This window comes from Beta vulgaris, chromosome 7, assembly GCF_026745355.1.
Source record: "Beta vulgaris subsp. vulgaris cultivar EL10 chromosome 7, EL10.2, whole genome shotgun sequence".
Lineage (NCBI taxonomy): Eukaryota > Viridiplantae > Streptophyta > Magnoliopsida > Caryophyllales > Amaranthaceae > Beta > Beta vulgaris.
The window spans coordinates 18595995-18650687 of NC_079208.1; the positions used below are offsets into that span (position 1 = coordinate 18595995).

General features: G+C 35.0%; 3 protein-coding genes across 3 annotated transcripts; 2 read left to right on the forward strand and 1 right to left on the reverse strand.

The window, feature by feature from the left end:
• Positions 1-22444: 22444 nt before the first annotated feature.
• On the forward strand, positions 22445-27317 carry LOC104898870 (uncharacterized). The gene is made up of 3 exons (XM_010686001.1): positions 22445-22535; positions 22644-24004; positions 27309-27317. The coding sequence occupies exons 1-3, from the start codon at positions 22445-22447 to the stop codon at positions 27315-27317; spliced, it is 1461 nt and encodes a 486-aa protein (XP_010684303.1).
• A 125-nt stretch (positions 27318-27442) lies between these two features.
• Positions 27443-28009, reverse strand: LOC104898869 (uncharacterized). The gene has a single exon (XM_010686000.1). The coding sequence runs from the start codon at positions 28007-28009 to the stop codon at positions 27443-27445; it is 567 nt and encodes a 188-aa protein (XP_010684302.1).
• Positions 28010-49475: 21466 nt separating this feature from the next.
• Positions 49476-50337, forward strand: LOC104898868 (uncharacterized). Its single transcript, XM_010685999.1, has 2 exons — positions 49476-49812; positions 49919-50337. Exons 1-2 carry the CDS (start codon positions 49476-49478, stop codon positions 50335-50337), a joined length of 756 nt encoding a protein of 251 aa, XP_010684301.1.
• Positions 50338-54693: the final 4356 nt, after the last annotated feature.

A 54693-nucleotide genomic window follows, 5' to 3' on the forward strand; every position in this document is an offset into this window, starting at 1 on the left:
TTCATATTGATTCATAAGTAAATCAATTTTCGATCTTTTAACTTCATTAGTTCCTTCATGGGTTACTTCTAGTAAATCCCATATTGCTTTGCGGATTTGCATCCCATGATCCTATTATGTTCATGGGGTCCAAGTCCACAATGCAACAGTTTAATAGCCATGGCATTTACTTCCATTTTTTCAAAATCAGATTTGTCATAATCAGAGAGGGGTTTTAGAGTTACCTCATTTTTGTCATTTGTAGTTGTGACTTCGAAATCACCAACTTCAATGACTCTCCATACCTGATAGTTTTCAGCTTTGATGAATATCTCCATGCGGTTCTTCCAATAGTTGTAGTACTTCCCATTGAACATAGGAGGCCTTTGAGTGGAATAACCTTCTTCAAGTTTCTCGGTGGTATTCATTGTTCCTTGGATCTTTTTCTCAATAGGGTTTCCTATCTTACGTGAGTTCTGCTCTGATACCAATTGTTATTTCCCTAGGAACACTACAAGAGGGGGGGTGAATTGTAGGTGTAGAAATAAACGTAACTTTTTGCGGAAATTAAAACTTAAACGAATAAACAAGCTAGAGGAACACAAGGGATTTTTACGAGGAAAAACTTCTTGGGCCCAACAAGAAGAAACAACCTCGACCACTAGGGATTTTAAACTCAACACTTTCACTAATTAGGCCAAACAACTTTGTTACAACCTAATTCTAACTCGAGCCACACCTTGAGTTCCTAAACTCAAGTTCCTGAGCCACTGTTCCCTTAACAGCAGTTCCTCTCAACTTCACTCGAAGTTTTCTCACACATACAAGCTTCACTCAAAGCCTTCCTCTTACAGAACTTCACTCAAAGTTCCCTTACCCCAAAAACCAAAATACAATTGATCGAAATAAGCTTAGTGGAATTAGAGTAAGAAGGCAAAGAACAAATGGCTATTATGAGAGAATGAAGGCATTGACACTTAATTAGTTAAACTCACTTAATTACTTAGTCAGACACTATTTGGAACTTATCTAGACTTCTATATTTATAGTGTTAATAATGAAGAACGTGGGATTAAAACTAGAGTACATGTTTAGTCCATTAACCCATGATGTTCCTTCCCCTAAGGAACACGTTTCACATCATGTCCCATGATCCCATGAACTACAAATGAACGTGGATAATTTTAGCCACTACTCCTAAGTAATAGGAGTTCCTTGAGCTTTATCCGAAAATCAGTTTTATAAAACTCTTTTTATCTTTAAAACTGAATTTTTAATCTTTAAGAAAATAATATCTTTTAAACAAATTCTTTCTAAAAACCGGATATTTATTTTCTTAATTTTTCGAAAAATAAAATCTTTTCCTTAAACAGATTTTCTTTTTAAAACTGATTTTATCATTTGAAATTAGATATAACTAATTTCCTATAATTTAGGCATGACTTACTCAAATATCTTTTTAACCGTTATAATGTTGCACGCCTAAGTCTAGTTCCTTTTATTAACTAAGTTCCTTTAACATATTCGTTAGTGCCACTTAGTTTGTTCCTTACAAAGAAACAAACTCTCATTCTCAAATAGACTGCCACTGTTCCTTACCATTCTTTCTTTGTTCCTTTACATTGGAACTAGAAAATAAAACGCCTAACTTCTATTCTTCTTGATCCAATGCTTGCTCCAGTATCAACATAGAAACTTCTTTACTTAGCCTTCGAAATCCTCTCTTGACTTCTTCCTTGACTTCGTATTCTCCCAGTTCCTTTCATTGACACCTTAAACACCATACACGTAAATAACTCATTAGTTCACTACTTAGTTTGTATCTTTGTTTCTTTGTCATTATCAAAACTAGGGTTCAACAATTTTCGTCCTCTACGATTGTAGAATTGAAACACAATTGAAAAATTATGTGGATGCAACTAATCAGCTTATTGAAGCGTTTTCAAATTACGAGGAGAAGATTATTGAGATTACAACCGAGTTGGATATTTTAGATCGAAATGGACACGGTACTGTTGGTTACATAGCTCAAATCATGCATGCACGTAACCAATTTGAGCTTACAGGTGAAGTTTCAACCGAAGTTCTTAGTGGAATTAATCGAATTATCAAGGATTAGCGTGGTTATTTATAATATATTTTAAAATATTTTATGAATGTATTGTCTAATTAAATGTATTAGACTACTTATCCTATTTTATTCATTGTTGAATAATTAAGATTTTCATATCGGATATGTATGTTTAACTTTTATTAGTGTTCTCTGATTATTAGTTATGCTTTGTGGCGCAAGATTTTCCTACCAAATACTTTTATCGAGCAATTTCGTCGTTGAAAAAAACTGTTAAAAAAAATGTATTTGTTGATGTGGTAAAAATCGTGCATTTGGAAATCTTATTATATCAGGAAAGTATCATTATCTAAAAATGTGAATTTATATATTTATTCGGTCATATCTCATATCATATAGTGTTTAAATCTTTTCTATAAATGAACAAATCATTTCCGGTTTATGTAATAGTATTTTTATAAAGTTTATGTATATCAATTTAAAATATTCGTAAAGTTTGACACCAAAATTGTTAGTGTTTGTTTTTGGAAATATTAATATTTAATCACCCTTAATTATATATGAAAATCAATAAAATATACCCAAAATTTGTTCATTTATCAATCAATATCAGTTATAATAATCAACCAAAATCCACTTCACTAAATTGATCCTAGTTTCCTACTAATTTATATTCTTACCATATTATGTTGATTTTATCAACTCATATATCCGTAATTTAAATTGAATGACTTAATCACAAATTGATAACTAATTGGATTTAAGAAATATTCTCATATTTAATATTATTTTTCTATTGTGTTGCATTATATGGTTGCCTATATAAACACAACTTTCTCACATGCATAAATATTGTTTATAATTAGCACAATTTATTTCAACACTCTTTCAAATTTTTTATAATGGCTTTTGAAAATCAAAATGAGAAGAAAATAGTTTCTATTACTGAAATTGTTAAAGGAATGAAATTATGCACTATTAAGGTCCGAATTATTAGGGTTTGGGAGAGACCTAATTTTAAAAATCAGCTTGAAACGGAAAGCATTGAAATGGTTTTAATGGACGTTGAGGTAAGAGCAAATAAAACAATAACATTTAATGTGTAAATATGTTCTTACTATTATGTTTTACTAAAGTTTTAAACTTCTCTTTTCAGGGTAGTAAGATTCAAGCCAGCTGTCAGAGAGGACTAATAATGCAATTTACACAAGTATTAAAGAGGGTGAATTTAAACAAATTTCGAATTTTTTTGGTTCGGGATAATGGTGCTCTGGAAAAGTCAACAAACCATAATTGTGTAATATCACTGAATTATGGATCAAAAATTAAAGAAATGTCAAGTTCTTGATATTCCAAAGTTTGCATTCACTTTTGCTAAATTTGATGATATTATAACAAAGCAGTTACCGGATATGTATTATATTGGTAAGGTTTATATTATTATTAATTTGATAAAATCATTGTTGATACATAAATGTAACTCATGTCTTATATTATATATTAGATGTCATTGGACAACTCACTGGATATAGTGGTATTACTGAGACGGCTAAATCTAGAATGATGACTATTGAGTTGGTTGATACATAGTAAGTTATATTTTATCTACTAATCTTTATTTTGTTAATTACTATTAAAATCCAATTTGTCATATACATATATTTATCAATATTATAATTTACTTTGATGCATAATGTCTTTAGTAATACAAGTTTGAATTACGTGCTATGGACAACCCATGCTGACGAGATGACCCATTATCTCAACACCCAAAGAAATGATGGTGTTATAGTTGTCATTATTCAATTTGAAAAGATAGCTAATTTTCACGGTTCGTATGAAAAGCATTTATATTTTATATACCATATATTAAAGTTTAGTATAATATTATTTATATTATTGATAAAATTGATGTTTCTCATTCAAACATTGCATTTTTAGGAGAGATCCGAGTGTCCACTTCACAATATGTGTCACGATTGTTCATTAATCAAGATATTCCTAAAATTATCACCTTCAAAGATAGGTTGTATTTCCTTTTATATTTCTGTTTCGTACTATTAAATTAGTAATATAATATTTGTTATATGACTTGATTATTATACTTTAATTTATATATTTCTTTTTGGAAATGTGTAGCTTCCCAGAAAGTAGTCAACAAAAGAGTGGACAGTTGACCCAATTGTCTAATGACACGAGCGACTTTTTAAAGGAGGAATCGATCAAGGATGTATCATATTTGCTTGAGATGAATAAGGTTAATGACTTTATTATTTTGTTAAACTAATTATATAAGAATAACAATTAATTGATATATTTTTTTACTAAATAAAAAGATTATTATTTGAATTTAAGACTGGAATATGTGTTTGCTTGGCAACTATAGAAGATATTGATATTCAATATAGTTGGTACTATGATGCTTGCAAAAGATGTAATAGTGGATTGGTTAAAGAAGGGGATGTAACCCAATGTAGGAAGGACAATCATGTTGTGAAATCTACCATCCCGAGGTATTATACAATTTAATAATACATTACATATTTTATGTTAGTTTTAAAGTAATGAATAATAAGCATATAACGTGTATTTTTTGGTTTATCTTTGTTTCACATAATACTAATATAATCGGTTCAAGATCAAAATCATCGTATCAGACAAGAATGCTGATGCTTCTTTCTTAATGTTTGATAAAGAAGTATCTAAATTGGTTGGTAAGACAGCCAAAGAAATACTGGACTTGCAAGACAAGGTTGTTACAATTTATTTTTTTTAACTTCACGTTTTTTTATTATTATTGAGAAGTAAGTATTGTTTTTTATGCTATGGTCTTATATATTTACTTTCTTATTCTTTATAAGGATGCTATTGAAACTACATTTCCTGAAGAATTCACGTTTTTCCTTCGCAAAAGATATTTAATTTTTTCCTTGAATAATGCAAAAGAGGGTATTAATTCCAAAATGTGTCCCCAAAAAAAAAATTTCCCTGCGTACCGTCCACGTAAGACGGCAAGCAAGATTTTTTTTTTTGTACTTAAGTTAAACCGCTACTTGGAATAGCGGTTTACACATACAAACTGCTACTCTAAGTAGCGGTTATGTTTAAAATTAACCGCTAGCTTAAGTAGCGGTTGATACTCATTGATCGCTACTTTAAGCAGCAGTTTAGTTATCTTTGGACCCAGGCCTATAAACCGCTACTTGGTGTAGTGGTTCATTAAAAGAAACCGCTACTTCGAGTAGCGGTTTAATAAAATCCCCAAATCTGCCCTTATTCCCTAATTTCTGACATTCGAAATTATTTTCTCTCAAGCTCCCTTCTTCCTCTCTCTCTTACGACGACAACAGCGAAGTAACGCCAGGAAAACCACCGGCGAGGACGACCGGCCACCGGAGCCCAGCCACGACAGAAGTGAACTAACTCCAGGCGCACCATCACCGTCGCTCACCGGACGCCAGACGCACCACCACCGACAGCCTCAACTGATTTTTGTGAGTTTTTTATTTTTGGTTTTTTTTTTTAAAAATTTAATTTGCTTAGCATGCCATATTTGTTATGTATTTTAGGTTTGTAACTGTTGTTAGATGGAAATTGTTTAGTTTGATTAGTATAATTTAGTTGTTGATATTAGTTGGTTAAAAATTTAGCATATTGTGACGGTTGATTTTGCATGAATTGGAAGGTGATATATTGTTGATATTGGTTGTGGTTAAAAATGGTGTTGAGCATTTTGTGATGGTTGATTTTGCATGAATTGTTGTGTTTAAGTTGCAAATACTACTAGTATAGGTGAAGAATGGTGTTCATATTGTTTGAATGTGTCGAATAAGAATAACTTAAACATTATATTTTTTGTATGTAGAATATGGAACAACCTAAATATCCTCTATACCTTTATTGGAATGGTGAATTATCTCAAAATGATGTTGATATTGTGTATAGAGGTGGAAGGAAAAAAAATTTGTTCATCAATTCCGATATTATGCTTCAAGAGTTTCTGAATAGGGTATATGACGTTGTTGGATGTTATCATATGTATGTGGAACTGAAATTATTTATGAGATACCCTATGTCGGGGAAATATGTGCCAATTGCACTAGAAGATGACGAGTCACTGAGTGCTATGTGGCTGTCAGTGACACAAACGTCAGCCATGGCAATGGAGGTGTACATTGAACAAGTTCCCAAGGAGATAAATCTTCAAAGTAATGTGGGTTATGTACTTACAATGGACTTTAGGGATAGCATGGAGGTACCGACATCAGCTCCTAGTATGCAATTTGAATTATTTACTAGCATGTTGTTAGACCCACATTATGTCAATTAGCACATGAATGAGTTTAGTTCTCCTGGTTCGTCTCCCCACATACCATCGACATTCCATCTCGACACTCTACATCAAAATGATGTTGATTTTTTGGGAAATGAGGAGGAGCATGTGGATTCCGATAGGGATGAGGATGATGATGCAAGGGAAATAGCTGACAAGGCAATAAAGGCTGGTGTTCCTATATAAGATTGGCTTAGAGTTGATGAAGTTGATCAAAGGTTGATAGATTCATGGATGACTTGGAATTGCACTAGTTCCTTGACTGTGGCTTTTGAATTTGAGATAGGACAAGAGTTTGCCTCATTGCAGCAATTAAAGAATTTTTTGAAGGCATGGTCGATCTCTAGAAACCAGATGTTTCAGTTTAAGAGTCAAACCACAAATATGTCATTGAATGTGCCAAAAGGAAGTGTCACTGTCCATGGAGGTTGTGTGCAATCATGACTAAGTCGTTTCATTCAAATTGTACGATATGGTGATCCACATGCAAGCAATTGTTTGGGAGACATAACATGTGGAGAATCAGATTCCGTTGCTGATCTTATCGAGGATTTCATTAGGACTGATCCTTCATTCAAAGTTCAGTCCATCTTGACTTTTGTGAAGAACCAATATCAATTTTCAATAACATATTAGAGAGCTTGGTTAGCCAAACAAAAGGCAATAAGCAATATTTTTGGTGATTGGGATAAGTCGTATCAAGAGTTACCTAGGTACTTGCAAGCCTTGAAAGAGTCCAATGGAGGCACTGTCGTTTATTGGTGTACGATCCCAAGACAAGATCCTACTACGCACATCTTTAAGAGGGTCTTCTGGGCCTTTAAACCCTCCATTACCGGATTCCGTCATTGTCGGCCTTTTATCACTATAGATGGTACTCACTTGTACGGGAAATACAAAGGCAAATTTTTGATTGCTATGGGAACAGATGCTAATTTCTAGCTATTCCCACTTGCCTTTACTATTGTGGAGGAAGAAAGCACGGAGGACTGGTCTTGGTTTTTAGCTTGCATTAAACATTCTGTCACAGATAGAAAGAATTTGTGTGTCATCTCTGATCGTCATAGGGGTATCCTTGCAGCTATGAACGAGCCTCAAAGTGGATGGGAAGAACCATATGAACATCACCAATTTTGTGTGCGACATCTTGCTTCAAACTTGAATACGAAGTATAAGAATGTTGCCATCAAGAATCTATTCGGAAAAGTTGCATATGCTAGGTAGAAGAGGAAGTTTATGTACTATATGGATTGAATTGGCTCCATTAATGTCGAGGCAACTAGATATCTGTTGGACATTCCCCTTCATCTATGGTCTCTTCATCATGATGGTGGGTGTAGATATGTTGTGCAAACCACGAACATGTCTAAAGTGTTTAATGGTGTCCTAAAAGGGGAAAGATGTCTTCCGATCACTGCTTTGGTAAGAATGACATTTTATCGTGTCAATTCTTATTTTGTTACAAGGAGAGAATTGGGTAGAAAAAGACTTGAGGAAGGCCATGATTATAGCTCGAAGGCGACTACCATCATTGAAAAGAACATGGAGAAGGCAGGTGCTCATGAGGTGATTGTGTTTGACTATGAACGAGGGCTATTTGAGGTCACTACTGGACGTGGAGACTGTATTGCAGGGAAAGGTAGTGGAAAGAAACACACGGTGAACTTAATGCAGAAGACATGTACATGTGAGAAAGTCATAATATATAAGTTGTCTAGTTCTCATGTCCTCGCGGTATGTCGATACCGAAGCTTGTCATATAGTGGTTTTGCAGACGCTTCTATTCTGACTACTGAGTATCGATCTACTTATATGTCCTTTTTCAAGCCTGTGCTTGATATGCGTAATTGTTCTCCATATCATGGTCAGAGAATTATAGCTGATGAGAGGCTAAAACGTAGAGCTGGACGTCCAAGGTCCACTCGAATACAAAATGAAATGGATGCAGCTTATAGGCCTGGCAAATATAGATTTAGCATTTGTAAGGTTTCGGGACAAATAAGCAAAGATGTCCTAATAAGAACGGTGAAGGAACATCTGGGTAAATGTTTTCATATTTTTTAAATTTCATAAATTTATATTATTTTCATAGTCGTCATTATGTTACTAACCGGTATATGTTTTTTTTTCTTATTAGGTCTGATGGCAATCCATCTTTCCCGGCCCCACTGATCTCAGCGTTCTCACCCTCCAGGACAAGCATCGGAGTGAGGATGCCTGGAGGGGAGTAGCAGACACGGTATTATAGTGTCGGTTGCATCATCATAGTCTCATTCTTGACTGGGAGGTTCATAATATGGTTCTTCGGTATGTTGAGCGTGCTGGTTTCTTAGCATACATCGTTTGATAGGGGGAGGTTTGGAGATTGATCGACCACTTCTGACGGCATCAGTGGAGCGATGGAGGCAGGAGACACATACCTTTCATTTGACTGTCAGGGAGGCGACGATTACTTTAGAAGATGTCGCTGTTATCCTTGGACTTAGAGGGCATGGGCCACCTGTTACTGGTTGAGGCGAGGTTAATTGAGCTGCAGTAGTTTTCGATTTGTTAGGGATTTGGCCCACCACACCGGAGAACGAGCCCAAACTTCTCCAGGGTTCGTCTTTGAGATTGACATGGCTTCGGCATCATTTTTTCTTGTTGCCGAACGATGCTGATGAGGTGACAGTACAGCGATTCGCACAGGCTTATATTCTTGTCTTGATGGGGTCCATTCTTTTTGCTGACAAGAGTGGAGATGCAGTCCAGGTTCTTTATCTCCTACTTTTGGTAGATCTCGACGTAGCAGGGACATATAGCTGGGGTAGTGCGACCCCTGCATACTTGTATCGACAGCTATATCGGGCATCACAGAGGGGTGCGAGGGAGTTAGGTGGCCCTGTGTTGTTGTTACAGATTTGGGCATGGGAGCACATACACATCGGCAGACCTCAGATTTCAAGGGTGCGGGACCCACCTCCATAGTTTGACAATGCCGTTCCTATTTTAGGCTCCCAACATGTTCCGAGGGTTGACCCCTTAGCTGTCAGGTAATATTCAATGTCTCACATTTGTTGACATTATTTAGTTTCATTTTTCTCAAGGATATTAATGTGTATTTCTTTTCAGTTGGCTTCGGGTACACCTTACTAGGTCCCACTTAGCAAGTGGACTTCCTTACTACAGGGATGCACTTGACCATCAGACGGACGAGCAGGTACAAAGGGTCTTACATGCCTAACTTATATACATTGGTAGACATCTCTCACATGCCTAATATTTGCAAGATTCTTTCTTTGTAGATGACTTGGCAGCCATATACAGATGTGAGACTGGCGTTGTTACCTGCTATATGTCGAGCTGATCGACATGTATGGCGCATAGTGGCTCCACTTATTTGTTTCGACATTGTGGAGTTTCATTTTCCAGATCGAGTTATGCGCCCGTTTACATTCGAGCAGATGATTCCAGCACCTTGTGATACGAGCACATCCCATCATGGCATAGATCGGAGTTCGAAGAACAAGAATTATCCGCTCAGACATCGACCTTATATAGCGTAGTGGGATGAGCGCGAGGGGCACATAGTTCAGGGCACTCCGTTTAGTGGTCGTACTCATGCCATTGAGGAGTATATGATATGGTATCGTCGCATCACGAGGTTACGCATGACGGATCCATTGAGGAGACCTCCTTCTACACATTATCAGCCTGCGTCTGCAGATATAGTACTGGTAAGTCCAATAATTTGTAGTTGTACTTTTATTTATTTATAAGACTATATAATATGTATTTTTCTTTCTATGCAGGCACATACTTTATCTGATGTTGCTCATAGGTGCGGCGCTGTACTAGATGCTTCTGAGTCATTGCCTCCAGATATGGTGCGTCAGTTGTATGCGCAGACATTGCAGACCATGAGGGGACTGTGTATTGATGTTGTTGGCCGAGCTGGACATGGCCACATCGTACAGGGAGTGCCTACTTCTGCTGGACATACAACGACTTTTACATCTTCTATGTCTGCTGCCCATATATCTACCACGACAGCTTTGCTTTCGCCTCCAACCTGTCAGAGGACCTATCGATGACGTTCTGACACTACTCCATCTTCTCTTGATGCCATTGCAGAGTCTCATGAGACCACACCTAGTTCATTTAGACCTTCACAAAAGAAGAAGATAGGGTCTTAGCACTTTCATTTATTGTTTGTATAGTTAGTTAACACTATGTTACGTTTTAAACTTTGTTTGTGATTGAAATATTTTCTTAATCTAACTTCGTAATTAAGAAATTCTTGGATAAATTTGAATGTGGATGAACTTGGTGTTTGGTGATTGATGTGTGGATGAAGTTGGAGTTTGGTGATTGATGTGTGGATGAAGTTGGTGTTGTTGGATGGAATTTGGTGCTGGAATTGCAGGTTGGACAATTGTTTGGAATTGTTGGAATTTTTTGTGTTTCTGGCATTTTGGCCAGTTATGGGGAAACAGTGCAGTATGGTTTGTTATTGTATGTAAACCGCTACTCTGAATAGCGGTTTACATTTGCCGAAATTCATTGTAGTTAAACTGCTACTCCAGGTAGCGGTTCATACATATAAACCGCTACTCAGAGTAGCGATTTATATGTGTGAACCGCTACTCTGAGTAGCAGTTTTGTTTAAAGGAAACCGCTACTTAGAGTAGCAGTTTTGTTTAAAGGAAACCGCTACTTAGAGTAGCGGTTTACCTGCGCAAAAACAAAAAAATACTTTTTCCCGTGCCATCCTACGTGGACGGTACGCATGGAATTTTATTTTTTTTGGGCATATTTGTGGAATTAAAACTAACTTTTGCATTATTCAAGGAAAAAATTCAAAAGATATTTGTTCAAAGTGAAGGTTCCAGATAACAATGCAGTAGATGAAAATTTGACATACACCGTTGTAAGCACAACTGATGATATTAGTATTATCGACAAATGGATGGGACTGTATATAAAGATTGAGGTAATTACAACTTCATTTTTAACTTGGAATTAATTCAATTGTGTTATGTTTACATTTCAAATATATATTTAATTTTGTAATTCATATGTTTGTTTTCATAGCATGACTTATATATGAAGAAGATTAATGAAGCTGAAAGTGTCAAGGTTGGTGGAGGTGATAAGGTATGTTTAAATGTTGTACGAAATATATTTTTTGACATTGTTTTTTCTATATTGTAAATAAATTAATTTAAATCTCTTAATTATTTTATGTATATTGTTTTTTTTATGATTGAGTTTTTATTAATTAGTTAAGTTTCCATTTTGTTAAAAATTCAAAAAAAAAAAAAGTTTCCATTTTGTTAATGTTTACTTCCTACTAACCTGTTTTTATATTTTACCTTATAGGACATGTTAAATTCTGAAAATGAATCATCAGCATCTCAAATTACTCCTCAAAAGCGACTTATTAAGTTGGAAAAGAATGGAGATTTAGAGATTGATAAGTCTCCAATTGATATGCAGCAATCAACTACCAAAAAGTTAAAGGGTATAATGGAGGAGTAGATGACACTTATGGGGGTGCTATATGAACTTTTTAAGGATATAAGGAATAAAGTGCCTGATTTTGTTTGAGGACGTTTATTTTACAATTCAAAGAATATTTTATCTATTTACTTGGACCATGTCATTGAATGTTCGAATAATTTTATTTTATAATAGTTTGTTATATTTTTTCGTTATATATTTATTTTCCGAGTTTCGCATTTTGATCTTATATTCTTATATATATATTTTTTTATTTCAAATACAAACATAGTAATACCACAGCCGGAAATTGATATAAAATTAATTTTTAATAAGAAAAAATGAAGGTAGTTGTGAATATTTTTAGTGTAATAGTAACATACATGCATACTTTTCATAACAAGTTTTTTTATTTAAATGACGTAGAAGTAACAAAATTAATCGCTTAAAGAAATAGTTGATTGTAATAAATGTTATTTTACATTTCAAAAGTTATATACATAATGCATCAGTTTCATCAGATACATGAGTAATATGCATGTAATAAATAATTCGAATAGGTAGGTGTCATGTATCAGAATCATATATTGTCTGTATCTCACTACTCTTTATTTATAGAAACTATATATAAGTGTATAAGTTAATCATGGACTTTATTTAATCATGGTATAATATATCTTGCAATATATTACATATAGTGATTTCATTCCCCAAGTATATTTTAGGTAAAATGCCAATAATAATTGCTTTTAAAATATTCTGTAATGTGTGGTTAAAATATAATAAACCACAAAAAAACGGAATATTTACACAATACAATTCCCTTGATTTCCGCCAATAATATGAATCAGTTATTTGTGGTTAAAACATATAAGTAAAGTTGTTTATAAAATATAATATATTATGATCGTATAGATTAAGGAAATTATATATTACCATAATCAAATCTTATGAAGATCGAATGAGTGTACATTAAACCGATTCACTTGAATTCGAGCATTATGTTGTTTTATATAAATTCGACATATATAGCATGTGCTGTTTAGGCATAAATTTTGTGTATTTATAAATTAGTTATTTGTACACCTTAAATCACTTGAAATATTGCAAAGGAAAACATTTAAAGATAATTGTTATTATGGAGCCTGAAACTCGAAAAATATGTCTACTTGAACACCTTCCTAAAGAAATTGTTATTGACATTATTTCACGTGTTGGGGCTTTTTCTATTGCCAAATTGTTTAGGTGCAAAATAAGGTACTATACATGTTCAACTGAATATTCATATGTTTTATAGTTGTTTTCATATCACCTCTATATTTACTTAATTATCTTAATATAGTTGTAAGGTACTCAATAATATATGTGAGAATGACAAAGTTCTACCAAACATATCAATAGAAAGCTTGCTAAACGTATCACGGGATTATGTTGAGAAGATGGATTGTGTAGTTATTCGATGTTTAGAGTACAACAATCTTGAGGCTATTGTTCGAGTTGGAATGATATTTTTTTGACAATAATTGCTTATAATATGTTATTTCTTCGATCTGACTTTAAATATCATATAATTAAACGATTTAAGTCTTTATAAGAAATTACATATATTAAATTTGGTGAAACTTAACATGTTAATTTAATGGTTTTTTGTAGGTACAATTTTTTACTCAATTGAAGATAGAAGATGGTATTGCATGTTTTGAGAAAGCATCAAATGAAGGATATTTAGTGGCAAGTTATTTACTAGGCCTCATACATCTATGTAGTAAAGATGCGAGTTACAAGAAGCTTGGTTTCAAAATTATACCGAAGACACTAAGGAAGATGGATTTAAAAGGGATTGTAGAATGTCGAAAAAAAGTTCGTTCTAATTTCTCTGGAATATGGGTAGATAATAAGCTTTTTATTGAATCAGGATTTTTAGTATGCGAAAATAAGCAATCATGTAATGTTAAGAGGAATAGTTGGGAAGATGATAATTACTACTATGAAGTTTCGGATGAACCAAGAAGAGTGTGTGATTCTTGCAATTGTAATCGAGAACTTATGTTCTTCCTATCAGTTATGTGTTAAGTTTACTTTGATGTTCACCTTCTTATATAGTTTGTTAATAAAGGATTTATTTTGTGTCTTAGAAAATTCTATTACTCGATTTTTTTTTTTAAGAGAGACGTTCTATTACTTATAAATTAAATTGATTATTTGTGTATAACAAATATCGATTTTTATGCTATTTTTAAGAGTAATCAAATTATATATATGTAAAAGAAAAATATACGGCATGTCTATATTATAATTATTATATATATCGTTAATTTTAAACTAATGTTATTTCCATTTTACAATAACAACTGTAATAGGTAAGTTACACAAGGTATTATGCAATATCTAATGTAATATATGTCTTTCCATATTATGGATTCAGTTTAAGATTTGATACACTTTTTTGAAAGAAATATAAAATCTATTTTGTAATGGCATAAATCATAATTTACCATAATTGTTGCTATATAATATGTGACAACTTAAATTAAGCCTGCAATCAGGTTGTCGATATTTTCTATTCAAAAATAGATATATTGTCCAATCATATACATACTATCTATTGCTATCAACACCAAATGATTGCTAATATTCTTTAAAAAACATATGAATATACTTAAGAGTATTTTTTTTGTCTAAATAATTCGAAGTACTTGGAAATACGAGAAGGCTAAGGAAAATGAAAATCCAAACGTAGAAAAAATAAAATATACAAAAAGGGCAGAAGAATCAGATAAAAGTGGAGAGCATATAGGTATGTTGTCCTCAAATCGTTTTATAAACTTTCTACATATTCAAATTTGATATTCCACCTAATTTCGAATAAATACAATGAATAAAATTATTACATTCCAATAATATAAGACAAATTACAATAACTACTTATTACAATAAAAATATAAACTTTAAGTGGAATATCAAATTTGAACATTTAAAGCTTATTTTAAACGATTTAGATGGACATTTTCTAAATCAATAAAGCATTATAATAAATGAGTATAATATATAAGAATATAGACGCTCATCTCAAATATCCGCAAAATTTTTTATGTCTGAATAACTTGAGAGTTTGTTGATTTGTAATTCTTATTGCAGTTTGACATGTAAAATGTATAATATGAAGGTCTTATTAATAAAATTCACAATATTGTAAAACTATAAGAAATTCATTAAATAATTCAATTGCACATATAATAAATATTATACGCATGTTAATTATGTTATACTAATACATATCATACGTTATATGGAATTATATATATGCTACTATTATTTATAAATATACAATTTCTTAACAGGTTCAAGTAAAACACAATTCTCCACTTTATTGACAAGGAGTCGAGATCAATTAAGAAGTCAAAGGCATCCTATGAGTGATATATATTATAATTACTTTTTTAATAATAATTTGTCATTATATAACTAATTAATTTTACAGTTGTTCCAAGATTTGGAAAACAAGTGGAAGAAAATCAAAATGTAGATATATCAATCATAAAGAACGGAGAAACTACTGAAAAAGGTAATTACAAATTAGTTAGAGCAAACAGGAAGTATATATTACATTAAAAGCGTAACAAAATTCAAAGAATTGTACACGGTAAGTCTCTTTTTTTTATTATATTTCGGAGTTGCATATTTTTTAAACTACACTATAATACTTTTATGTACATGACATTATTCTACATCTAACATGATCTTATTTTTATTTGTTTAGGTAATGTCCAAACTGAACAAGAACAACAAATTCATTATCAAACATTCCTAAGTGATATTTCTCAAATAAGTACTTTAGTCGACATATCTAATGGTCTTTCATTTCATACACATTTTACCTCTTATTTTGTATTGTTGTGGATAATGTAGTAACAAAGAATTTCCTTATTATATTTGTATAGCAAGGTATGATATACAAGGTGTATTTTAGGACTATGATTAGATGAGTTTCAAGTTATCTTAAGCATCAGTTATATTGACAAAAAAAAGGAACAAAAAATAACATGTTTTGTTAGTTGCTTCATTTTACACACTACATATTATATATGTCTATTTAAATATCATCAACCAAAACATAAAGTTTATATCATGTACAACAATTTACAAAAATTCTATTAAGTTCATATCAGATGTAATATAAAGATCAAAAAATAGAATAAAATTTGTCATAATTTTATGTAAGTTTCACATGTTCAATAGAAAATATTTAACGACCAAAAAAGAATAAACAACATACCTTAATTCGAATGGCATTCAAGGAAGGAAAAGTTTTATTGTTAGCTTAACTTTTTTTAACGCAATCAAAATATTGCATAGATCTGTTCAATTATGTATATTAAAACACAAAAAAAAAACAAAAGAATTAGACATGTATAAGATTTTATAATTTATAAGAAAAAATAAAAATAAAACAATAGATTTAATTATTATGAATCGTTATATATATAAAAAAGGTTTTCTTATTGGTTATTTATTACATGCAACTGAAAAATGGATATATTTAATATATACATAAATTTCAAACAAATTTATTTATTGTAAATATAACATTTATTCGGATTATTATAATATGATAAATATGCACGAATTGTCGAAAGGAAATTATAACAAATTGTTGTATACATTTTTTTGTTGGTTCTTTATTACAGCATGCAATTGAAAAAATGGATATCTTTATTATATATATAAATTTTGAACAAATTTATTTGTTGTAAATATAACATTTATTCGGATTATTATAATTTTATAAATATGCACGAATTGTCGAAAGGAAATTATAACAAATTGTTATATACAGTTTATTTATTGGTTCAATATTACATGCAATTGAAAAATGGATATCTTTATTATATATATAAATTTTGAACAAATTTATTTATCGTAAATATAATATTTATTTGGATTATTTTAATTTAATAAATATGCACGAATCGCCAAAGGAAATTATACCAAATTTTTATATATAGTTTTTTATTTGTTATTTATTACATGCAATTGAAGAAATGGATATATTTATTTAATACATAAATTTTGAACAAATTTATTTATTGTAAATATAACATTTATATAATTTATTATAATTTAATAAATTTGCACCAATTTTCCAAAGGGAATTTAGCTAATTTGTATATACAATTATTTTATTTGTTATTTATTACATGCAATTAAAGAAATGGATACGTTTATTATATATATAAATTTCGAACAAATTTATTTATTGTGAATATAATATTTATACAAATTATTATAATTTAATAAATCTGCAGGAATTTACCAAAGGGAATTATAAAAAAAAGTTTATACAGTTTTTTTATTTGTTATTTATTACATGCAAATGAAGAAATGGATATGTTTATTATATATATAAATTTCGAACAAATCTATTTATTGTAAGTATAACATTCATTCAGATTATTACATATATAACATTTATTGTAAATATAAATTTAGTATGCACAAATTTATAAAAGAAAATTATAACAAATTTTACCATGTATACTTCAGATGGTTTTCAAGTGATGAAAGGATTTTTTTTTGCTTAATTGTTTGCATGCAAGCCAAAAAAATGTGTAGATCTGTTCACAAAGTAAAAGGAAATATTTAAAAAAGAATCAGACAATGCCAAAACGTAGAAAATCAAATAATTTACACAAAAGAAAAGTTGATGCTTATAAATTTTTCATTTTTCCTTCTTAAATATGAAAGACACAAAAATAATTAGAGGAACTTACATTTTTCAAGCCCAAATCATGTATTGTAGATAACATGCATATACTTTTTTGAAGCCCAAATCGAATAAAATGTAAAGTTGTATGATTTCCACTAATATAAATTATATCCCAGCAACCGAATATATCTAAATTTGTTTTCTCCTTATTCACATATATTTTTGTAAGTAATTTTTTTTTCTTTAAATTGAATTTTTGAGTGAGAGATTCATGGATAAATGAAAAGTTGATGAAGAATACGAAGATAGAGATTTAGGAATTAAGTGAAAGTGATTTTCTTGGAGGAAAGAGAATGTTATTGAGGAGATGAGAAATGAAAGAAATCATGGGAGAAAATGAAGACAGAGAAGTATTCATGCATATGAATCAATTGAAGCAAATATAATGTAAAGAAAGTTGGACGAAATTTCCAACTTATGTCATATGGTTAAGTATTTGGCCTTCTTTAATTGGGATCAAATAGTGACAATTGTAAGATAAGTAGGTTATCTTAATGGACTTTCATTTTGGGCCGCGAAAAAAAAAAAACAAAAGTTTATTATGAAGTTGATAAATTAATATTATAATATATAGTGAGCTATAGGAAACGGTAAGATTATGTATATTCTAACATAAACTATATATAGCTCTATATAATATTGTCTATTAAAGTGGAGCATATAATGACCTATATTTATCAAATGTAATGTAAATGACAATGATATGTACATTAATAACTCATATTTCTGTTCAATTTTGCAGAGTCTTCGCTATCTCTACTTGAATGCGTATCTAAAGGAACTGAACAATGCGTTGCAATGCACAAAAGGAAAATAATATTATCACAAAAACGTGAAATGTGTCGGCGTAATATAGGAACTAAACAACCTATATTTAGCCAAAATATTATTTGTCACTCAACTAATGGTATACTTTTGTAGTATGCGGTTTTGTTTTTACTTATATTACCTCTAATATTATTGTTAACCTCATATAGATTTTGTTTTAATTATTTATATTATCTTCAGAGCAATTCATTTGTAATTCACCTTCAATAAGCACTATAAGTAATGATTCAAGTACTGTGTGTACTACTCCAATGATGGATAGAGGTAAAGAAATAAATAATACGTATATTTGGTAAAATGAATAACGTTTTCACACTAACATTAAGTACTTTCTAAATTGTTTTTATAGCTGTGCATTCACCATCGTCTTCATCGTCTGTCGAAGCACCACACAATACAAATAACTCAAATGATACCCCAACAAGTGTTGTCATTAACGGTATAAATTTTCAATATATATTTTACCTTTGATTGTGGTTTGTTTCAAAGAACATTTAGAATTGAATATTATAAGCTACGTGATTTTATCTTTTTGTCATATAAAGTTGTATTATTTGATGCTGACATTTTGTACAAATTTTGTCTTAGAAAAACAAAAAGCATCACAAATTGCTAGAAATAAAAGAAAGCTCATATTGCTTGACACAAGAACTCGAGGTATATATATTATATTATATATATAATATAATATATATATATAATATATATAATATTTAATATTATAATATATATAAAATAATATATATATATATATATATATATATATATTAATATAATTAAAAGATATGTCTCTATGTTATATTCAAGTTGAAAATTATGGCTATAAAAAAATTCAATTATATCTTCAGGAGATATTTTGGATTTGGCGCAATCACAAAGTCTAGTTAGATCAAAGAGACATGTGGTTCGAAGTTCAACAATTCTCAGATCAGTTACACGGAGAATTATAAATGGTATTATATTAATATTAAAGTATTCGTATTTTGATGTAGAGATTTTTATATTCATTTTCTATCATATCTAACACGGATTATTGAATATGACGTTCATAAAGATGAAAATATTGCATCATCTAATTGTGCTCAATCAGATGCTACTATTCAAGATGAGTGTGTTACACATGACAATAATGACAACATCGTAGTTGATATGGAGATCGTTACATGTGCGTATATGCACGTGTTATTAAATTTGAAATTAAAAAATGTGCACCTTGAAGCTGTATAATGTGATGAAAATTTACTAATTCATTTGTTTTTTTTTGAAATAGATAGCTATTTTGATATAGGAGACCCTACATGTGTATGTGAGTTTTGTGGGGCTGAAATGTGGTTTGATGAGAGGGTAATAAACAAAATAAGACAAAGAAGCCGACCTTCTCATTATGTTGCATGCAAGGGAAGGTTCAACTACCTCTACTAAAAGATCCACCAAAACTTATTGACGACCTATTAAAGAAGAAACATAACAGAAGCAATCACTTTCTTGAAAATATTCGAGGATATAATACGATGTATTCATTTACATCCATGGGTGGAAGAATTATTGCACCTACAACTCGAGGACGAGGTCCGTATGATTACAAAATCGGAGGACAAAATCATCACTTGATAGGTAGTTTGTTGCCTCCTATTGGTGCAAGGCCTAAGTTTTCTCAACTTTACATATACGATACGGATGATAAAGTTAGGAATAGAAAAACTGCTGCAAGGTACAACATTATTGTTGGTTTTACATAGCAAATTATGCTTATTTGTTATAGTTGAATAGTTTTGTTTTTCATATTAACAATTTCTCTTATAAATGTCTTCATAGTACCAATAAATCTGACAAGTTCGAGGATCGCTTAGTCGCACAATTACAAGATATGATAGATCAAAATAACCCTTTAGCTAAAACTTTCAGAATGGCTAGGGATAGGTTTGCATCAGACACGTGTACTACTTTAAAATTAAGGCTTATTGGAAAACGAGAGACCGACGGAAGAACTTACACATTGCCAACGACTTTAGAAGTTGTTGCGCTTATTGTTGGGGATATTGACAGTGCTGATAAAAGATATATAATTATGGAAACAAAGAGTGGAAAGTTACAGCAAATTTCCGAGCTTCATCTTTCTTATCTCGCTATGCAATATCCACTGTTATTTCCATATGGAGAAGATGGATTTAGAACATATATCATGCATAAAGATAAGACTCCGACCGACGGTTCGACGAGAAAAAGATTTAAACTCACTACGCGTGAGTTCTTTGCATATAGGATATAAGATCGAGCTCTAGAAGGGGCCACCATACTCTTATCTCGTAGGTTGTTACAACAATTTTTACTAGATGCCTACAAAATAATTGAAGCTGAAAGGTTGTCTTTTCTTAGACATAACCAACAGAGCCTAAGAGCCGCGAATGTGAAGAATTTAAGAGGGGATGTCGAAAGAGGAGAAACAGAAGGAGCTTCAACTGGAAGTCGTATAGTATTGGCGGCTTCATTCACCGGGGGACATAGCTATATGAGAGAAAACTATCAGGATGCGATGGCTATTTGTAGATGGTATGGTTATCCGGACTTATTCATAACATTTACGTGTAATCCTAAGTGGCCAGAGATCAGTAGATTTTAAAGAAAAGGGGACTCAGGCCAGAAGATAGGCCGGACATCGTCTGCCGAGTTTTTAAGATGAAACTAGACCAACTGGTAAAAGATTTGAAAGATCGCAAAATATTTGGCAATGTTAGGTAGTATGTAACACATCTTCCTTACTTATATTATTATTATTATAGTTTCCGAACTACCTTTGTGTTGGTATAGTTATGTTTTGTCTGTAATATGACTATTAAACCCTACTTTGTTGTATTTCCAATTTTTTAGTGGTATACACACTAGAATTCCAAAAGTGTGGTTTGCCGCATGTGCATATTTTGTTGTTCATGCATCAACAAGACAAGTACCCCGTAGCTTCAGATATTGATAAGATTATTTCTGCTGAGTTACCCGATGAAGGTGAAGATCCAGAACTATATCAAGCCATCACCGAGTTCATGATGCACGGTCCATGTGGCGCAGCAAACACACATGCACCGTGTATGGTTGACAAACAATGCAGTAAGCATTTTCCAAAGAGGTTTATTGATTCGACTAAAGTGGATGATGAAGGATATCTAGTTTACAGGCGAAGAGATAATGGATCTACAGTTGATAAGGGTGGAGTTCATCTTGACAATAGGTATGTTGTTCCATATAATGCTGAGTTGCTACGTAAATATCGAGCACATCAATGTTGAGTGGTGTAACCAGTCAAGATCGATTAAGTACCTGTTCAAATATATAAATAAGGGGTATGATAGGGTTACTGCTACGACATACCAAGATAAATAAAAAGAAGGTGAAGGGAAAGAAATCGACGATGTACTATGATTACCGATACATTTCGGCTTGTGAGGCAATTTGGAGGATTTTTAGTTTCAACATCCATTATCGAACTCCTACTATGGAGAGGCTAAGTTTCCATCTATCAGGAGAGCAAACTATTTTGTTTAATGACCATGCTGATGTAGAATCCATACTAGAAAAGCCCCATATCGACACTACGAAATTCCTATCTTGGATGAAATGTAATGAGAAATATGAAGAAGCCAGGGCGATTAGTTATGTGAAGTTTCCTACAAGATTTGTTTGGAAGCAGGCGTTGAGGGAGTGGACACCAAGAAATAAAGGCTTTGCGATAGGTGGAATCTACCACGTATCGCCAGGATCTGGTGAGAAGTTCTATCTGAGAACGTTCCTAAACTTTGTTAAAGGAGCGACGTGCTATAAAGACATTAGAACGATTGATGGTGTAGTGTATCCTACATTCAAGGAAGCTTGCTATGCAAGGGGATTACTTGATGATGATAAGGAATATGTTGACGCAATCACGGAAGCGAGTTTTTGAGAATCAAGGCACTACCTAAGACATTTGTTCTCCATGTTACTGTTATCTGGGAGTATGTCGAAGCTAGAGGATGTTTGGCATAAGACTTGGAGGTTACTATCCGATGACATTTTGTACAAGCAGCGTGGTATTCAGAAAAATAAAGGTACATAACTACCAACACATCCTGATAACAGTTACTATCTATATTCTTAAGAAATGTGCATATTTAGTATAAATTACTACTGTATAATTGTAATTTATATTTTCGCAGATCTACAGTTAACAAACGATCAAATTGAAGCGTTTGCGTTGGCGGAGATTGAAACCATGCTCCAAAGTAATGGCAGCAACTTGCGTAGATTTAGTGAGATGCCGTTTCCGGATGAACTAATCATGTTTGAAGGACAAAACAAGCTTATTGCAGATGAGATTTCTTACGACATAGAGGAGATGACGTTGGAACACGATAAATTGTATAAGGGTCTAACTGATGAGAAATCCATCATTGATCGGAGAGTAATAGATGCTGTGTTGAGTCAAGAAGGAGGTGTGTTTTTCGTCTACGGCTACGGAGGGACCGAAAAAACATATGCCTGGAAGACATTATGTGCTCTAGTAAGGAAGATGGGCGAAATTGTATTGCCTGTAGCTTCGAGTGGAATTGCTTCTCTCCTCCTTCCGCGGGGAAGAACAACGCATTCGAGATTTGGTATCCCTTTGAATGTAACTGAGAATTCTACATGTGCCGGAATTCGTCCTGGGTCGGATTTAGTTGATCTTCTTATCAAGATAAAACTTATTATATGGGATGAAGCGCCCATGATGCATAAGTACTGTTTCGAAGCACTTGAGAGAAGCTCGATGGACATAATGAGGTTAGTTGATAGGAGAAACATGCATCGACTATTTGGGGGTAAAGTTATGGTGTTTGGTGGTGATCTACGTAAGATATTACCAGTTGTACCAAAGGGAACGAGGCAAGATATCATGTTTGCTACCGTTAATTCGTCTTACTTGTGGGATTCGTGTAAGGTCCTAACACTTACTTGCAATATAAGACTTCAATCAAGTTCTTCAAAATCTTTTGCTGATGAACTGCGAGAATTTTCAAAGTGGATACTAAGCGTAGGAGACGGTAAGGCCGGAGATCCTAATGATGGCAAAGCCGTAATTGAGGTTGCAAAATATATTCTTATAGATCCAGGTGTCTATCCAATTTCAGCAATTGTTGATAGCACTTATCCAAACCTACATGACCATATTTGGGAAGCTAAATATTTCCAAGAAAGAGCAATTTTGGCGCCTACAAATGAGATAGTGGAGATAGGCAATGATCATGTTCTATCTACCATTCACGGAGAAGAAAAAGTGTATTTGAGTTCGGACGCTATAAGCAAAGAAGAGGGTAACTTCGGAGTACATGAAATTTACTCCACTGAATTCCTCAATACAATAAGATGCTCTGGTCTCCCGAATCATATCATACGATTAAAGGTTGGTGCGCCAGTTATGCTGCTAAGGAATATTGATCAAACATCTGGGTTATGTAATGGCACGAGGTTAGTCGTTAAACATTTAGGCAATCATGTTATTGAAGCAACTGTTATTTCTGGAAGTAATGTCAGAGAAAAGGTATTTATCCTAAGAATGACACTCACCCCATCTGACTCGACTAAATTTCCTATCAGATTTCACAGACGTCAATTTCCTTTAATGGTTTGTTTTGCTATGACTATAAATAAAAGTCAAGGACAATCATTGTCCCATGTAAGTCTGTATCTCCCGAGACCTGTTTTCAGCCATGGTCAATTTTATGTTGCCGTGTCCAGAGTTACGAGAAAAAAAGGTCTCAAGATCCTCCCCTCACTAGTAGAATAAATGCTTATTGCTGCGGTCAAAAAGTGGCATATTGCGGCGGTTTTTGCCGCACAACAATTAAGGGGGCAACAATAGGTAATTAATATGTTGCTGCGGTTTTAAACCGCAGAATAATTTGAACATATTGCTGTGGTTTTTAGGGAAAACCGCAGCAATATAATTATTTTATATCAGATTTTTATTACACCTATTGCTGCGGTTCCTAGCCAAAACCGCACAAATAGGTACTGGTACATGAATTTTTTTTTTTTTTTTTGCAATTTGCCATCCAATTTGAAAGACAAAAAAGCTAAAAGAAATAAAACATTACTGATTGAAATTAATGACAAAAACTTATTATACAAAATTCAAAAACATAAAAAAATACAAAAAGACAGATCGAAATATATTATTATAATATAAGGTAGATTATAAAAAAGTTAAAATTATAGTACCAAACATAAGAATAGGAATGTAACTCCAAAAAAATTATAAGGAAAAACATATACTACAACTATATTTAATATCACAAAACACTAGATCTGAAAGTAATTTCATACACAAATAATTACAAAAATATTATAATAAAAACATCTATAACAACATTTACAAAATAACAACATCTCTCCCGTCAAAAAAATAGCAACAACAGAACAACGCAACAACAACAACAACACACAGCCCTAGAACAACAACGAGCTTCAGCGACGACTGGCAGCATAGAGAGCACCGACAGATCAGCGGTGCACCACCGCAAGAACAGGACCCGCAGCACAACGCGAGTAGAGGAGAGAGAGTGTTTCGAGGGAGGAGAGAAAAACATAGGGCCTCAACAACAAATTTTTATTACACCTATTGCAAAATAACATCTCTCCCATAAAAAAAAACGACATCTCTTCAAAATAACATCGCTTCAAAAGAACGAATGAACGGCGAGTAGAATGGCGAACTAGAACGACGAAGGACTTGACTGGAACGACGCACAAACGACAAACTGGTAGAACTAGAACGACGCATGAACGACGAATTGGAACGGCGCACGAACGAGAAGGACTGGAACGACGAACGAACTGGACGACGCCGGATGTGGTTTCGCCAGAATGGGACAACAACAGGAGGCGTGAAACTGATGTGGTTGGGTTGTTAAAGCTGAGAGCAAAGGGGAGAGAGATGCGTGAGAGGAGAGGGGAGAGAGAGATGCGTGAGAGGGAGGAGAGAGAGAGAGATGCGTGAGAGGAGAGGATAGAGAGGCGTGAGAGGAGAATGAGAGATTATGTGAGGGAGGCGGTTTTTTTAGGGTTTAGTAAGAGAGGTGTGATCTTAAATGTAATATTATATAATATTGGGCCTTTATATTGCTGCGGTTTTTTTATAGAAACCGCAGCAATACATTAAAATATTAATATTTGAATGTATTGCTGCGGTTATCTTTAAAAACCGCAGCAAAAAGTCCCGTTAACATATATTGCTGCGGTTTTGGTTGGAAACCGCAACAATATTGTCAATTTCTATTTTTTCTTTTCTTTTTGTGTGTTATATTGCTGCGTATAGGTAAAACCGAAGCAATATCACCGCATCAAATAACGTTTATTCTACTAGTGCCTTTGATATAGAACACGGTGCGCACACAAGTACAACAAATGTAGTTTACAAGGAAGTGTTTGCAAACATATAGTTTGAGTTAAACGCTTTTTTTTTTTAATTTGTAATGTGTACTCATTACCACAATTACATGTAGAATTCATGAAATTGTATAATTTGTTTCGTCTTTATTATATGACTTAATTTAATTATGTTATACAGAGATAAATACACCTGTGCATTATGCACGGGTCCTAAAACTAGTAGTTACAAAAGAATAATGTTTTCTATTCCTTATTTGAGTCAGTTCCTGTGAGTTCCAAGTTCCTACGAGTTGCATGTTCCTTTATAGTTATTCAGTTTCTATATACTAGAGTTAAACCAAATTATCAAGCGTCTGTATTTGAGTTTGGGGTTAGAGGATTTGAGTGAACTCTTGTAATGGGAACTTGGTAAAGGGTTTGAGTGAATTCTTGTATCAAGTTCGAGTTAGGAACTTGAGTAAGTTCTTGTTGTGTATGTGTAGACTTAGGGTGAAGTCTATCTAGGGGTGAAGGGTTTGAGTACAGTTGTGAGAACTCTTGAAAGACTTAGAGTTAAGTCTAGAGTATAGAGTCGAGATTGTGAGAGAGTTGATGTTCCGAGTGGAACTTGCGTATGTAATAGGTTGAATCATAGGAGATTTCCTATTATAATGAAGAGTTTAAATCTTGAGTAGGTCGTGGTTTTTCTTCTTGTATTGAGACAAGAAGTTTCCACATAAAAATCTCTCTTGCACTTTCAGTTCCTCGTTGCTTATATTTTAAATTCCGCATTATTTGGGCAATAAGTTCCACACTACAATTCACCTCCCCTCTTGTGGTGTTCCTAGTGAAATAACATATTGGATTGAAGATGGAATTAATCTCGGGTTGTTAGTTGTATGATCACTTATTTAATCGGATAAGAAGGAATAAAGTTGCGAATGTTTGATGATGTATTATCTGTATTGCTTGTGTGTCATAACAAGTAATAATTGGTAAATCATGTAAAGTGAAACTTGGATGGTAATAAACTTTACACTGGTGCACTGAAGTTGGACATCAGGAGTTGGGGTTCATGGTGGTCGTGCCATAGCTTTTTTTGGGAATTGGATTGATCACCGTTCCTATTTTTATTAAAAGGTTCCTCGATATCGTAGGTCATTATGGAATACGGAGTCGAAACCGTATTTTTTCTTTCAAAGAGAAGGCTGGTTTTAGATGAGACAACTCAGTCCAATAACTGTTCCATTAAAGTGATAAAACTATTGTTAAAGTTTAGTTTAGTAAAGGTTATTTGCAGATTTGTTAGATTGATATGTTGTTATTTATCCATGCTTATTCTTTATTAGTATCATGTTAGAAATGTTTATTTATTATTGTGTAGTACTCAGCTTCGCTGATTACGTGCTTTCTTTGTATGTGTTAATCATGGCTTTGCCTTATTGATCCTGTGATGATCCATTCTTGTTGAGCAGATTCTTTAGTGCATTGACATCTATAGGTGCGTAGATGTTTTTTTTTTTTTGGAAGTTAAGTAATATTAAAGCTCCACAAAACCATACAAAAATATTGCCTAAGCAATCAACATCCTACTGGACACTCCCAGTATTTACAAGTTTTCCACCCATTGTCTATCTCTATCATTCACTTTGTTGCCAAGAACTTGTAAGCATCTATGCTTCACACTATATTTTACTTGCTGTACAACTTGATCTATCATATTGACAGTATGATCCCAGTAGGCTTGATTTCTATTTTTCCATATACTATGGATTGCAGCAGCAATTGTAGCTAAGATTACCTGTCTCTGAACTCTGGTGCTTTTATATCTTGTTGTCACCCAACTGCACAGGAGATTCATATTTCTCCCTCTCCATGGTACTTTCAGCCAATTCATCAGCTTATTCATGCAATGTTTACTGAAATGACAGTCAAACATTAAATGTTCCACACTTTCTGTCATGCTGCCACAGACTACACAAGTATCATCAATGCTTATCTGCATCATTTTGAGTCTAGCTTTGGTTTTTAGCCTATCCTGCATTGCTAGCCACTGAATAAATCTGTGCTTAGGCTGAGAGTATCTGTTCCAGACACTCCTACACCATTGAAGCTTCTCTCCATTACTTCGAATTTGCTGGTAGTATTTGCTTATGCTGAAGCTTGAGTCTCTCATCCATTGATCCCCTTGTAATCGAGCACGCAACTCCTTTTTTGCATTATTGATGTACTTCCATGCCCAGCTTGCTGCATTTGGAGCTTCATAAGTGTTCCAAGGTTGTTCCTTGACATACACCTCACTAACTCACTTCACCCACAAGTTGTCTTTTTTTTGAGCCACAGCCCAAGCTAGCTTCCCAACTGCAATCAGGTTCCACAAGTAGGTATCCCTGAACCCCAGACCCCCTGTAGCTTTAATATGACAAAGCTTGTCCCACTTCACTGCTCCAGCCTTTGCATAGTTATGCTCTCCAGTCCATAGGAAGTTCCTGCAGATGTTATTGATCTCTTTTAAGATACTCTTAGGCAGTATAAAGAGCTGGCCCCAATAAACATGCATACTCATTAACACACTGTTAATGAGTTGACCTCTAGCTGCAAAAGACAAGTGCCTTGTACTCCATTGTCTTATTCTACTTATCATCTTTTCAATCATGGCCTGACAATCTTTGGCTTTCAGTTTTGTGGTTGAAATGGGCACCCCTAGGTACCTGAAAGGCAATTTCCCCTTCTGAAACCCACTGATATCAGTTACCCTTTGTATTTCATTCTGCTGCATCTCCGCATAGTAGATTTCAGACTTATTTCTATTGACCTCCAATCCAGATGCATGAGAAAACATCTCAAACCCTTGCAGTAGTGTGTAGATTGACTTAAATTCTCCCTTACAGAAGAGTAACAAGTCATCAGCAAAACATAGGTGGGAAATTTTCATTTCTTTGCATTTCACATGGAATTGAAAACCTTCTTGATCCCCTACAAACTTCAAGATTCTATCCAGATAATCCATTCCTAAAGCAAACAATAAGGGAGACATTGGGTCTCCTTGTCTCAACCCACGTTGAGCCCCAAAAAAACCCACAGGAGATCCATTTACCATAATGGAAAATTTTGGAGTTGTAATACAAGTCATTATCTGCTGAACAAACCAATTAGGGAAACCCACACCTTCTAACACCTGTTGAATGAACTGCCAATTGACTGTATCATATGCTTTTTTCAAGTCTAATTTTAGCATACAGCAGGCTCTCGCAGATTTCCTACTATAATGTTGCACTAGATCCTGACATATCATTACATTGTGTAGTATGCTCCTACCTGATACAAAGGCTCCCTGGTTAGTTGACACTATATCAGGAAGGATACTGTTCAATTTTTCACTAATTAACTTAGTGATGCATTTATATAGCATGGAACAGCATGATATGGGTCTATACTCCGTTACATTAGCAGGACATGGCACCTTAGGCACTAATGTAAGAGTGGTAACATTAATTACCTTAAGTAATTCCTCTGTTTTGAAAAAATCAAGGATGGCTTCAGTGACTTCCTCTCCAATCACATCCCAGCTAGCTTTGAAGAAACATCTATTAAACCCATCTGCCCCTGGTGCTTTCTCATCAGGGATACTGAAAATGACCCTCTTGACATCCTCTCTTGTGTAAGGAGCTTGTAATATTCTCAAATGCTGCTCAATTAACATCTTGCCCTTTGCCATCAATGTGCTAAGAATAGGTTTTTGTTGTGGTTTCTCAGCAAACAAGCTTTGATAGAAATCTAGGAATGCTTTATTGACACCTTCTGTTGTGTTCACCCACTCCCCACTTTGTGTATGGACAGCATGTATTCTATTTTGCATTCTTCTTGTTTTTATAGCTTGATAGAAAGTTTTGGTGTTCTCATCACCACATTTTAACCACTTCAACTTAGCCTTTTGATGCAACATAGAGTAAACATTCTTTTTTGCTTTTGAATGTTTTTCTCTTGCCAGTTTCTCCTTGATCTTCAGGTTATCATTGCCAGGATCAGAGTGGAGCTCATTCTGAGCCTCATCTAATTCAGCTCTTGCTAATATTTCCTCTTTTTCTATATCCCCAAAACCTGATTTCTTCAATTGCTGCAGTCTAGCTTTTATATTCTTCATTTTCTCCACTACTCTATACATAGGACATCCATGAATCACCTTACTCCATTCAGTGTTCACCACATCCAACAGCTCACCACTAGCACACCAAGCATTACAAAACCTAAAAGGTTTTTTCCTATGTACTTCAGGGTACACACACAAGAGGACAGGTGTGTGATCAAAATTGCCTTCAGGTAGGAAGGTAGCTTCAGCTAGATCAAATTTATCCACCCATGGGCTATTAACCAATACCCTGTCAATCCTGGAGAAAACTCTAGCCTCCCCCTCCTGCTTGTTTGTCCAAGTGTAAAACCTGCCACTAGCTTTACTATCCTGCAATTCACATATTCTCATACATTCAAGCATAGGGCCTATTTCAGCTTGTCTCACAATGCTTCCAAGTCTATCATCCACACTTGAAATAGCATTAAAGTCCCCTAATACAACCCATGGCCCTAGACAACTTCCAGCAAGAGTTTTAAGATCATTCCAAAGCTCATCTCTTCTTTGGCTTTCATTGAAACCATAGACAAAGGTACACCAAAAGCTGTTTTTTCCTTGGCAAGGAGTTACACAGCAATGAACATATTGGCTTGTCATACTAATTATGTTAACCTGAAAAGAACCAGGCCACCATCCCACCATAATCCTACCATTGCCATGGTGGACATTATTATGAGTGAAACACCACCATGGGCATAAGTTTAAATACACTTTTCCCATATTGTGGGTCTTCACTTTGGTTTCAAGAAGGCTAAATAGTTTTATGTTATGAGAAGCTATAAACTGCCTCACTTCCTTTTACTTGCCTATACTATTTAGCCCTCTTGTATTCCAAACTAGTATATTATCCATTTGGCAAAGGGGTAGTCACCCCCTGCCCCTCCCCTGTGTCCTTCCCCATCTCCTTGTCTTTTCTCTGCACATTACCACCCTCTTACATCTTATCTTTCTCCACCTGAACTTCCTGATTCTCCTCTTCTGCTTCCAGCAGGGCACTGAAATGATTATGAACAGGTATAATTGCCACCTCAGGGGTCTTCTCTACTCTCCTATCACCCACTACTTGGAATCCATCCTTGTCCACTTACTTTTTATGCTTAGGCACCCACACTTTCCTCCCTTCTCCTCTTATTCAATCTTCCTGCTTGTGCCCGATTCCAGAGCACTTTCTACATATTGTAGGCCTCCATTCATATTCTATTATCTGATTCACCTCATTTCCATGCTCATTACAAAAAACTATCACATCTGGTAATTCATGCTTCATCTGGACCTCCACCATCACCCTTGCATAGTTCAGCTTATCTCTAGCCTTTGTAGCACCATCTACCTTCACAGGCTTTCCCACAACACTAGCTATCTTGAATAAACTTTTTTCTTCCCAATATTTGATTGCCAATCCAGGCATTTTTATCCATATGGGCACTATTTCCACATTTGTTTTCTCCATTGGCATATCAGGGTCCCATAGTCTAGTAACAAGTGGTTTCTGATCAAAAAACTGCACTCCTTCATTACAAGCCTTCAAACTCGATTCTACACTATTGAATCGGATCAGGAATATACCTCTTCCAACCATTGCTCTTGTCTATGCCCATTTTCCCCCAGATTCTTTTAAAGTATCCTTCCATTACATTCAATGGTGGATTTGCCCCTAAAACATACCTAATCACAGCTGATGACCAATACTTAACCTCGTCTTGTATATCATCTACTTCAATAGTAACTACAGGAGATTTTTTTATTACCTGGAGTTGCTCTACTTCATCCGCCCATGACATCCTCCTTGCTACAGCGGGGTCTTTGGAACCACTATTCATCACATTAATCCACTCCGAGAGTACGGCTTTATCAGTTGATCCTTGCAACTTCTCTTCTAGAGTCATTGATGTAGTCACCGTCGTCATCCTCTCTACTTCCTCTAGTTCCGCCAACTTATCCTCTGGAACGACAATCGGCTCGACACCAGTAACCTCATCGATTGTTTTCATTTTCTTCCCTGGAGACGATGATGAAGGCCCATTGTTCTTCCCTTTTCTCTTTTGGGCACTCTTCCTAGCTCGCCCTCTTGCCATGGCTCCAGTATTACGCTAATACTGAGAGAGAAAACCAATGGCTAGGTGCGTAGATGTTGCATCATGGGGATTTGGGAATGGAGAGCTTGTGTAACAGATTGATCTATTTATTGTTTTATAATAGATATATTTACATTTAAGTTTGGTTTGAAGTTAAAGCTAACAATATTATTTGGTTTTAAAGTTATTTCATTATTTATTATATTCGAATTCTAAAGTTCAGTTATATGTTTTCCGCTGCAAAATTCTGAATAAGCCGATACGTTATCACATGGGCGATAATGCTTTGATGGTTCTCTAAGTTTTATATTGAAAAGATATTTTAGAAAAGAGAGAATTATCGGGGTGTTACAAAGTATCCCTCAAGATATATGGTTCACCGAGAGTTCATGCGAAGAATTCAAAAGGGAGAAGTCAAAATGGCATTGAAAAATATGGGATTTTGAAGAGGGCAATGGGGCCCGATAAACTATCTGTCGAGGTTTAGAGATGATTTGGGGAGAGAAGGGTCAAAATTCGAATGGTTAGCAACTCATTTCAGCAAGATTTGGGGAAGTAATAGGATGTCATTAGAGTGGAGGAAAAGTACTATCATCCCTTATACAAGAGCAAGTGTGACATTCAACATTGTGCTTACTATCGAGGGATCAAACTAATGGGCCATACTATGAAACTTTGGGAGCGAGTTATTGAGCAAAGATTAAGGAGAATTGCGTCTCGGAGAACCAGCCTGGATTTATGCCCGAGAGATTGACTATGGAGGCCATTAATCTTATAAGACACCTAGTGGAGAAATATGTAGATAAGAAAGAGGAGTTACTTATGGTTCTCATTGATCTAGAGAAAGCGTATGATAAGGTATTGAGGAAAATTCTTTGGTGGGTTTTTAGTCAGAAAGGAATTTCGCTGGAATATATGGGTATCATTAAGGACATGTATGAGGGAGTTAGCACGAGTGTGCGAACTAGATAGTGTTGGAAAGCATGAAAAGTTCCCCATTACGACTGGAGTACATCAAGGTTCCGCACATAGCCTGTTTCTTTTTCCTATAGTCATGGACTAATTGACGTGGTCAATTCAAGACGATCACTAGTGGAGAAATGACAATTTGTGTTGGCTCCCGGACACCCATTTGCGTTGATTTCGAGTTCGATGTTACAGGTTTAGACACAAACTGCCATATTAAATTTGTGTCGGTTCAGCATTCGACGCAATTTTTATGCCATTTGCGTCAAACGAAGGGCATGACTCGACACAAATGGTCTATCACTGACTGTTGCATGTTGTGGTAAGGAGTTTGATGTTGGTTTGGTTAACACATCCAACGAAAATGGTTCCTTACTTTGTGTTGCATGCAGTTGGTTGGGAGGAGGTTTTGCATCGGATTGTGTACAACATCCGACGCAAACGGTCAGCAATTACGTCGAACAATTACCAAACCTAATTTAAATGGTTGTTGTTATGGTTTTTGTTAGCTTATGTATTTTTCCAAGAGTTATGGTAACACACGAAATCAGATTTAAATAAAAGGAAACCAATAATATATAACTAATATTCAAGTAAACATTTCGACAAAGTTTCCTGTCTATTATGGATAACCCAAGAAATTGTTGGGAAGAATGATATCAAAACCCTGTTCAATACATCCCTATTGTCAAACAGACATCAAATACAAGATTCACAAACAATCAAGATTACATTGACATAATTGTTCAAGATAAAAATATAAAACAACAAATAGTTATCTTTAATGTTTCCTACAAAGTATTCAGCCCGTAGTTTTTTATTTCATTGATCTCATTGTTGGAGTATGGTGTGGTTATTTAAAAATCCTAAAAATATATGAATTAGTTGATATACTCAAAAATTGCACAATGTAGTATCAAACTATATTACAAATAGCAAACTAATTATGATAGGTCTGACATAAATTCTCTGAAGTATTGTTGTAGCGGACTATGTCAAGCATGTATTGCATCATAAAGTAGTCGTCCCCCTCCCTCCCGGTTGTTGAGCATACTACACCAGAGTTAAGATATGTATTCGAATCTTAAATAAAAGCTTAAATATTATTTTATTAAGTTCAAACACAAGATACATGAGAATTATACACGCACATGTTTCCAAGTCAATGTACATCCACCATTAGATCCTTCAAGGTGCTTGAAATTTTTCAATGCACTAAGTGTAGAGTTTGTTTGACAATTACTATAAACACTTATAATTTATTTAAAATATCATGAAGTGCATTTAAAATAATTATTATGAACTTACGTATTCATTTGAAACTTATAAGGTAAGGGTGTCTTTCTCTTGAGCAAATCAAATATATAAACCTCTTTCTTAAATAGAGAAATCACAAGCAGAATCCAATGATACCTGAGGCATGACAAGTAAAAGGTCATGTCCATACATCCACGAGTTTATAAATATTAAACAAAGTGAAGTTTAATTTAAATTTCATACTTCTTGTGATAGGAACATATGATGAAATGCCTAAATTTCATGTTCTTCATTGAACTTAACATGTAGCTGACCACGTCATATGCAAAAATGTATACCATAGGCTGAAATCATACTCAGACACATAAAACTAATGCTACACTCTCCATGCTCATCAGACCAGTCTTGTAACTTCAAATACTCTAAATACTTATACTTAGATTATACAATAAAGATAAACATCCATGTTAATTTAAAGCTTGAGATATCTCACATCATGATAATTTGCAAAATCGGGAAATTATGTCATGCTCCCTGCTTGAGAAGTTGAACATCATTTTGTCGCGTGAAAAAAATGTTCTGATCTCTCTCATAGTTGAAAGTAGTAGCCCCTTTGAATTGGAAAACTAAAAGGCATATCTGAGGGTCAACTTCTAAATATTTTGGTCATATACTTGTAGTGATCACTCAAATTCTCTAATACCAAGTCAAAGAAGATGGTCTTTTGGGGCCTTAAAGCGGATTCGTCGATACAAGGATCACTATCAAATGCTTTTTTCTTCTTCTTCTTTAACTAAGTTTTCTTAGGCATATGTTCCTAATTCGAATCGAGTTATTTTTATTTCATATTACTTAGTATATAAATTAAATTTTATATGTATATACTCCCTCTGTATTTTTTTATCTTTCCTACTTTGACTTTGCACGTTTCCCAATGCACTTATTCTAAATTAAATATCTTTCATTACATTTTAGTAAAAATTATAATAATTAAATATTAATAGACTCATTGAGACGAATCAAACGAGACCCCACATAACTATATTTTTTTCTTATATATTGAGAAAAATCTAAAAGATTCTCTCTAATTGTGAATAATGTCAAGATTCTAAGTGAGAAAGATAAAAAATTACAGAGGGAGTATTACTTAATATATAAATTAAATTTTAAATATAAGTCACCTAATCATCTGAAACTAATAAGACCAAGTGTTTTGGCCATTCTATGAATCTATTGTGAGCTTGACTGAGCATCATTGTGAATGGAGTAAGTAGTGAAACTTGAGCTTCTTTGTAATTATATGTGTTTTTATTCACTTACGTTGTGTGAGAACATATTTGGCTGCTTCATTTTTATTTTAAATAAAACAACTTCGAAGTCGCCAACAACTCTTTGAAGAAATACTAATAAACCTAATTAGATATTTGAGAATCTTAGGAACAACTTTGGAACTTATCCAATGTAGATTTCCCCATCATAACTTCATTAATGGTCATGAACCAAAAATCGAGCTCGAAGGTAAGGCACGAACATGATTAGGATTCACATTCTCTATCAAAGACTTACCACTGGAATACTTTTATTATTTTGATTAGGAACCAATTTCATAAGCGGAACGTAAGTAGTCAGCAAAGATTCTCCGTTACAAGGTACGTACGCGTACTAGTTTAATTGGGTATGCTAGTATCATGCTAAGCTATGAATTGTTTTATTGGAACTTAAAATCATGATACACTAGTAGAATAAATGCTATTTGCTGCGGTCAAAAAGTGGCATATTACTGTGGTTTTGGGCGCGCAGCAATTAAGAGGGCAGCAATAGGTAATAATTATATTGATGCGGTTTTAAACCGCAACAATATTTGAACATATTGCTGCGGTTTTTGCAGCAATATATTTTTTTAAAAAAAAAACGTGCAACATATTGCTGCGGTTTTTGCTCAAAATCGCAGCAATATGTCGTGTACAAGTAAAAAAACTTTTTTTTTTTGGCATTTCTCAATTAAATTTGAAAAATTAAAAAGCAAATTGAATATGAAATAACATATGTATGGTCTCGTTTGGTTAGGCTTAGTGAACTTTCAAGAAAGTAACAATCACTGGTCTGTCTTCAATAGATGATTCAAAACAATTACATCATACTAAAAAAGTAAATCATAAACTACTGACCAAATCAGACTGCTTCTTATTAAATTTAATGAACATTTACAAAAAAAAAAACCTAAAAAAAATCTACACACAGATTAAAAAACGAAAAAAAAGAAAAAAAAACGAAAACAAGGAAACGAAAAACAAAAAGGAAAACAAAACAGATTACACCACCGATCTGAACTAGCACTGATCGAATTCGTTGAAAAAAAAAAAAAAAACTGGATTTGTCATCGATCTGAAAACCACCGATTTCAGTCAAACCAACTCAAAGGAGTAAAATCACATTACAAAACGAAAAGCAAAACAGATCTGCTCTCTGTTTCTCGTGAAAACCCGGGTCTCGTTTCTCGTGAGAAACCGTTCTGAGGGTGGAGAACGAACGGTGGAGTTGTCATCGATCTGAACGGCCGACGAAGAAAACCTCGCTGACGAAGAAAAATTGGCCGACGAAGAAACCCATCGCTGACGAAGAAAACCATGACCGGCTGCCGAAGAAAACCACGACCGTTGGTGATGATTGAGAGGAAAAGAGAGGCGAAGAATTGAGAGGAAAAGAGAGGCGAAAATTTGAGAGGAGAGGGGCGGGCGTGAGAAGAGAGAGAGAGAGGGGAGAGAGGGGCGTGAAATGAAGAGGAGATAGGGACGTGAAATAAGAGAGCAGGGGCGGGCGTGAAATGAGGAGTTAGAAGGTTTCATTTAGGGTTTAGTGGGAGAGAATATGATTATATAATATTAGGTTTTTATATTGCTGCGGTTTTTTAGAGAAACCGCAACAATATATTAAAATATTAATATTTTAATATATTGCTGCGGTTTCTTTAAAAAACCGCAGCAATATAGTCGGTCAAATAGTCAACTATTTTCAAAAAAAATTCTGCTTACACTATATTATTGCTGCGGTTTTAAGCGGAAACCGCAATAATATATTTATTTCATATTTTACTTTTTTTTATACGTGATATATTGCGGCGTATGACTAACACCGTAGCAATATCACCGCGGCAAATAGCATTTATTCTACTAGTGATAGGGGAACTATTGGTGGTTATGATTTAGATGAGATCGTTTGGTAACATGAAATCAATTAGAAATCTGTATGTATTTCCTTGTGAGTTGGAATGAACTATTATTGGTATGCTAAATTCCATCGTATTACAAGCATAAAATGAGAATTGGATTGGAATCCTATGATTTATATTCTAGGAAGGATGTTACAAGAGATTGTCTAAACTAAAGAATTAAGCAATGTATCTAAGAAGGAAGATTATATGATTATATGTTTAATTTTGTGTGAATGAATATCACTAAGAAGGATATTTGGCGATAAACTTGTAGTTGGTGTCCTTACAAGTGGTGAACAGGGGGGATGTGAGACTTGTCCTACACTCCAACACAGGCCTACTGTGACGATAGTAGCGTCCTTATAAATTTTGATAACTCAAGTAGACGAAAGGTTTTGTACGATCTTGGGGGTATGCATACTAAACTGATGGGTGTGAAGCGGAATGAAACCGCATTTGGATTCCATCTAATAGATTGACGAAGTTGTCTATTAAGGATTAAGTTGCCCATATGATTCTAGAAAGATGACGGAGCCCGTTCGTTGCCAATTAAATTATAAAAGTAATAAAACGTAATACTCTCGTAGTATCATGTCTAGGAATGATTCTTATTACTTTGATTATGCGTGGCATGTTATTTCATTGTTCAAGTACGTACTCAGTATAACTGATTGTTTGTTATTTGTGTTTGTTTGTTGACTTGTGGTGAACCATTGATGTTTAATGGGGAGTAGATTAGGTATGCTGATGATGCTGCATGAGTTCGACAATACAGGGGATACTATTTATTTCATAAACTTTTAAAGTGTTTTTATTGAGCCTTCTAGAGTTTGTTATGAATTACTTAGTTAATAGTTCTAAATAAAAAGCGGTCCACAGTGACTCTCGAGTTAAAGTTAACATTTTATTTTCGATGTAGTTTATAGTCTTCATAATAAGGAGTAAGTTAATGCTTTAAGTTAATGTTTTCATTTCAATAAGCCTTGCGTTTCATCGCTGGCGGTGACACTCCTAAAGTCGATGCGACTTAATTTAGACATGTATGGATTTTAGGGGTGTTACAAAACTGGTATTAGAGCCAAAATATCCTATTTTCAAGATGTTTCAAAAGATTTTTAAAATGGGTAGTATAGAATAGGAGCATATAGCTTAATTTTACGTGCATTAAATCGTAGGAATAATTTTATTTGTAATCTCTTTTCTTGCCTAGTATGTGTGATATGTTTATAGGGTGTGTGCAAATACTGTGGAATGAAATTTTGTGTTGTTTGCTTGATTGAATTTGTGAAAGGTTCTTTGAAATCTTCGAAGTATGAATAGATTAGGAGGATGTACAAGGATAAATACATATATATATAGTGGTTAGTAGTATTAAGTTAACTCTGAATTGGTACAAAAGATGTTTCAAAAAGGTGTTCAATTAAAACTGTACTTTAAATATTTTAGGACATAATCATTTTATTGTTGAAAATATTTTTAACTTGCTTTAGGAGTTCTAAAGTTTAAAATAATCGTTATATATATATATATATATACCCCTGACAATTTTTTTTTGCACCATATACCCTTTCAACTTTCGAAATTCACCATATACCCCCGACGTTTTAAAAAATACATCAACCTACCCTTATGACTAACGAAAGTCTAACACCGTTAGTCATTAACCCTTAATCCCCCTCTAACCCTATTTAGCTAACCTAAACCTAAACCTAACCTAACCCGTGTCATCCCCCATATTTTTTAAGATATTCAATTAAATAGTTTTAATCATTTTTAATTATTAAAGCTATTTAATTTCAGTATTTGAGAGCAGAAGGGTATTTTGGTCATTTACCAAAATAGTATTTGAGTATTTCCACAAAGAAGTATTTTAGTATTTTCAAGAAAGTATTTTATTAATACTAGTAGGAAGATTATTTTGGAAATTGATCATCAAATATATTTTGGCAATTTGATGAGTAAGGGCATTTTGGTCTTTTACCCAAATCAACTACCACAATATAAGGGGGAAAAACCTAAGTTTCCCATCATTCTACATCTTCTTCACTAGCCACCATTTCCTCAAAAAGGAGTAAGTGGGTTTTCCTCTCAAACCCTTGTTCTTCCTCAAGTAAGTTCTTCAACTAATTTTATTCAAAGTTCAAGTTCTAATCTAGTTTTGTTTTTAAAAAACATAGGAAGATCTTGCAAATATCAAAGGGAAGAAAAAAGGTAATTATTTTTCTGAAATTTTGGGATTTTCTTCCTTATTTTTCTCTCTCCTTCTCTTGCCCCTCCTTTGGCTTGAGTTTTTCGGCCACCCGTCATGGTGGAGTGCCGGCTGGGCACCGGTGAAGTGTCGTCTGGGCCACCACCGTGCCGGCTGTAATAGCCCTGGTTTTTAAGAGCGTTTATTTAAACGTTAAATATAATTATTAAGTTAATTATGTTTCGAAAATTCTTATTTTATTTGGGTTGGAGTATGAATTATTTTGTCGTGCTGTAATGTATTTATTTATTTAATTATATGAGATTATTTTTTTTATTATTATTATTATTAAATTTATTTTGGGTCTTATGTGCGACTAAGTTGAGTGGTATTTGCCCAAACAGGAAACCAAAGTCGGTTTTCCTTCCTTACATTTTTTTTGAGTCGGCTAAAGGGTTTAATAAACCCACCTTCCTTCTTTCTCTCGTCATTTCTCTCAAAAGATCCCAAACCCCAATTGATGAAAACCCGAAAACCCAAAACCCAGTGAAACCCCAACCCCATTCGTGCCTCTCTCCTCTGTTCGCCTATTCTGTTCGCCGGCGTCTTATGCTCACCGGAGCCGCGCCCCTCCTCGCCGATCTTCTTGCCGTGCGTGTGGTGCTGCTCGCAAGCCACCACACCGTTTCTATCTCTCTCCTCCCAGTGAACCTTCGGGTTCTCTCGCTCAGTTGCACCGCGCCTCGTCAGCGTTTTCTGAGGCTACCGGAGATCCCGCGACACTTCTCCCTTCTCTGTTTCCTCTGCTTGCAGTTTTCTCCTCCTCTTGGTTGTCGGTGTTGCCGTTGTTACTTGCGGTTGGTCGGTGCCGCGACCGCGAGCAAAGTGACGTCGCCGTCGCCGCTGCTGTGTTGCTGTTGCCTTTGCCGCGACGAACCGCCGGAGCTTAGCTCCACTCTTGTGCTTTGTTTTCGTCCCTGCTCTACTTGAGCAGAGGTACACACCTCTTGTCTATTTTTCTTTGAATTTCAGAATTCTTGATTAGTGATTCAAGTTGAAGTTGTTATTTGTCGTTGTTGCTATTGTTTGTGTTACTCCTAGTGGTTGTAAGTGTTGTCTTGGTTGTTGTTGTGGTTGTTGATGATGATGAGCAAGATATGTTGTTGTTGTTTTAATGCTTGGTGGTGAACTGTTGTTGTGCTGTTGTTTTGTCAATTCTAAGAGTACCTAAGTACTAGTTTGATTCTTTGGGTATTAAATCAGTTTATGGTATCATTGGGTTTTGTAGCCTTAGTAAACTAGATCAATTTTGCCTACAAATAATTCTTTTAATTCAATTCTCTTGAAACGAGTAAAGAGAAGCCATGGTAGGTGGGTGTTCATTTACGTATGTGGTTTGGAGTTGAGTTTATTAAATTGAAATCTAGGAAATGACGTTATAAGTTCCAAGCTACTTTTGTTAAATAATTTTACCACTAATCTTTATCACCGTTATATTGGAGAGTACTAAATGAGTAAGTTAGTTTGATTGACTCTTTATAACCTCAACTTAATCCGACTAATGGAATTTGCTAGTTTAGTTGAATATATTAGTGTTATTGTCTCCTTATCAAAGATTTGTAATTAGACTCGTGAGACATGTCTTATTAAGAAAGTTGATTGAGTTAATTTAATTAGTTTTCTCCTATTAAGTTAGAAAGAGAATTAATTAGTCCTTATTAGTAATGTGAAGAGTACTTGAGTTAGTTTATTAACTATGGATTCGATTAATGAAGATGTGGTTAGTAAAGTATTTTAGTTTGATAACTATAAACGGAATAAGATGATAAAGTCAGACTACTTGACTGGTGATTCACTAAAGTAAACTAGTGTGTGTTTAACTACATAAATCAAAGTAAGTTAAGATTTACCTTAAAGAAGTCCCACTTAGATAATGACATTGTTTTAATGAGATAAACTCGCTATGTATGACCATGAGTATGATCTGTACTTGGTTTTATTACTGATTATGTTAATAAGAACTCAGCTAATGGTATAACTTGGATTATATTTGTTACTTATAATAACCTATGATCGATGAAACTTGAGTTGTGTGTTTTTGGTTAATCTCGTTAGTTAATTCTAACTGAGAGACTTAGTAATATTGTTGTGGATATATGTTGACATGATTAATTACTACCAGTTGTGTTTATGTTGATAATTGGAATTTGAAAAGCATATATGTATCGATTTCAAATATGTATTTATAAGAGTTATATGTTAGACGATTATGGTTATCTACCAGGGAAATGACTAGGTTGGATACAAGTTGCTAATTACTTTAATAGTCTTGATTATTGGAGGATGATTTTGGATGGAGTATCATTGGGAATTATGAAGGAGATTTAATATGTTGGAATTGTTATTCGATTGGTTAAGGATTTGAATGCAAGATAGAAATAGTTTATTGAGGTTTATTTATGTGTCGAGTAGCTTTATATTCCAATATATTGTTGGTAGCCAAATTATGTTCTTGATTTAGGTAAGGTTGCGAGTTATGTTTAGTTTGTTTAGATATAATTTAGAATTGTGATTATGAATTGGGATGCAAGTCGATGTAGCTAATATCATCGAAGTTATAGATATATAATTAAGGATTAAGGAAATTAGAATGTTAAAGGTTGATATTTGTAATGGGAATAGTTACGATTAGTTTTAGTTTAGATTAGTCTAATTTTGGTTATTGATTATCAAGTTATTTTGAGGTGATTGTTGGAGGATGGCTATGTAGACGTATATAATTCAAGATGACATGGGAAATCAAGTCATGCTTGGAGGTTTCGCATAATTGTTATAGAGTGGATGTAACCTTTATGTTCAGCAATATATATTTAAATGCTCCTGTGTGCGTTATATGAATATTAGATATCATATATCGTTTATAGTAATGCCATGATTATAGATGACTCTATGAGTTAGTTGTGAATTGTTATTGGATTATTATAAAAATATTCTTTTTGTTCACATTGGAGTTTTTCAAAAATACTATGTTTCTGAAAATATGATTTAGTATGATAATGAGGAAATGATTCAAATATGAGTTAAGACCAGATAAGGTCGAATATGGTGTTATGTTATGAGTATTGAGGATTAAAGTGTAAATCATTAAATATCTTATTTTATAAATATGAAAGTGAGGCATGAAAGGCACCCGAGTTAGGGCGGGTAGAGTCCCTAGCTGTTGCCTTCCAGGAGGGGCGAATTCCTGGCGTTATAGGACATGTCCGGGTAAGTCTTGCAAGCATACAATAAAAGGCTGGGTGACGACCCTCACTAGTTTGGAGACAGCTGGTACTCGTGGTACCCCTCTCCACTCGCGTTCATGCCAAACGATCGGATTTTGTGAAAATATAGTAACTGAGTTGAAAGGTTGATTAAATGAGAATATAGAAACATGTCATTGTTGAGAGTCATCTTATTGAATTTTGTTACTATATGATTGATGAATTATTATAGAACGTGGAATTTGGAAATGTAATATGTTTGTTCAACAAGAATATTGCTGCTAAGTATGCTATGATTGGTGTAATTGTTGAACTTATGTTGATTGTGTGAGAGTCGTTTTCAAGTAAAAACCACCAAAGCATGTGTTACTCTTGTTTACGGGTTAGTACTCAGCTTTGCTGATGTGTATATGTTGTTTTGTCATTTCTGTGGCCTGTCACTTGGTGGGTGGCAGTATCTTAAATGTTTCAGGTTGAAGCCGTGAGTTACCTTTTGCAAGTTGAAGCTAATACAAGTTGGAGCAGTATTATAGTTGCTACCAAAGTGAGGACGCTTGACTTTGTAATAGTTAATTGTTTATAATCTATAGTTATTTCTACATTTAAGAGTCGCTAGTTAGTGCTCCTGATTCTCTATTGGTTGCTGCTCCGCGAGCGTTGAGGTGGTTGAGCTTTGGGATTTGGATATATTTTATAAATTGAATTTGCAAACAGGTTTAAATCATTTTTTGCTTTAGCGTTGTCCTATTTTCAAAGGAAACTCTGCCGGATTTTCTGTGGAAATTTTTGGGAATAGAGTCTGAGAATCAGAGCGTAGTTATAATAGTTAATTTATTTGAATAGAGTTGGGATTGAGTTCCACACTCTCCGATTTAGTTCTGTGAGTGTGATGGTAATAGTCCGAGTTGCCTCGACTAGAGTCTATTTCGCTGTGCTTAATCCTTTGTAAGCTGGTCAGGAAATTCGGGCTGTTACACCGGCAGTGGTGGCGACTGCCGCCCTGCTAGTGCTGCGTCGGTGGTGGTGCGGGTGGTGCTCGTGGTGGCCACCGGTGAGTGTAGCTTTGGGTTGTGGTTTTTGAACCACTTGTAAAAAAAAAATTCTGTTATTATTATTAATTAATTTACAGCAGTAAATTATTAGGGAAATAGTAGTTTTTATGAAGTTTTAAGTATTAGTTATAGTGGGTTTTGCCTACTAGTAAAGGTTTTTAAGTTACGACTTTAAAATAGTTTTTAAAGCCTTTCTAAACAAAAATCAGCTTTGTTAGTAATTTTAAAAGTGCCGATTTTTATTTATAAGTAGCCTTGAATTATTGTTGTTGGTAAGTACTTATTGATAGTACTTTATTGTTGGTAGGTTTCAAGCATAATAAAAGAAGGTTAAACTTTTGACTATTGATTTTTGTGGGTTACCAAGGTACATACACTTTGACCTTGACTTTAGTGGTTTCAAAGGTTGATTTAATTTATTGAGCATGAGAAGTAAGGAGAGGCTTATGCCTTATAATTGTTTGAGTACATGTTGAGAACTTAGAAAGGATATCAGGAATGGAACTTTTGAGTTATTCCTATATTTGAAAAGCATGTGATTGATGTTAATTGCTTTTGAGCATGATTAAAGTTATTAAAGTTATTCTTGAAACTAGGGCTTGCCTGAGAATATTTTATTGAGCATGGTCTCATTTGAGGTTACATATTTTATTGGGCAAGGTCTCATTATAAGTTATATATTTTATTGAGCATGGTCTCATTAGAAGTTGTATATATTATTGAGAAAGGTCTCATGAGAAGTTATATTTTGTTGAGCAAGGTCTCACAAGTTTTCAAGTTATTGAGCAAGGTCTCACAAGTTAAAGTTATTGAGCAAGGTCTCACAAGTAGTTGAATCATTGAGCAAGGACTCAGTTGATTGGATCATGGATCCTTAAGAAAGTAAGGAAAGGACTCATGGAGTCATTAAAGTAATAAGATGAGCAAGGTCTCTAAGAAGTTAGAACTGAGTTAATTATGGTGTTTGTTGCATTCACTTGTTAAAGAAAGATAAGAAATTGATTTAGTTGCTAGATGTATTATTGTGATGGTGTCTCACATAATGGGCTTTGACAATAAAACTCTTGGGATGGATCCCCCATGAGTATTGAACATAAGGGGGGAGTTGGTGTGAAACTACACTCCTACATATGGCTTAGCATGACGATGCTAATGCTTTTATTTTATCAAGCAAGGTTATGGAATTTCAATTATCAAGATCACCCTCGCTCATTACTAACAAGCTTAAATTTCTCGAGTCAAGTTATTTAAAGTTCATGGAACTTTAGTAAGAGGTGTGGGATCTCTTACACAAGGAATAGTAGCCCGTACGATTCCAAGAGGAGGACGATGCCCGTTCATTGCCAAATAATAATAAAAGAAAGTATTTAGTAAGTTCAGTTATATGCTTGTCGCATGTAGAGTCGTAAGAAGAGCAAGCCGAAGTGATTGAGGATTGCATGCATTATTATTTGCATCAGTGAGTTGTGTTATGTACTCAGCGTTGCTGATGTATGTGTTTCTCTGTTTTCTTTGGTTGTTGTTTTTCCTCAACGACCCTGTGATGACCCATTTGGCGAGCAGAGTTTAGAGAAGAAGTTGCAGGTACAAGTTCTTGATGTGCATGTGAATCATAAGCATCCGGATGGGAGTTTTAGTACACGAGTACTTTCTCATTTAAGTTATTTTGAATTATATGTTTGACTTTACTTAACCAATGGGGTCATGGTTTGACTTGTTTTGAAGATGGGACTAGTATGGGATAGTCTTCGAGTTTGTAACTCATTTACATACTTTCTTATTTCAGTTGTATTAAAGTATTTCCAGTTTAATTTAAAAGACTTTCGCTGTATTCTCTAATTAGCCTTACGTATTATCATGTGTGGCATAAAAACTCCCGCAATTTCTCCTAGTTTATACAAGGAGGAGTTGTGGGGGTGTTACAACCCTAGCCCCTAATCCCCCTTTAATCCTAACACTGACCACCCAACCCCACCCCTTCCCCACCCACCTCAACAACTCCCCTGAAACCATTGCACCACCCTCGCAGCACCCCTGAAACCGTCGCATCACCCTCGCACCACCTCTGAAACCGTCGCACCACCCTCGCAGCACCCCTAAAACTGTCGTACCACTCCTAAAACCCTTGCACCACCCTTGAAACCCTCGCACCTTCCCTAAAAATCCTCGCTCCACCCTCACACACCCTCAAACTGTCGCACCACCCTCGTAACACCCCCAGATTCCCTCGCACCACCTTTGCAACACCCCTGAAACCTCGCACCACCTTAACAAGCTAAGGCCTACAGGGGATGCCCACTTTTGGTAAACTCAAGCTAAGGACAACCTCCTAAAACAGCATGACTTTGGGTGGAAATTTTTTAAGAACACCCTAAGGGATAAGTATTACCCACCATACCTCAAAAAGCAGAACATCCAAGAGTTTATGATGCTAGAATAAGGGAGCATTCTGTTGAGGAATATTACCGCAACTTCATTAAGCTGATGAAATTTGCTCCTGAAATTGCCCCTGCCGAGGAAGCTAAGACCTCACGCTTTGAATTAGGGCTCATGCTTGACCTGCAAGGGAGACTGGGGGAGATACTTTCACCTCGTTGGACCATGTTTTTGGCAACGCTGCTCATATGTACGCAATAAGGAAACGAGAGGAAGAAGGTAAACAAGGTGAGAAAACAAAGGAGAATCCACACCTCGAGGTTCAAAGATTTGAAAAGAAGCACCATGGGAACCAGAACAACTAAATATTCTAAAGAAACTTTGGTAAGTGACTAAACAACAACACCACTCACCACAATAACAATAAATGCAACAATAACACCAACAACCGCAGACCTAAGCATGTGTACAGGTATAGGAAGTGCCCAAACAACCATCATGAAAGAGATTGCAAGGGTAATAAGGTGGAGTATCGTGAATGTGGGAAAATGGGGCATTGAGTGTATGAGTGCTACTCAAAGAATAAAGTTAACCCCAATGGTTAAAAGAAAAGGAGCTATGGAGACAAGCCTAGGAATGGGAATGAGAATGGTGGAAATGCATAAAATGGGTCAGGGAACTCTATTTACTCCAAACCACCAACCAATGCAAATAATCAGACACCAAATGGGAACCTTGTGACCAACAACAATGACAATAAGGGCAAAGGAAAGTTGTGTATGATGATTGCTAGAGAAGAGGAAGCTCGTAGGGATGTCACGTGTACTTTTTCTATAAACTCGATTCCTTTTAAAGTATTGTTTGATTCTGGAGCATCTTTTTCTTTTATTGCCTAAACAATTGTTAGAACTCTAGCACTGGTTGAGTCCAAGTAAATTTCCATGCCTATAGTTATTCCGTGTGGGGATACCGTTAGATTGCTCTAAGAAATTCCTAAGTGTCTCACTGAAAAAAGAAGAGGGCTTCTTTCCTCCCGATCTAATAGAGTTTAACTTATCAAACCTTGACATTATTTTGGGAATGGATTGGCTGGGAAGTATAAGACTAAGATAGATTGTGATGTACAGGATGGGGAACTGAGAGATCTTTCGGGAAAAAGGGTGTCATATAGGAGAATACCTCGAGAACCTGGGATTAAAGTAATCAGTGCCTTGCAACTTAAGAACCATATAGACAAAGGATGTCCTCTATTTATGTATTCCGTGAGACGGGTTGAGGATGATCCATTGAGACCTGAGGATGTGCCTATAGTAAGAGGATTCCAGGACGTTTTTCCCGAAGAAATACCCGGTATTAGGGGTGTGCACTGGACTGGAACCAACTGGACCGAAATATGCCCTTTTCTTGGACCGAGATTGGACCGGTTGGACTTGAATCTATATTTTTAAAAACAATTTTGTTTGACTTAAATATATTTATGATTTAGATATATTAAAATTTAATAATTTTAATAACAATAATTCTAAAGTAATAAGCAATAGGTTTTTAAATTTCTAACTTTCTACCTGTTTAAACTTCTTTTAACATATGAACTTTTTTTACTAAAATAATAGAAATTTTGGTCCAACCGGTCTGGACCAAACCGAAAACCCGGAATCGGAATTTTCTGTGGAATGAGGACCGAACCGGAATCTCTAGTCTAGTTCAAATTCCGTCCGGTCTAGTCCATATTCTGGCCCGGACCGGTTTGTGGACACCCCTACCTGGTATACCTCCAAGGAGAGATGTAGAGTTCACTGTTGACCTAATACCTAAAAGTGGGGATGGGCAAGGGTAGGGTCTAGGTCGGGTCCAGCTGGACCCTAGACCCGGACCCTAAATTCTTTTTGCAGACCCGGACCCGGAACCTAAGGGTATGGAGGGTCTAGAGGGTCTGGAGGGTCCAAGCCTAAATTCTTTATTTTGCCAAATTTTCAGCATTATTAATATCAATAATCATCTGAAATTCGCATGAAACAAACACAAAAAATCGCACAAACATAAGAATTCGCATGAAACAAACACAAACATATAAATTGAAAAAAAGGAAACAAACACACACAAACTTATAAACTGAAAGAAAACGAAACAAATACAATTCACAAACATATAAACTGAAAACAAACGAAACAAAAACACAAACATACAAACTGAAAAAAACAAACAAACCTTAACTTACATAAGAGTTCAAAATGGGTGTTTTGGTTTAGGTTTTAGTCTTTTAAAAAATCAGTTTGTTTTTTTTTAAAAAATTAAATATATATATTAAATAAGTTTAGGGTCTAAGGGTCGGGTCTGGGTCCAAAATTTTAAGACTCGGACCCTAAAAAATTCACTTGGACCCAGACTCGGACCCGGACCCTTAGGGTCTGAAAAAGTTGGACCCAAACCCTTAAATTAGGGTCGTGTCCAATAGGGTCGGTCCTAGACCCATGCCCATCCCTACCTAGAATTGGACCTATCTCCAAAGCCCCATATCGAATGGCTCTAATAGAAATGAACGAGTTGAAAAACCAATTGAAAGAGCTACTAAAGAAGGGGTACATTGACCTAGTATGTCACCATGGGGATCCCCTATCTTATTTGTGAAGAAGAAGGATACCAGTTTGAGGCTGTGTATAGACTACCCTGAGTTGAACAATGTCACTGTGAAGAAAAAATATCCATTACCTAGGATAGGTGACTCGTTTGACCAACTTTAGGGTGCACAGATATTCTCCAAAATAGCCTTAAGGTCAGGTCACCATTAATTGAGGATGGCTGATCAAGATATACCTAAAACTACCTTTAAGACTAGGTATGGACATTATGAGTTTACCTTCATGCCTTTTGGGTGAACCAATGCACTTGTTATTTTCATGGACCTCATGAATAGGATTTTTTGACCCTACCTTGATAAATTTGTAGTCATGTTCATAGACGATATATTGATCTATTCAAAGAGTAAGGAAGAATGGAGGATTTCAAATTTGTGAATTAGGAATTATGAGAGTCTAGAGAGAGGAAGTCCTGCTTCTCTCTAGGATTTTAGCGTAACTATGAAATCTTCATTTCTGGAATTTTGAATCTCGGCGAGTGCTGAAGCTATGGCAAAGGGTTCAAAAAAAGGCAATGGAGGTAAGAAGGCTAAGCAACATGTGAAGGTAGTGAAGAAACCTCAATCAGGGGATGCGAAGAAGAAGGTGAGTGTTAATGATATACACGATAATGCTTCATTGAGTTGGTCATCGAAAGAGGAGCAGGATAATGATTCAGTAGCATCAGCGGATTTGAATGCTTCGATGATGGAGAAAGCAAGTGCTGAGGTTGCTAGGCAGCAGATGGCTAAGTGGATTGAATCCATTCGTACTCCTTTGAGGCCAGCATCTGGAAATGTGGTGAATCCTTCCCCTCACCCAATGCAACAGTTAGCAAGCACTACAGGTAATACTCATTCCTGGAGTACTAATTTGTTTGAGATGATTAGGGAGGAAGGTCTTAATTTGGAGATCCCGGTGAATAATAATTACTACTATAAATGCGAATGAAGTGATCCTTACTGAAGAGGATGTTAAGGAAGAAATAGCTTTCTGGGAATCAGCTGTTGTTTGCTACATACTAGGTATTAAACCTCCAGCTCGAATTGTAGATGGCTTTATTAGAAGAGTATGGGGAAAATGTGGTATAGACAGGATTGCAATGGGGAGTAATGGAGTTTTTGTAGTTAGATTCAGGACCATGGAAGGGAAACAGAAAGCGATTGATGCTGGGCCTATCCTTTATGATAGTTTACCTGTCATAGTAAAAAACTGGTCACCTGAACTAGATTTAATGGCGGAAGAAGTGAAGGTTGTTCCCACCTGGGTGCGATTGCCTGGATTACCTTTGAAATACTGGGGACCTTCTTCTCTGAATAAGATTTCTAGTCTTATTGGAAAGTCCATCAGAATTGATAGAGCAACAGCCTAGAAAGACATACTGGAATATGCACGAATTCTAGTCGAAGTTCATTTGGATAGTTCATTTCGAGAAGAGATTAAATTTGTGAATGAGAAGGGAATGAGTATCACACAGAAGGTGGTATATGAGTGTAGACCAACTTTTTGTGGTGATTGTGGAGGTATAGGGCATACAGTGGAGGAGTGTAGACAAAAAAAGTATGAGTTGGCATTGAAAAAAGTGAAACCTAGACAAGTTTGGGTGGAAAAAACCAAGCTAGCTGGTGTGAAGAAACCTGTTGAGAATGTAAGTGTGATAGAACCTGATGTCCAGCAGAAGGAAGATATTGTGCAGAGTGTGGCACCTGTTGTTCAGCAGACTGAGATGGTTGCAAATCAGAATGATCAACAAGTGGATGTGGAGACACTTGTTGTGGGTGTGGTTCAGGTTAATATCTCTGATAGTGTAGCAGGAATTGAGGCTGATAATAGGGTTGTGGAAGTAAAATCGAAGCAGGTAGAGGAACTATTGGTTCCACCTAATGGATAAAATAGGCATATGGAATGTCAGGGGCCTAAATAGTCCAGCTAAGCATAATGATGTCAAATGGTTTTTGGCTCATCATCAAGTGGGATTGTTTGGGCTCTTAGAGACGAGGGTAAAAGCTAGGAATTTTTCTAAAGTTTATCCTAAGGTGTGTGGTGACTGGTCAATTGTTTCTAATTATCAGTATGATATAGGAGGTAGAATTTGGTTGATTTGGCTACCTCATATATTTGTGGTGAATGTGAAGTGTTCTGGGGCTCAGTTTATTCACAGTCAGGTAATGCATAAGGCTACAGGAATGCAGTTTGAGGTGACTATAGTTTATGGTGTAAATGATGCAAGGGGGAGAGAGGATTTATGGAGGGCTTTGTGTATGATTACATCAACTATTACAGGCCCTTGGGTAGTCCTAGGGGACTTTAATAATGTTCTAAACATGGGAGAGAGAATTGGGTCTGCTATTACTCTTGATGAGATTGCAAATTTCAGACAATGTATTAGAGATTGCAAGCTCAATGAACATATCTCTAGTGGTCCTTTCTTTACTTGGTCGAACAAGCAGGAGGGGGAGAATCGAGTTTTTACAAAGATTGATAGAGTCTCATGTAATGATTGGTGGAATGATGTCTTCAAGGAAGCTATTGCTGTGTTTTTGCCTGAATATATATCTGATCACTGCCCCTGTATTGTGCATTTGGATGCAGAGGTGAGGGGTAGATCTCGACCATTTAAATTTTGTAACATGTGGGGTAAAACTGAAGAGTTTATTCAGATTGTGCAGAATTCTTGGCAATCTGTAATATCAGGTGTAGCTATGTATAAAGTTGTTTGTAAGCTGAAGGCTTTGAAACAACCCCTTAGAACACTACACAGGGAAAGGTTTGCTAATATGGAGAATGATGTCAAAATTGCTATGGATAAGTTCATGAGCATTCAGGAAGCCATTTATGCTGATCCTCATAATACTATACTTCATCAGCAGGAGGAGAGAGTTAGGAAGGATTACGAGGAGATAAATTCTGCCAAAATGAGTTTGTTGAAGCAGAAAATTAAGAATGATTGGATTAAGGGAGGTGATGAAAACACTGCATATTTTCATGCATGTTTGAAGAAGAGGAGGCAGCAGGCTCAAGTTTTAAGAATACAAGATAAAGATGGGATATGGAGAGAGGGGATAAAGGAGGTTGAGGAGGCTTTTCTCAACTACTATGAGCATCTCTTAGGGACTGAAAGTGAGGCAGAAGCTTATGTTAGCAACACAATAATTGCAGAGGGCAAGGTAGTGTCTCAAGAGAAACAAATAGCTCTATGTGCACCTTTCAATGCAGATGAAGTGAAGGCTGCTCTTTTTGATATTGATCACAACAAATCAGCTAGGCCTGATGGTTACTCGAGTGTTTTTTTTAAGGATGCTTGGAGTGTGGTAGGGTCTGAAATTACAAATGCAGTTCTGGATTTTTTTAGAACTGGTAAGATACTCAAACAACTCAATGCTACCAACCTTTGTCTGATTCCTAAGGTGGAGCAACCAGAGAGTGTTACACAATTCAGGCCTATTGCCTGTTGCAATGTTTTATACAAGGTAATATCTAAGTTACTTTGTACTAGGCTGAAAATGGTACTGCCTGATCTTATTGATCCTGCTCAGAGTGCTTTTGTGGAGCAAAGGTGCATAATGCATAACATTTTGATCTGCCAGGACATTTTGAATCAATATAAGAGGAAGAGTCAACCTGCCAGGTGTACATTAAAAGTAGACCTAAAGAAAGCTTATGACTCAGTAAGCTGGAAGTTTTTAGAAACTTTACTCAAGAAGCTTCAGTTTCCAGTGCAATTTTGTGACTGGATTATGACTTGTGTGTCTACTCCATCTTTTTCTATTAGTCTGAATGGTGGGATGTTTGGTTTTTTTTAAAGGAAAAAAAGGACTAAGGCAGGGGGACCCTGTATCTCCTTTGCTGTTTGTACTTGTGATGGAATATTTCACTAGAATATTGAGGAAGATGAGTAGTAGAGAGGATTTTGGTTTTCATTACAGATGTGCAAGCCTCAAGATAACTCACCTAGTTTTAGCTGATGATCTCATGATGTTTTGCAAGGGTGAAGTCAAATCTGTGTTGCTTTTAATCAGAGCTTTGAAAACTTTTTCTAAAGCTTCAGGGTTGCAGGCTAATAAGGAAAAAAGTGCAATATACTTTGGCAATGTGCAAGAGGAGATTCAGCAAAGGATAATCAGGTATCTGGGTTCATAAAAGGGCAATTCCCCTTTAGATATTTGGGGGTACCTATTACCTCTAAGAGGCTCTCTATAGCAGACTGTGATGTGTTGGTTGATAGAATCATGAGAAGAGTTTTGTGTTGGACATCTAGAAATCTTTCCTATGCTGCTAGAAATGTCCTAATTAATTCTGTTTTATTGAGTATTCATACCTACTGGTCACAAATTTTTATGTTACCCAAAGGTGTGTTGATGAAGGTTATTCAAATTGCTCGAGCTTTTCTTTGGGAGGGGAAGTCTTTTCTTCACAAACCTCCCCTTGTATCATGGGATTGGGTTTGTAAACCCAAGAGTAAAGGAGGTTTGGGTGTGAGAAATTGTCTGATGTGGAACAATGCTGCTATAGGCAAGTATGCATGGCAAATTGCTCAAAAGGCAGATTCTCTTTGGATTAAGTGGGTTCACAGCATCTATATTAGAGATGCAAACTGGTGGGCATATCAGCCAAAAGGGAATGTGAGTTGGACTTGGAAAATTATATGCAGGGTGAGAGATATGTTTATAGCAGCTTACCATAACAATCAATGGCTTGATGGTAGGAATGGTTATTCAATAAAAGAAGGGTATAAATGGCTGTGTGGAAATCTGGAAAATGTTAGCTGGCATCACTGGGTTTGGAGTTCTTTAAACATTCCCAAACATGCATTCATCTCATGGCTTGCAGCTTTGGGTAGACTAAGGACAAGAGATAGACTCATGAGGTCAGGCATATGTCAGATTGCAGAATGCTTGATGTGTAACAGTGGCCTGGACTCCTGTTGCCACTTATTCTTCAGATGCAAATTTAGTATTCAGGTGTGTCAAGGGGTGATGAATTGGCTGCAAATTCATAATCACAATCAGGAGAATTTGTATGTTCACTGGAAGAAATGGGGCAGGAAATTTAAGAAGAAAAAACAGCAACAGGTGGTGTATGCATGCCTTGCTGCTACTGTCTACTATATCTGGAAGGCTAGAAACTATGCACTATGGGAGGGAGCAGTTATGAGGCCTGAAGCTGTAATTAGAAAAATCCAGATTGATGTTTGTCTTAGAGCTAAGAGTAAAGTTACTAGTAAGTGGTCAGTGAGTAAGAAAGATTGGCTGAATGATCTATCAGCTCAATGTTTGAGCTAGCTTTGTGGTTGTCTAATCTTCTGCTGTAGTCTGTTGAAGTGTTTTCTTTTCTGTTGCTGGCATGTCTTGGGTAGGTGTTTGTATGGTGCCTAGGTTGGTTGGTATGGTTGTTATGTTTGTAAGTCTGTGTTGGAGCTGCATTTGATTTTTTTGGTAATAAAATCGCTTACTTCTTGCCAAAAAAAAAAAGAGTAAGGAAGAACATGATGGACATTTGAGGCTTATTTTACATACACTTTTTTTGGCAATTCAAAATTTATATTGATAACCAAAAATAAAAAGGGAAAGACATACATCAAACCATCACCAAGGGACAAGAATAAAGAAATGAGCCCCCCTTACCTTCTAGGAAGGGCCTGGGAACACCAAACCAGAATCCAAGCCCTGCAAGCACTACAACTTAGCAAAACAGTAAGACAAAACTACAAGAGAAGAAGTTGCCTAGT

Bases quoted from the DNA above. Each gene is read 5' to 3' on its own strand.
- LOC104898870 (XM_010686001.1), top strand. From the start codon at position 22,445: ATGTCGAAGCTAGAGGATGTTTGGCATAAGACTTGGAGGTTACTATCC. The intron at 22,536-22,643 runs GTACATAACTAC...ATATTTTCGCAG, and splicing joins TGGTATTCAGAAAAATAAAG to ATCTACAGTTAACAAACGAT.
- LOC104898869 (XM_010686000.1), bottom strand. From the start codon at position 28,009: ATGAGAGACTCAAGCTTCAGCATAAGCAAATACTACCAGCAAATTCGA.
- LOC104898868 (XM_010685999.1), top strand. From the start codon at position 49,476: ATGGCAAAGGGTTCAAAAAAAGGCAATGGAGGTAAGAAGGCTAAGCAA. The intron at 49,813-49,918 runs GTAATACTCATT...ATGCGAATGAAG, and splicing joins ACAGTTAGCAAGCACTACAG to TGATCCTTACTGAAGAGGAT.